Here is a 72,089-nt window from a genome sequence, read left to right as displayed (position 1 = left end):
TGTTATTAGTGTTGAATTAGTCGCTGGCGTTGCTCCCGTCGAATTAGTCACCAATGTTACAGCGGTCAAATTAGTCGCCGGAACATCGGTCACCGGTGTTGCAGTGGTCGAAGTAGTCCCTGGTGATGCAATGGTCGAATTAGTCACTGGTGATTCAGTGGTCGAATTAGTCACTGGTGTTGAAATGGTCGAATTAGTCACTGGTGTTGCAATGGTCGAAGTAGTCCCTGGTGAAGCAGCGGTCGAATTAGTCACCGGTGATGCAGCGGTCGAATTAGTAATCGGTGATGTAGTGGTCGTCGATTCGGTCCCTGGCGTTTCAGTCGTTATTGGCTTATCTCTTGGCGCCCCAGTCCATTCGTTTATAGCAACGTGATACGTGTTGTACCAATAGAGATTTCGTTCCACTTGGACGTACGATTCGTCAAACGATGCTCTGATCTTGGACGGCAATCCGGGCGCGTTCTTCAATTTGTACAGCTGCAAAACATACGAAACCTTTATAACGGAAAAACGTGTGTACACGAAATAATATGACTGCGGTGGTTGAAATTATGTAATCGACACGGTTTCATACAAATCGTATTCATAACGAAACCAACGAACGGATTAATCTCACCTTCAATATTTCATCGTCGAGCGCTACTCTGGAAGCCAAAATCTGATACATGTTTGTCACTATGCTTTCTCCCGTGGGCACCGTTTTCAAAATTCTTTCGATGTTGTTTAATAGGAAATTTGTCGATACTTCGATCCCCTGCGGCGTCAAAGACATCGCGTCGCATATGTCTTTGAAGTCTTGTAAACGCACTGGACCTCCGTTCATGCTATCGAATATCAAATCCAAGTATCTGAAAAAAAAAATTCAAAATTTACCATCGGTCACGTTGAATCCAAGCGTAAGATAGTATTGGAAATTTCGACTGCGGTACAGTACATACTTGTACAATAATAACTTGTCTGGTGTACATGTCAAAGCCGTTTGGGCGGAATTTTTTTCCGACGCCGATTTGGTGGTCGTGTACACGCCGAGCATCGCCTTCCACGTGTCCGAGTCGTTGCTGATTTTTATTCCTGTGCAAAAAGCCGCGTCCTTGATGTCCGGCGATATTCTGCTGTCGAAAAGTAGCGCGGAAATTATGATGATGAGAGTAAACGCGTGGCAAGCGAACCTTTCAAAAATAACTTACCTCTCTTTCGATGACCACATTTTGAAATATCTCATCGCGTTTCTTATGCAGTTTTCGCCGTCCAAGTAGCAAGCCCACACAGAAAATTTATTCCAGTTCGTAAGCATCACATGGTGTTCAGTTTGGTTCGGTTTCGCGACCAGAGCTTCGGTCTTCTGGTAAACCAGTTCGGCCATATCCCGGACGTACGACTAAGCCACATAAAACAACAGTTGAAATATAGTAGAATCGTATAAATATAAAACGTCTACAAAACGATATTCACGTTTGAGATGATATGGCCTATTGGTCCAAACAGAGATACGATGCAACAAAAAACATCGATTGAACTTTACTCGTATTTCGTGGCAGTGAAAAGTATACGTTCAAAAGTATATTTTAATTGTTTACCGATGATGGTTTAAATATTCAACACAAATCACATAAACGTCGCATGCATATAAAAGCATAACAGAATCGTTATACTGTAAACGTCAGACGATAAAATATTTACCTACATCATAGTATTTCAGTATTTACTTAATACACGTCTAATAAGACTACTGATTATAACTGCGGGTACAATCCTCAACTTTCACTCATTATTTATTTTGATGTATTCGTATAAAACAATTTTTATACAGTTTTTTTCGCTATATTTTTAAACTTTAATTTTATTTTCGAAGATAGCAATATCTACAAGCTATTTTACCGCTTAATCTGTTGTGAAACGTGTGCTATTATCCTTAAGCTATACCTTTATGTATTCGTATCCTTCGGCACTACGACGCATTCGCTCGACCACGTAGGATAAACACTCGATGGCTGTGTACCACGGCACGTTGTCGTCCTCTTTTTTCAGATAAGTCGATAATTTTAGCGCCAACGAATAGTTCAACAGGCCGGCCCTGGCGAGATTGAACGAGTCGTCAAGCAGTTGAGCTCGGTTCAGTACGTGTATTGCGTCATGTGACACGTTTAACTGATGTATAAGCCGCTCCCAATTTTCTTGGTCGTAGTTGACTCTGTAGAAACCTGGTGAAAAGTCAACACACTTTAAGTCAACAGCATCATGATTGGCAAACGAAAAATTTACCGGAAGATTGTAAGTTGAAAATGAACCAAGTGGAAAAACTTGAATCGTGAATATACGTATACGGTGACTTGGGTTTCAACCATTTGGCCGGATTTAAATCTTCAAAATTCATCACCAGATCGTTGGTGTAAGTAAGGGCAATATACCATTTTGTGGTGGTATCTTGGTCCGGCCAGATCGAAAATTTGTTCTAAAATATCCCAATGGTTAGTTAATTTTAAGAAATTCGCCGTAACTATGAGCTGAGTGAGGTTCAATGCGTCTTACCTGGGTGATTTTATATGTGCCATTTTTATTATTGACGTGTATCACGGGATAGCCGGACTGGTCAGTCCATGAATGAATGAACTCGGTAAACGATACGTCTTCTTGAAATCGAAATCCAGTATCAAAATAATAATTTTCAAATTCTGCCCACAGATGGCTCGGACTTACCGCGTTGTATCTGATCAAAATAAATTACGAAACGTATAATAATCAATTATACTACTTTAGTACCAAGGGATCTGGTGTAAATAGTAATAATAAAAAAAAAAAATTACTTGAAATGTTTTAAATACAATTTTAGGGGCTCGTGGAAGTTAGAGTCCGTAACAGTACATTTTAGCATCCTTAAAATAGCTGCTGCCTTGTTGTATGTTATGAGGTCAAATATTTCCTGGATTTGATCGGAAGTTTTTACGGACGCGGTCACCGGATGTCTGGGTGTCTGGTCAAATTCTAATGCTCTCTGGTGTTGTTCGATCACGAATAACTCTTTCAGCCGCCAATCTGGTTTCACCTGGAAAACGATAGACGGATATGGAGGAACACCCGAAGATGTGACGAAAACATTAATTGTAAATGTTGCCGCACTCACCATTTCCGTCGCGAAATACTGAAAGTACCTCGCGAATCCTTCATTCAGCCATACGAAATCCCACCACGAACAAGTGACCAGGTTGCCGAACCACTGATGACTATTTTGTTGTTGGATGATCATTGTTGATTGCTCTTTGAATTTTGTTTTTGAATCGTCGTCGATCAACATGTACCTCTCCCTGCATCACACGCGAATACGAGAAAAATGAAATGTAATTATTGCAATATGGACAAAGTACAAAACAACAATGGCTGTTGCTTGCAAACCGGTAAGTGTTAAGTCCCCAATTCTCCGCGCTTTCTCCGTTGAAATCTGGCACTGATAAAAATTCCATTTTATTAGCCTCAATGGGAATTTCCGTGTAGTTCACCATGGTTGTGAACAGTTCCGGGGTTTCTTCCATTACATATCCGGTTTGTGTCAGATAATCTTCAGACGTATAGACCGTTACATTACTATCCTCGACTTCCATCGATTTCCGTAGTTCTCCGACAAAAGCTGCCACTGAGTACGTGGGTATAGGCGGCGTTGTTTTGAAGTGATCCACCCACCAACCATAGTATCCACTTTAGGGAATATAATATATTATTAGCCTTTTAATAATTACGATACATACATAAATAGAAGACCGAGCGACAAAAAATAAATAAAATATGATAATCGAAAAATCATACAACAAAAGAAATTGGTAGGCAATGAAAATATGTTTCGATCGATGGTATTGGGGGCGGAAAAAATCATCTAAATTGAAAACAAATCAGTGGGTTTTTTAACGGTTTTTGTTGCTATCGTGTAAACTTTCGCGATTTCCAAGCGTTTTATCGTATAAAAATACAAAAGTGTGTCAAGATGTCCATTAACCACCTATCTTTTTATACATTAAATTTTATTCACGTTAAAAACATAACGAGAAAAATTACAAAACAACATTTTACCACAATTTAATCATGGACCAAATATGAATGACTTAACCGAATCGAAAGATTATCGAAGATGGTTCAGAAAAATATTTTAGGTTCGCGGCGTTTGTACAGATTGCTCCATACTAGAATATTGTTTTAATTTAAAATTCTCCAACCTAAACAACAATATTTATATAATATATATGAAAAATATAATAAAATATAGTATAATATATATATATCAAAAAATGTATGTATATATATACATATACATACATATATATATATATATACTTTCTACGATTACGGGAATTTAATCGGAGAACTTATAATCACTTCATACTATTAGAAAAAAATAAAAAGTTTTTTAAAACCTCTTTTCATCAATGTGCTATTGATTTGAAATCTAGTTAAATTAACAAACCATCTTATAGGTTATAAATACGCATACATTTTTTACGTTTCAAATTATCCGGGACGGTGAGAAATCTTTATTTTTTCCGAAAATAATGACTAAGGAAGATAAATAAAACTTCACGTCTAATTCTCAGCGAAGATATACACATCATAGTGTCGTACTACTTAACAATATGCATGAGTTTGGAAATAAAAGCGATTATACTCACAGCCTTTGCGACAGGTAAAGCGGCATGTTGGATAATGATATTTGATACTCCTGCCTTCCAAGTGACACGTTGAACGGCGTTTTGTACGAAGGCTCATCGTAGCAGGGGAAAGCTCGTCTCGCGTACGTGGGCTTGAACTGCGTCACGGCCATCCAACTGTGGAAACGTAATCGGACATGATGTACAGATAAACCGATCGGCTAACCGACATAAACAAGTTTAAGTTTGAACGAAACTTTCGATGATTTTTAACCATCTGAATTGATGGAGGGGAGGAGGAAATATATATATTCCTTAAGGTTTCCAATAATACCTTTTCACGATTTTTAAAACATTAAACGACTAGAAACTTGTCATAAGGTAGATTATGTAATCGACAATTTATTTTTTCGACGCATTTCAAAATACGAAAAGGTTTCGTAACGTCGGTGTTGTACAATCGCTAACGGTTCACGGCATATTGAAGAAATCAACACATATTCTACCTCATGATCGAACGGTCGATAACGATTTGTTGACCGACGTTGTCGCTCGTCTTGACGTTTAGCATCGAAAATAATAATAACAACAAACCCGATACGACGGTGAACAATGATTGTTAACACTGCCCGTAGTCAGGGGCAAAAATTGGGGGTGGAAGACGGGAATTCATCCTCGGGCGTAACATTTTAGAGTGTATAATTTTTGTAATTATTAATAACTAATTTGATAAATTGAACTCTGTTAAATACTGTTGTTAGGTTAAAACTCAATAAGTATGATTATAATATTCGATTATTCCTTAGTATCCTCGTCGACGTCGACACTAGGATAGACTCGAATGATAATAATAATTCTTTACCTAAAATAATTAAATTATTATACTGTTATCAAAAATGATCGACTATTCTTAGAACTTAGGTTTGAGATCAATACTGAAGTAAAGTATAGACCTCGGTGTAAATAAATTGAATAACAGCTCAGAATCTAAAACCTAAAATTCTGTGTTATTAGCTTCTTATATCTCGTTATATAGAAACTCGTACGTTGGTTCTATGGAAATACTATCGGAAAAATAATAAATTTTAATTTCTGTGCAAATTATGATGGGCATAGCCAATTCGGCTCCCGTTTTTTAAAAAGGCTAATTCCCAAACGGCTCCCGTCAAAAAAGGTTTTACGAGCAGGTCAATTCCCAAATGGCTCCCGTTAAAAAAGGTTTTACAATCAGGTAAATTCCCAAACGGCTCCAGTTTTTTACAAACTGCATAAGCTGATACAATTGTGTGCCATATCCATATCGTATATCCGGTATATATACCTACATTAAACACTTATTTTTGTCGATATTGCCAATTAGTCATGAACACATGTTCTATATATCAGATATCAACGATATACAAGTCATATATACACGACGAAATAATACACACAAGCTTTGGTGATTATGATACTCGCTGAATACGAGTACGTATATTATATATATAATTCATTTTGATATAAATGTTTTCGGTATTCCGTTTTAAAAATTAATATGAAGTATATATAACGGTACACAGTATACCAATACACAGTATATCGGTATATCAACCTGAAATCGGTATACCAATTTAACCGTCAACCGTTTGGAAACTTACCGGTTCGTAATACCTTTTTTGACGGGAGCCGTTTGGGAATAATAAAACAATAGACAGGAGCCGTTTGGGAAGCAACGATTATGATTCCCATTTCATACTACTTGAGGGTAGTGCAAATTACTTATCCTTATCTTGGGGCAAATCACAAACGCATTTCGAACATTTTATATTGTATTTGTATTTTGGGTTAATTTTGGTGCAAATTGACTACGGCCTACGTACCCGGGGCGCGTGCCGTTGCGCGTGTACGTGCTCCGATAGAACCCGGTCATGTCGGGTCGCAGGTAGCCCTGGAACGTGATCTTCACCTCGTACCGGCGGCCAACCAACAGGTTGCTGGCCACGTAGATGTTGAGCCGCTCGGTGTCGCGCACCAGCTCGTACCCGTCCACCTCCAGCTCCGTCTGCTTGACGGACTCGACCACGGCCACGCTGTTCACCTGCATATCGGCCGCGTTCAGCGTCACGTTCGGCGTGATCGAATCCACCGCGATCATTATCTCCACCTGGCCGGCGTACCCGTACTGCCCCGACCCGGCGTCGTAGTTGGGCGCCAGCCGCAGCCCGTACGCGACCGGCCGCGTGTCCCGCGGTAACCGGTGCTCGCCGGCCGAGTAGTCCGGTCCCACGCAGAGGCCGGTCGCCGCGAACAGAACGGCCACGGTGGCGGCGACGGTTACCGCCGTTCCGGTCATCGGACGTGGACCACGGTCGCGGTTACCGCACGCCACGAGCTCGCTGTTACCGGGCGCCGGGGTCAATATTATCCGGCGAACCTAACTGGGTGCTTGCGGTGTACGACGCGCGGTGCCGACGCACTGTTCAACCGTACTCGGGTGTTTTTCGTACCGATTACCGTCCTCGTGGTAAAACGACACACGAACAACAGGGACGTGATGGCCAAACGCGAAAACCGAACCCTACTTGACGCACCGGTTTCCGCGGTCGGACGTCGAACGACTGACGCGAGTTATCGATCATTTCGAATTTCCCGTGTTCTCGGGCCGTCGCGTTTCCCAGTTACACGGCGATACCGAGAAAAATAATCGATACGCTCTCGAGACGTGCATCGCGACAATACGTTCGGGCGTACCGTGTTTTCGTGATACTATTACACAATGGCCGTATTCGGTTACGACGAAAAAATTGAATAAATAAATCGCGGGTGAGAAAGAGAGAGTGAGAGAGTGAGAACCGACGTGTTGTCGCCTAACCTGGGCCCACTTCAGATGTTTACGCGCGCGTTCGAGTACTTTATCGCAGTTCGAAAGCAAAAAAAAAAAAAAAAAAAGGAGGCAATTAACCATTCGACGAATTTTAATTAAACATTTTCAGATATATTTCACGCGGTAAAAAATAACGAGTGCACGTCGCCACGATTCGATAACGTTTCGCGGACACGCTATCGTCGTTTTCGAAGAGATGATGCGAACGCGTGCAACGCGATAGCCGATCGTAAAGGTTCGACCGACAACAATTTTCGTTTAGCATTTGGATTTGATATTACTCGGATCCGTGACCAAGTCCGCGTCGCACGTCGTTTGACATTTTGGACACGTCGTGATCGCTTTACAGCACTGTTCTCCCGATTAAAACACGTTTTTTGATGATGGAAATCTCTGAAATACATAGTTCATAATTAATAACAATATTTATGCATATTTAAGAACATATTTATGGTGGGGGACTGATGGGGCTGCGCCCCCCCCCTGAAATTTTTGTATAACGTAGAAAATTACAGTATTTATATCTTATCCACAGACTTCACATTGTAATAGTAAGTGACCCTATCATTGATTAAACGTATACAGAAAAACGAAATGAATAGTATATAGATATCAATCTACATGATGTACCTACATGGAATGGAAAAAATTGAGGGTAAATTACGATAAAAATTGTTTATTTATATCTTATGTGTGTGCAAACAGCTATTTAACAATATTAGATAGTAATAAGTGACATAAGTTAAATTTAGTTTAAATTTCGTCAAAAACAAATTACTCCTAAATATTAAAGTTTATCGTTAAGTTTTATAATTAGAAAAAAAATGTTTATACATAAATTATTTAGAAAAAAATACTCAGAATATGTAAAAAAAAAAAATGGTGTTACCATTTAAAAAGAAGTAAGTTGTATTGCGCATGCGTGAATCGAAAGTGTTAAAAATTTGAAATTTATCTAAAAATGTGTATTTAAGTATTATCTGTCATTCAGTGAAAACCCCATTTCAATACAAGGTCATCGAACCGAAATATTCAGTGGTACCTCTTAACGTGAATACACTGTATATATTAGCTATATTTTTAAATTTTCTGCAGCCTCCCCCCCCCTGAAAAAAATTCTGGATACGTGCCTGCGTGCATGTTTCAAAATAAATAAATAAATAAATAACTTGAAACGAGGTTAAATCTTGAAATACCACGATGAAATTTATTATTAATACATTTAATTTAATTGTAAAATATCTTATATTATCAACCTTTTGTGGCGAAATATTTCTTAATATGTCAAAAAATGTCCGCTTTGGTAAAATTATTTAAGTCAAAATAATTACAGAGGCAATAATTGTTTAGTTACCATATGTGTATAATACGAGCGTATTATTATCGCATATTCATAATGAGGTAACATAAAAAAGTCGAATGATAAAAAAGTAAAAATCTGAAAGCAAATTATTTATAAAAATTTAAAATAAGTAGCAAGTAAACAAGTGGTATAATATCAAAGAGTAAATTATTATTGAATATAGATAATGCTACAGTTAGCAATTAAACAAATCACTCGAATTGTAGTCGAGTGTTATCAATAAAGAATTGAACCTCACTTATTTACCGTCATAAAGCAATCATTAGAAATTTTGAAACTAAATAATCCATTAAATACATTGAGATTATTCTTCGTTGCTGAATTATTAAACTGATATAAGATATCGCGAATTTCGAATTAAAAACCGGAAATATTACGTTTAGTTATGAATATTAAGATTTTTGTTTTAAAAATTGCTTTTGTAACGTTATCCATTTGATTTCAACAAAATCATAGCAATAATAAATAATTTTTATTTGCAACGATCTAAAAAAAAGTACAAAACTTATAATGCATAATAATACAATTAAGCGTACATTTTGCATTGAAGGACATATTGTTTTAAAATCTTCAAATGATTTATATAACACTTTAAATTAATGCACATAAACTTATTGTTTATTGATTTTAAGAAGTAAGCTCATTTTTATTGTATTTACCAGAAATAGTTTCAGTCTTCATTTAATTACCACTTGTCTGTGTTTTGACTCATTATTAACTAATTTAGAAGTTGTTTTTATCTTATTATATTATATTATATGGCCGAATAGAAATTTGAGTACCTAATAGTAACGTTTCTTGAAAATTAATTATTATATGACTAAATAGATAAGTCACTATACTACTAGGGCGTGATCACACACTTTCCGTTTCAGCCGTAGAGGTAGAAAACCATTCTGTTATCCTGGACAGATTTTCCAACCAAACTAATTACGAATTTTACTCTAAAAATATTAAAATAATTTAAAAAAATGTATCTAACTACGACAATTTTAACATCAGCCGAGTAATAATTTATTTTCGTTGTGAACATGTTGATTTCCGTCAAATAAAAATGCAAAAAATCAAAATGTAAAAATTTGCTATAGTTAACAGATGAAAGTAGTCTATTAGGTTAAGATGGAGAAGATATATTAGATTCACCTAATAATTTTCAATCTTAAACAGTCTAAACAATTTCTCTAACAACTTGATCTCATGTTTCATAACATTTTTTAAAAAAAAATATGTCTGTATAAAAAAAAAATATATAAATAATATGTACAAAAAAATATATTCGTATTTGAATACTCATGTATCGCATTAATATAAGTAATACCAGCTGTAAATTAAAACGTAATAATATTTTACACATGTTCGTTCACATACATGAAACGTCAAGAAACCTCACCCAAATGATACAGCAAAGCCACAACAAAAACAACAAAAATCCTGTTTCTATTCATGATCTAGCACGAATATTTTAATGAAGTTTTTTTTTTTTTATGTAGGTAGTATTATTATGTAGTAGCAGTATTTGAATACTGGCAATTCTTTTCCAATGATTTTCAAAAATAAAAGACGTATAACCTTTGGACCTTTATTCAATTAATTTAATAAAAATCGTTAAAGTTATCTTAAGTCAGGGGCGTCAATTCAACTTTTGAAAGGGTGGGGCAACTGTTTAAATTTTCAGACTTAATAACATTTAAAAAATTATGGTTACCTACATATTTAAATATTTATGGACCATAGACTCTTAATAAAATATTTTTCGGAACAAAACATATGAGGATTAGTAATGAACAGAGCTCGGGACTTATAGCACATAAAATCATTAAAATAAGCGCTTAAAAATATCATTATAAGAATTAAAATAAGCATTTAAAAAACTTAAAATTGAAAAAAAATATTTATTCAAAAAAAAAAAAAAAAACTATAAAATTCTAACTAAAAAATCAAACAAAATAAAAATAAATCTTCACTTTCAAGACCATAAGGATTTTATGGATTTTCTAAGAGATTTTTCTGAAAAATAAAATGTAAACTGTTCTCTCTGGTCTTGATCATTCTAACGCTTGACACTCAGTTCTATTTTCAGCGTTGGAACATCTTTCTTACAATGAACTACGTGACTACGTAGATAAGATATACATTTTTAATTTTAATTGTATCAAAAACGACTTTGCAGGAGAAAACTAAAAAAACGTAAAAAAACTGGTCAAATAAGCAAAAATAATCAGAAAAACTGGAAATAAGAATTTTTTTGAAAAATGGCCGTAAAAAGCAAAAAAAAGGCACTTTCAAATTTCATAACTGTACGTGTTATAACTTGACATACACTTCTATAGCACTCTGCTATATTTTAAGTCAATTCATAAAAATAAGCAAATGATTTAAGTCCCGAGCCCTGGTAATGTATAATGATGTCATGATGATAAACAAAGAATATGAAACGTTTCAATATACCCAATTAAATAATAACATTAAAAATAGTAAAACATTAATTTATTTACATATCCCATCGGCTATAAGTTTCTTTTCAATAGGTTTAATGGAATAATAATGAAAATCTAATTAAATAAATACTTATAATTTTATTATTTGTATATTTAATAGTTTACAGAACTTATTTATAAAAACATAAAATTATGTCTCAAATATAATGTACTGTAGTTTGAAATGAATTTTAACGGTATTTTTATAGATTATGAGCTCAATTTCACGAAAAATGTTTTATAAAGATCACATATATAGAAATATATAATATAAATAAAGTTTATAAAGTACGCGTAATAACGATTGTCAAGAACCGGAGAGGAGCCAGTGTTTCTCAACTTTTAATAAACCGTGAACGTGTATTTAAAAGAGAATATTATCTAAGATCTGAGTACAAAATAGTAAATAAAAATTTACTGTTTACTGATTTTAGCATATGATTATCAGACAAAGAATTGCCTATTTTTAAAAATTTCTTAGAGTAGGGCATTTGCCATAGTCTGTCCCTCCCCCAAATGACGCCTCTGATTTTGACCCTGTGCAATTCCAATTTACTATTATTATTTTTTATTATTTTTTTTACACGGTATAGTGCGAATAAGCCAATAGGGTTTATTGAAAAAAGTTTTTTATATTATATATACGTCAACACGCTAGTGAGTTGAGTGTAACGTTGAAGAAAAACTGAGAGACTTTTCTGAAAATCCAACGAATACGCAATTCAACTCGATGGATGTACGAAGAGGCGACATCGTTGCTCCATTTTTTTGGGCCTTCTGCGGTTCCTCCTGGATCCCTTCGACCGGCCGTTGCAAGCTACTGTTGGTATGCTATAAGGAGCCAGGGCATCTGAGTCCTCCTTCAGTACCAGTGCACCGATCTTTTTTGAGGTCGAACCTTTACAACCCTCGTCCACTTTGTCTAACATTTTTATTCCGGCTTTTTGCACAGTCGATTCGCCGCGTTTTGCAAACGAATTAGTTTGAACGGACGCCTGGATAGTCACAGACTTCCTTTCGCACTTTTTCGATTTCTCCGTGAATGCGGTGGACATTATTGAGTCATTGTATTTCTGCGACATTTTTTTCGTGGCGAATTGTTGTTCATTTGTGCTTAGAATTATAGCCGGATTCGTCCGTGATTTTTTGATCTTGGTGTAGTACTTGGATATCTTCGGTTGGCCGTTGATCCTTTCTAGCATATCTTTGGGAGCTTAAAAACAATAGTGATAACCGTGGTTAAATTTTATTTTGAATTGATGCAGGGTTAGGGGATAGTTCTCGTTTGTTTATGGTGCTGAAAATAAATTCGTTAATATACTTACGATTAGAACCATTATCCTGTCTGTCTGTAATAATCGAATCAGAATCATTACTCTCGTCATCCACCGCTAAAGACTCGAAACGGTTAACAGAGACATAAGTTTTTTTATCTATAACCGCGGGCATTTTAAATTTGGTCGACTGAACATTAATGATATTTCGCTTCACTTTAGATTTAGTCTTTATTTCGTCTAGGTTCAAAACGACTGCAATAAAAACAGTAATTTTATGTAGGTATACAATTTTCATTGTTCCATACATCTGTACAATTTTTAATATATTTTACCTTTTGGTACATTTTTCACGGATTGCATTTCTATCATTGGATTTTTCGCTATCTTCTTCCTTGAAACTATTTCATTACCACGGATGGGTTTAACACTGCTTGTCTTGCCATTGATTCTGAGAGTTGTATTCGTTTTTTTCGTCAGTGTACTTCCGCACGTTATTTGTGCTTGTTGGTGTTCTCGACGACGTTGACATTTTACCAGAATTCAACTCTTCATCCCGATTTGCTGTCGTACTTTGAAGTTTTTCTTGGATTTTCTTACTGAAAACTTTCTTAATACTGAATATTTCGTCCGTTCGCCTAGGACTCGACTCTTCGAAATTTTCGTCTACTCCGGTGACTTTTTTGTATGGTGATCGCAAGTTATCAGAAACTTCAGCTGTTTTCAATCTCATATTCTTACAATTTATGGGTATGGATACGACTTTTGGAAGATAATCGTTTTCGATCTCATCGTCAAACTTTGAACGTGTTTCGACAATCTGGAACTCCGTCTTGGTCCACGGGACGCGTTTAATGATAAACGTCTGGGTAAACATGAACGGCGCATCATTCTCGGGACGCATTAGTTCGCAGACCGAGGAAACCGCTAACTCCGCTGGGTGCGGTCTAGCTGAGGTATCTACCGAGCAAATGGTCACCGTGCATTTACAGAATTCCATTCGCTTTATAAACCATCCGATTAAATACATGCCATACATCTCAAAATCAGGGTGTCCTTGTTGCGCGAATACATAAACAGACTGTTCGTTAAACAACCGACGCAAAGCCGACGGATTTGGTTTGCCCATCAGTGCATCAAAATATTTTGTCACGAATCCATTTCCAATTGACTCGATATCTTCAGTGGCCATCACGTTTGTCTTGTCCAAGATGCTTATCATCTCGATATTTCACTTAAGATCTCTTCTAAACTCACAAAGTCAATGATACTTGTATTTTACAAAATAGCTGTCAGCAAATATGTACAAAATAATAAACGTTCTTTTTCAACGAATGCTAATCGTAGAATGATGTATTAAAATTGTTGTAGGTGACTATTAAACTTACGTTGCTATAGATATATACTGTATAATAAATATATTATTAATAATAATAAGAAAACTATACATAAAAATAATAAAACGCATTATAAATATTTAAAAATATAAAAAAAATGTCTCATTTGATAGATAGAAATATGTTGTTGTATTATTGTTTTGCATTTTTATGGAGTGTTTTAAATAGATAACCTATATTTTACATTTAGTGTTAAAGTATTTCCACGGGATCTTATTAAACGTTCAAACCAAAATTATATAGATTAGTTGTTTGAATACAACTGTGTATTATAAAACGATTGCTTATGCTAATGCTTATTTTTATTGCTAATGATGGGGAATTGTATACAGTAAAATACTTTTCCAGTTCAATCCTTACCCAGATATTGCATTTATTCTAAATATTATTTTATTATCTTGAATATTCGTTTTCTTTTTTCAAATACATTATAACTAGGGCTCGGATTTATATGTAAATACATATTTTCATTATGATTTGATAAATTAATTTAGGTAAGTGATAAATTCGTTTCAATTGATTTTCAATGAAATTAACTATATCTATTAAATTTTACATATTTTTCCAAAAGTACATGTTTTTACATAATTCTTTATGACTGCATTTTTTCCTATATATTTTTACAATTTGTTTTTGTACAATTATTTATATACGATTGTATTTTTCAATACAGACAATTTCCCATATTTCCAAAGGTACGTGAACAAAATAAAGTCTTAATTATATTTAATGTGGACGAACTTCTTTCTGGTTCATAAATTTGCAAAAATTTGAAGCAGTTTGAATACATTTAGAAAGAAGTCTTTATTACACTTATCAAGAACATCTAAAAGACAAGTGTAAATGGTAATTTTTGCAAATGTGTATACCAGAGCTTTAATTCTACTTCAAAAAAGTCTTGATCAATATCATCTGAATAAAATGAATAAAAAATTATTTTCACAAAATGACGAGAACGTAATACAAATTTCCTCATATGGATCTATTAATGACGAAAGGAAACAAATTTAACTTAACATAAAAAAAAAAAAAATATTACCAGAGCGAGTATTTTTGTGTTTCATTACAATTTTTTATCCTGAAAAAATTACTAGATCTGGAATTATAAAAGAAACATATCACTAAGCCGGATAATATGAACATGAACGCAATCAATACATTTACGTACATAAACCATTTGCCAAATTATTGTAATTAATATCTTGAAAAGAATAATGTAAGATGAACTGATTCCGGTGTGCGGCTCAATGTGAGTGACTAGATCTTATGTGCATTTGAATACGTGCGATAAACTGATGATTCGATTGTTTAATCTGGTGGTCCGGTTAAACTAAACAGCATATAAAATCTGCTGTTTATTTTTAAGTCAGACTTGCCGTGCCGCAGCGGTCAGTTAAGGATCATGTGTTCGATTTTAAAACCAAAAACAATGTATCTTGATTGAATGGGTTAACCAAACGTTTTCTACCACTGCGGCTGAAACTGGACACTGTAACTACTGGAAACAAGTAACAAATATATTATTCCGTAGGTACAATTGATATAATATGCAACATAGTAGAATGATCTTGTTAAGTGTGGTTCTGGTGTACCAATAGTGACTTTAATGCTTTAAACTTTTTGCTCCACGTGTACACGAAAATGATTTTTGATTGAAAACTTATCATACATTTTACTACGGATGAATGTTTGTACTCAATATTATAATAATAATTATTATAGTATTTTCGTGAGCTATAGGGCATATGTTTTGATAAAAACATAAAAAAAAATCATACTTTGATATTACAATATAGAGTTTTGCAATCAATTTATCAAACAACATTTTAATTTCATCGAAACCGGCAATATCATATGACTATATACTATAAGATTAATAATATCCATGAATCTCTTAAAATAACTGAATTATATGTTATGCTATAAAATCTCTACGTTCTCAGAACAGCCAACGCCTTTGATATACGGTATCCGAGTACATCATAGATTTTCCCATGACCATTTTTCAACTTAATTATCAGATGTGTGCTCGATGTTCATTCAATGGAACTCGATCATATGTATATATAATACATATAATATATTTTTATTTATCTAGGTATTTCTAATGAAAATTTTGAACAGGTCTGTTGATAAATATAATTTTTACGAGCACAAACTCGATCTCGGTTGAAGTTTTTATAATTTTTTTCTCCGTTTTTCTCGAGTATTTGGAAAACTGTTGAAAAATTCAAAATATAACCTATCTCAAGTACTATCTACACCCTATTTCCCATCAAAAACCTGCCGTATTTATGATGATCGGAGCTATTATTCTCATTCAAATCGTGTACACAGAAACACAAAAAAAAAAAAAAAAGGAAAAACACATAATGGTTAAATCGCAATCGACTAGTGACTATAGTTTCTGTTCGGAGAAAGTTTGTCATACGTAAACGGCTGTCTGACAAATTAATAGTCGTCGGTGAGCATGTTCCCGATGGCAAAATTACATCTGTATACTAACTGTTGGATTAGTTATACTATTGGACTGAAACCAAAACAGTGTTAAAAAAAACGCAGTAAAATTTTTTTTTATTTCCGATTAGATAACTATTATTCATTAACCTGCTCAAAGCAGATATTATTACGATACAGGTACCACGTTCGAGCCAATAAATATTTTTCGATACACCGCACAGACCATTATTTTGCCGATGATATTTTTAAATTTATTATTTCACTCAGCATGCAGTGCATTTAAATAATTAAACGTTAAATAATAATAAAATAAAAACATAATTTGGCATTCCTACAACGTCTGAACGACGACATCGCTCCAAGACATCTGCAGGAAATCAAAAAGTTCAAGGTGGGTGGTAAGACGAGTCGACAAGAATTTGATCATGTGAAGAACAACACATACACGATGCAATGATTAAACCAATTTAATTCAATTGAAATTTTCGTGAAATATTACCGATTAGCCGTTGTTCTTGGCTTGGAACTGATTTTCTACTAGCAACGGTTACAATTCTAACGATAACAGGAAGTATATACTCAGTAGAATGTAGAGATTTTTTGTAGGAACAAATTAAACGAAATAATGTTATTGTAGACTTGTACATATACGTGTTCTTATACTATACCCGTAAGTTAGTAATTTATTTCATACAGTACAATTTGTTTACAATGGAATGGCTAGAATAAAAAAATAAAAAATAAATAAATAATAATAAAAAATCCGTTTTATTCAAAGTCCGTTTGAAACAGATTTTACTGTCATGTAAGTAATCGACTGTTCGGTTAAAATACGTTTCGTAGGGAACATAAATAATAATCAACTATGACTACGTAACAACTAACACGAATATATTTTTATTCATATACCTAGTTAATACATTCAAAACGCTTGTTTATTTTATACCACCTTTGCATTCCACTCGAATAATTTATACATATTATATGCATACATTTTTATGCGTTCAATCTAATTTTCCCAAAAAATGTGCCGATTGTACAGTCGGATCAAGTTGCCAATCTGACCGTAGTTTTTATTTAATTTTTTGTTTTTTATGTGTTTTATAAATATACTGTATAGAACCAGCTAGTAATTATTACTGAGTAACTAGCTAGTACAATACGAGTGGGTTATAACTATAGGTCGTCGTATTATCATATCGGATAATACGTTTAGATTTGTTTTTGTTGTTATAACTGCTGATCAACGGTGTGGCAGGAGAGTATTAATTAATAGAGCGTCAACTGGTACCCTACCTAACAAAAAAACCAATAAAAATTTATAAAAATGTATAATGATTTACAAAATTACTTTTATACATTTTGCAAAAATAAAAACTATAAGTTGTTTTTAATTTTTTTTTTTTTCCTTACGATGGTTCATAAATAATTATGCATATATAATGCGTAGACAACATACTATAAAAATAGTAGCGTAAAAACAATAAAAAATAATGTAGTATGTATCATTTATATAGTTTTAGAGTAGCTGTTTAAATTTAATGCGACTATTGCGTGCGTATATATATATTACAGATAAAATATTACACTCAATGGTGATGTTGATAAAAAACTACAAAGTTCATAACTCATTATGGAACATACGTTTTTTATTTACTTGAAACCTTTTATTAAAATCTTCCAACAAATATGTTACCTTCGAATTTTTACCTCGGACTCGTACCGTTAGACGCAAATTGTGTGTTTTCCAACAACCTATTTATATACATATACATACAACCTGTATAATCTGCACAAAACCATTATCGTTATACCTAATATGTGTTTTAAAATAAATATTATTAACTCGGAATTAATACTGACAATCTGTGAGTATTGAAATTGAATTACAATTCATAATTTTGTATTGTTTTCTTAATAACTAAATTATTATTTTCAACTTTATCATTATGCTTATTTATGATAATCAGATAGCAAAATGATACAAAATGGAAGATATTATAATTCTGTATGTATTATTGATAAAAAAATATCTACATGAAGTATATTTTATACAAAGGTCTAGAAAAAAATAATCGATAATTTTTCATCTATATTAAAATCATACGACGTTTTAAGATAATATTATTTTGCATCCATAATAATTTAAGACTCTGGCACAGTATAAAAAATAGTATCAATTTGTAATTCAATTTGCATATAATCGATCTACGGCTATAACACTAACTTTTGTTTTTTTCTATTTCATTAGCTCAGTGGTTCTCAATCAGGGTGACATGGATCCAGTATATGATTGACACTTAATCTCCACGGGAAAAATAATTAATCTTAATAAAATCATGTAGTGGCCAAAATTTTCATTTAAACAGTAAACCTTTAAGTTAGTATCTTCATATTATTTATATTTACTCTTTAGTTCCGATAATCACGTTCAGTATTTTGATTAGCGAATTGATGCATTATTATTATTTTATCGACTAAACCGGGGTCGTTAATCAGTTATTCTGCAATCACAATATAATATTATAGTTCTACAATTTAGAAGACAATATGCGACTCGGTTTTTCCACCATCAACTCTCGATTTCCATAACTTTGTAAAAATCACCAGGATCAAATTTATCATTAGTTTTTATACAAATCACTATTATTTTTTCTCTCTATTTTTTTAATTCTTTTTATTTGCAAATTTAAACATGAGTGTCAATATTTATCGAACCCTGTAACTCAAATAAATTTTAGGTTATAATGGTAATGACATTGCATTAATAATAATTTGAGGTAATGATTAGGTGATAATGATTTGTGAATTTCAAAATTCACATTTTTGTTTTGCAATCAGTGTAATTTTCAACCATAGTTTCCGGGTTCTTTTTTTCTTCTTTTTTTTTGGCCTCTTTTTCTCTCACTAAATTTAGTTTTAAAATATAAGACACATCGCTTACCATTAATAAAAATGTCTACAATATCACTACAAATCTCGTAAACGATTTTCAAATTATAAAATAGTTGGATCTGCCTCAATAACCAATTTAATAAATTATCATTATTTATTCAGCAGCTATGGTTTTGGATTTTACTCTAAAATAGCATATTACTAAATCAAACAAAAGTTCGTAATTGGTATTATAAGTTAAGGTTTTCATGCTGCAACTAGTGATAAAATATCGACTGATACGACAAAAAAACGTATCATCTCGATCGGTTTCTTAGAACGTGATAATCTAATGCTATTTTATATTGCTTGGGTAGTTATAACTAATTTATTATTACACTATGTTATAACATATAATCCTATATCTTATAAATCAGATTATAGAATTATCAACGATAAAACTTGTACGGTTTTTTGGAGAAAGAATTAGTGATTCATTACCAGTTGCTGCAATATCAATAAAGTTTATTCAATAAATTGTTTGTAAAATACGTAATCTTTTCAGTTTGGTATTTTTGTATTAATCACAAAAACATAGTGAGTTGAATATTAATATAATATTTTAAATTATAGTTATTCAAGTTGGGGTATGTTATTTTTATTCATATTTATAGAATACATTTATTAACTATTAATAATAAAATGGTAACTAGTAAAACCGTTCGACAATTTTGCACGTTATACGTTGCATTTGATGGTTTCGGACTGACAGTCGAAAACGGTGCACTAATAGTTATAGAGGAAACTGTGGACTTAATTTCAGTTGTTATGGTGGACTCTGTGGAGGCTGCGGTGGTAATTGTCTCCTCTTCCAAGGGTTCTTGATTTTCAAGCATCCATTGGTTAATTACTTCTGAATATTTTTCCAACCACAGTTTGCGATCATTGACTTTCTTAAACGATTTTTCAAAAGATTGTCTCACTGATTCCGGGATGATGGTGGTATTTTTCAAATTTTGTAACTAATAAAAAGTTTAACAAGCTAATTACGGGTTTAAACTTAATTAAAAAAAGTACGTTTATCTATACACGGCAGTAAACTGCAGTTAATAAATAATAATACAAATATAGAAAAATTAAACAAGTTCATCATATTTAATCGTTAGCAAAATGATATAAAAGTTTAAAAATCAAATTATAGCGTGATATTAATAAATTTATTAAAAAAATGTTTAATAACCTTTTTTCTCAAATTATACTTATTTGTTAGGAATAAATGAAATATACATTAAAATAGTCGAAATACCGACTAAAAAAGTACAAAATGATAAAAGATAATTTAAAATTATGTCCTGCTGTGTAGTTTTTAATTGATCCAACGATTTGTATATGGTCTAATACTATGGTAAAAATGTTCACATTACATTTAATTTCTTTTACACTCAAAATCAACTTTCTTACATTTTTTCTATTATAATGCCTTTTACATTGTAACTTTTTGTTATAAACTTATATAAAATTTGACCGTAATAAATATAGAATTCTTATCGTATCATTATTGGTCAATCTTTACGTTAGAAATATAATTCAATCCGTGACTAAATTGCTATCTTACGCGTGTGATAATTGAAAACGCTGTAAATTAATACTTTTTATATGGTTCAGTGATAATTTATAATTAATAATTAAATAAATAATTTTATACTGATGTGATCATAATTCAGACGTACGTTATATTTATTATAAACATTTTCTAAAAAAGAAGAAAAATGGTTACGAATAAAGTTTAGATTTCGATTTCGATGAAAATTGATTTATAAAAAAAAAATAAAATAAAATTTTTACAAAACTCACCTTTTCTATTTGAACGCGGTCAGTCATTTTGGTAGCTAGTATTGAATATATGTATTTAGCGATTTCTTGGCCGTTGGGTAGTTCGTTTAAAGTTCTATTTAAATTCGTCGATAAGAATTCGTGGAGCACATCGAGACCCAGCGAAGTTGATGCGACGGATGCTATGACCGATTTAAAGTCTTTTACTTTAATTGGTCCCTGTGGTCCATCCAATATATGATTGATGAACCTGAAATCAGATGCGAATCACTCGTGAGCGTTGGCCGTACTACGATGATATGATTAAACCGATAATAATGAGCGTTAAAGTAATACAACTTTATCGTATTTATGCGTATTAAACGAACAAAGCAATTATCCTTTCACGTCCTAACAATCGGTACCTGCAAAAAAACCGAAAAGGTCAGTCAAACGCACCGGTATAATTGAGTCCTGTTCGCGGAACACCCTAGAGCCGATTCAACGGACGTTTTCTCCGAAATTGAAGTGGTGGTCGTGTACAAGCTGAACATTTTGTCAAAGGTACTGGTGTCAGGGTCGTTCCTTATGCCCGCACAAAAAGCCGCGTCCTTAACATCGGCCGGTATTCTGAAAACAGGGGCGTTACAACTTACGTGCTGACGTGCGCGACCGTACAAGGCAGAGCTTGAAATTGAAATAAAAAATTTCGATTTTAATTTCAATTTTGATTATTGATATTAATTTTTTTTATTTCGATTTTGGTTTCAAATATTGATATTTATTTTTTGCGATTTCATTTTTGATTTCGAATACCGATATTCATTTTTTTCAATTTCGGTTTCAGAAACCGGAATTTATTTTTTTTCGATTTCGGGTTTACAACAGAATGTTATCCATGACTTATAATAATTTCTCAAATTTTAGTACATCATTAGCGTAATATTGTTGTAGGCTGCAGCGATGAGCTACTGATATAGGTAGTATATATTTAAATCTATTTTTTTATTACCTATAGTATAAAACATTTCGTACAAACTACAATTATTATTAAAGTGTCTCAAATATGAAAAAACATAGCATGAAAGTGAAACTAAACTGAAGTAAACTAAGGATATATCTATGTGAAATGATTAAAATGTAAAAAAAAGTTTTTTTATTCATAGACTCAGACATAATTTAACTAAATATGAGAACAATATTTTAAATTATAAGTGGGACAAATATGACGCCGATTCCTTATCGTAAATATTCAAAGAAAACATAATAGGTACTAGTTATTTATTATTATGTATACGAGTAATCAAACCAAATACGGCAATGCCTACGAATTGACAATATCAATATACCTGTTAACTGTTGAATTTTAAATTAATTTGATTTAAAAACGTTTTGATTATTAAAATGATTTTGATTTTGATATAAAATATCGATTTTAACTTTTTTCAATTTCAATATAAATTTTGAAAATCATTACCAACCATTAACGATTTTGATATACTAAAAATTTTTTTAACGATTTTTATCGATATTTGAAATCGATTTTGAAATCGATTTCAAGCCCTGGTACAAGGTACCTTTCTCCCGTTTGCCACTTGTTGAAATATTCCAGCGCTCTGGTCGTACAGTCCTTGTTGTCCAACTCGCATGCCCACTTCGAGAAAGCGTCCCACGCACTTTTTACGTAGTACCCATCATCTCCGCTCGTCACATGCGTCTCCAGCTTGTTGTAAACTATCCCGGCCAATCGACTGACGTACGCCTAAACGCATGGGGTAGAACACGATCACGTATGCTTTTCCTTTTTGGTAACACGATTGCATACGTTTTTAGACGGGTAACAAAAAGGTGGATGAGAAAAATAAATAAACACGATTGCGTATGAAATTGTACACAACGTTGTCAAATTACTAATTTACTAATCTCACTGTATTATATCTAATGAATAGGTAAATAATAATATACGTAATACGTGTACATTTCACAATGTTTAACAGTTCTTTAATAATTCATAAAAAAAAAAAAAATAATAAAATAATAAAAAAATGAGGGTGACTAATTAAATGAAAAGTAATTGATAAATAAATAAAATTTATAAATTATTTGATAACGCTTAAATTTGGATTTCCCAACATCTGTAACCTACTACTTTTACTGGATCTCGGAAAATACCGTATGATATAATAGAAATAATGAAATTTCGTTATAACTGATAAATTTGATACCATTAATAATAAACATAGGTAATAAAAGCGATCAAACACAAAGAATTTATTAACTTTTTTTAGTTCACTCGTATAGGCATGTGGTATATACCAATACCGATATTAAAACTGGAATCAATGCTTAAAACTTCGTACGGAATCGTGTAGTTAAAAATCAGGTAAAATCGTACGGAATCGTGTAGATATCACCGATAACGAGCGTACGTAATCGTGTTTTACCCAACGCATGGATCCCGACATTTCGCGTTAGGGTACCATTGTTCATTCCTTCCCCCGCCCCTCATTTTCCCCCGTTGCCGACCCTTTGATCGTGTCGCGGCGCATGTAGGGCTATGCATACTTTCAGGGCTTCGTGCCCGTTCACACCGTAGGACATGTGTTCCAGCAGGTAGGAAAAACAATCCTTGACCGAGTACCACGGCGTGACGCTGTTCTCGTTTCTCAGGTATTTGGACAGGAGCAGCGGAACCGTGTAGTTCAAGTGTCCGGCCCGCGCCAAGTTGAACGAGTCGGATATCAGCTGGGCGCGGTTGAGCACGTGGATGTCGGCGGGCGATCGGTTTAGCTGCTCGATTAGCGCTATCCAGTTGTCCATGTCGTAGTTAACCCTGTAAAAACCTAACAAGAAACGACGTACAGATCAGTCCGTGGTACGCGTTAGTTTTCCGGAGCTATTACCGATGGACCGTACGTTGAAGATGTACCATCCGGAGTTCGGGGGCGCCGGTACCTCGGTCGATTTCGATATCCTGTCCGTCCAAAACAACGGTCTGGTGCGAGTGAAGTTCTTGTCCCTTTCGGTGGTGAACGTAAGGCCAACATGCCACGCCGCACCGTCGTCTATGCTCCCGCCGTCGGCCAGTTCGATCAGAAATCGATTCTGTCGCAATGTCAATGGAAGAATTAGAGCTGTTCAGCAACAGCCGGATAATTAAGAAAAACGAAACGTGCATCATAACGGCAAACACATTTCGTGATAATGTCACGAACGAGCGTGTGCAACGCGGGTTGTTGTATTGTGTATGTTTGACGGAATAAATCACTTACCCCAATGGACACGCTATACTTGGCACTTAAATCGTGCGCGACACCAATAGGATGAGCTTAAAGGATTGGTTTAATTTAATACCTGCAAGTCTCGCAGTATTACTTGTTTTCCGATACCGCGATATATGCGTGATGGATATTATCGTATTATACAATTAATTTCTTTACTTGAGTCACTGAATACGTGTTCGATGTTTCATTTTTGGCGATCTTCAACACAGGATATCCCGACTGCAATGTCCAATTAGACATGAATACGTGAACCGACAGATCGTTTCCGATTGTATAGTTTTCATCGCACAACGTACTGTCGAACGATGCGAACAAGTCCATTGGCTTCGCCACATATTTCTCTCTTAAAAATTACAATCGTATTCATTGAAATGATGTTAACATTGTGATCGCCATCAACAATGTAACATTAACATGTTGCGCGTACATTAATTATAAACTAATCGATTAATCGATTACTATTATTATTGTTATTATAAGTTGGAAAGTGGATATACGGTAAAAGTACAACGTTACCTATATTTATTCAAATAATTGCGAAGTGATAACTGGAATAATTCTTCGGTTACCAAGTATCTCAACATCCTCAGAACTGACGCCGCTTTCTTGTAGGTTATCCAGTCGAATACGCTATCGATTTCATCGGGAGTGTTTACCGATGTAGTAATCGGATGCCTGGGCTCCTGGTCGTATGACAACGCACTCTGATGCGCTTCGATCAAAAACATTTCTTCAACCGGCCAATTTGGTCTTACCTATTACAAACAATATCAATGACGGAACGTTAGCACAACAAAAATGTTCTTCCGACAAAATCGTTTGACTGTACCAGTTTTGTAGCGAAGTATTGGAAGTACTCCGCAAAACCCTCGTTTAACCACGTATAATCCCACCATGCGCAGGTCACTAGATTACCAAACCACTGGTGCGTGAACTCGTGTTGCACAATTATCGATGCGGTCATTTTCATTTTTGTTTTCGTCTCGTCGTGCAACAACAGATACTTTTCTCTGCGCGTGTTTGTTCAAAAATCACAATATTGTTCGCAGCGATAAGACAGCATACCGACCAACCGGCGAAACTGCCCTGTTATATCAATGCTTACCGGTAAGTGTTAATTCCCCAATTTTCCATTGCTCCGAAACTTAGATCAGGTACAGCTAAAAGATCCATTTTTGGAAGAGTATACTTGATGCCCGTGTAGTCCGACAACGCGTTTAAATGTTTTGGAGCTTCGGCCCCGATGTAACTGGTTTGGTTGATGTATGTTTTGTGTGTGTAAATCGTTATTTGTGAATCAAAGCGGTTCGGAATGAATTCGCCCACATAAATGGCTACCAAATAACTCGACATTGGCGGGGTACTCTCAAAGTATACCACGTCCGTACCGTTTTGTCTAGAAATTATTTTCAATTTAATGATACAATGTATTGTATAGTAGTTCGTGTATAATAATTTCATTATTGAAATCAGTTACTAATTATTATTACAATTATTTATCTTTCATTATTTTATCGATAACTTTCATACCTTTGATATTAGTATAAAATAAAAAAAAATATTAAACTATGATTAAGGTTAATCAGAATTATAGAGTTGTATGATGGAAGAAAGGAATTAACTAGCTAAGAAACGATTAATTATGATTATACGAGATAGCATGTTTCCATTCAAACATTGGTATTTACGAATTTAAGATATTGAATACTTCGAATGTCGTTAGAATACGTCATTGTAAATTTAATGTCATAGTACAAACTAAACAATGAAATTTATATTATTAATCCGACCATAGGTATAATATTAAGTTGATTGTGGGACTAAAGCTCTCAATGATTATACTATAAAAATTAATTAACGCTTAAGACAGTAGATAGAGATAACAAATCCATTTGTGCATGTGTGTATATAAATTAAGAATAATATTTAGTTGTTCTTTGCGATTACGTGACATATGTTAGTTTATCCACATATTTTGATAAATTCATTTTTAATTCCACTACAATATTTAATACACAAAATACTTAAAGTCCATGTACACTTGACTAATATTTATGTCTCAATGTATGCAATTTATTTTTATTTTCTGCTAATCAAGTACTAAAGTGATCATAAAAATATCTTCGAGCGACATTTTGTTTTACTGTAAGATAATCGTATAATATTTTTAAACAAAAAATTTAGATTCGAATTAAAATATACCTATAGGCACTACGGTTAAATTAATTTTTAATCAAACCGACCACTCAAATTGATTTTCGGATAGTATAATACAATTAAAATATATACTCGAATCGGGCAATGATTTCGATGCTCATAATCCGTTGCTTCACACCAATACCGATGTACGTGTTAACCTTGATGCACGGTTAAAATCCAAAAATTCCTAAGGACCTATACCTAAACGTGACGATCGTAAATAAAAACAATCGATCCCCTGTTCCATATGCCCCTGAACTTTTCCGGCAGCGGTTAAAGAACCTTTGTGCCGCTCGCAAAAGGCAAAAGCCGTTTCCGTTCACACCGCCCGGCGAAGTTGGCGAAGTTAACGTTACTCCGTTGGCGATCACTCGTGGTACGACGCGTAACGGCTTTGAGCCGGGTTTACACGACGCGAATATGATGCGCGAGTCAAAATTCGACATGCTTCGTATCTGTCTGAACTTGCCTCGGGTAATAAACGAGTCAAGCGAGGATAGTCGGTATTTGGACGCGCGTCGAAGAAGATTCGCACTTTTGTTTCGCGTCGTGTGAACTACTCCTTTGAGCGTCTTGCTTCGCACGTAGCGCCATGGATCAAAATCAAGATACTGGCACACGTATCGCTGCCTGGCATTAACTGTGGCTCGCCCTGAAGCACATTGCTCCACGCATAGATACGTATCGTGTAAACATTTAGGTGAATCAGATGTCTCGCGAAGCAGCCTCGCGAATCTTGCCTCGCGCATTAGATTCGCGCCGTGTAAACCCGGCTTAAGGGTCGTTCACACTCACCCGGGCACTATCTCCCGTACCGGCATGTTGGACAGGGCGATCTGATGCTTCTTTTTCACCACGGACACGTCGTAGACGGCTTTGTACGCGGGCTCATCGTAACACGGGAACGCTCTCCGCGCGTACACCGGTTGAAACTGCGTCACGGCCAACCACCTGCGAACCGACGTCAACGTCACGTTAATAATCACCCCGTTCCGTTTTCACACAAAGTCCCCGTTACTTGATCGCGTCGCCTTCCGCGTAGGAGCTCTTGTACAGCCCGGTGTCGTCGGTCCGGATCCTCCCTCCGTACGACACGGTCACTGAGTAGTTCCGGTCCGCGAGCACCGGCCTCCCGAGACGGATTTCCAATTGCTCGTCGCCAGACCGATATTCCAGTTCACGAACTACCACGTCCCTGCATAGCTTGACGTCTGTCACCGTAACGTTGGTCACCTCCAGGTCTTTTAGGTTCAACGTGATCGCGTCGACCGTCCGCAGCACGGCCACAGTAATCTTGGTCACGCCGGCGAACGTGGATTCGGTCCCGTCGAGGTCCGGCAGCACGAAACGCAGCTCATACGACTCGGGTCGCGTGTCGGTCGGCAACCTGTGCGCAGTTGCGTACCCCGAGCCAGCGGCCTGCGTCCCGAACGGGAACAGACGGACCAGGGCGAGGAACAGCGTCGGGATTGCGAACGTCCGCATGACGGTGTGTTCAGGATCAGACTCGGTTACGCGACGGGTGCGGTCGCGGGTGTGGCGATATCGTTTTCTCGTCGTCTACCGTCGAAGAGGTTTCGGTGCGTATCTTATCGTGCGCGCGCCGTCGTCCGAGTCAAGTGGCCGCGCGCGTGCAAGTGTAAGTGTGGCTTTTCCAAATGGCATTGCCAAGAGCGATGTGGACTTTTTGTTGGCACGTGCCATTTGACAAAGTTTTGCCAATTGGCTTACCAGGCCGAACCCGAAAAGTGTCGGTCCGGATCATAGAAAGCCGAGTGGCAATACATCAAGATGGACATATATCGGCATAGTGCGGGCGCGCTTTTAAGCCCGTTCGGTGCGCGCGCGAAAAGAACGCAATCGTTTCCGAAGGGAATCGACGACGAACGTTCACCGCTTGTGCGTTCCGTGCAAACACTCGTATATTCTACCGCGGGTACGTATGTTGTTGTTGGGATCCGCTGTGGCGGCTGGTGGGCGCTGACGAAAGGGAGTGTGTCGCACTAACGGAAAAGTATATACGTCTGTTCCTGTACCATTTATTTTTGATATATTATTATTATATTTTGTTGTCGTCCAAATGTTTGCGTACAATCGCGGTTTAGGACGCACGCGATTAAATAAGACACTAGCGTTAATCGGCAACGATAAAATTCCTCATCTCGTAATCGGTAGCCGCGGGTAAACCGTTCAGATTTTGGTTCGGGAAAAATCATCATTGATATTTATATGTTTTGACGGTCCATAGGCTTGCCGGATACCACGGCATAATCGTATCCGCACGCGCACGTTCGTGCGGCCTAATGCGATGTGTACAATATCATATAAAGTAGTCTGGGCGACGACGATTTTCGTCCGAAAGCGGCGGCTATCGCCCAGCACTCAACGGTGATACGCGTTCGCACTTACAACATTTACGAAACGATTACTTTGGTTATTTGAAGATCACCAATTATGGTATTTTAAATATTTAATAATTTAAGCACGTGACAAGCTGATATTTCAGCCAAAGACTTTTCGGCCTGCGTTTCTTTTGTTTTTTACCTGTGTCGTTTCCGTTTTGTGGCCACTTGATCATACTCTTGTATTGAGCCGCCGTATGTACGGATGATTTTCGTATTTTTTCGGTTTTATTTTTTTCGATAAATGTACTAATATCGGTTTTTGACGATACTAAAAACTCAATAATTACATCGTGACTGATGTCAGAGGTTTTTTATATCGATGTTATAAACGTCGTCCCTTAGGTCGACATTGATATCCCTATTCCTAACGAGATATAATCATAATACGTGAACCAGTGGCGTATTTTCAATTTTTTCTGGGGGGGGGTCCACAGTTTATACATAATTAATATATTAATAATATGTTAATTTATTTATTTTTTGGAGAGGTTCTGGGGGGGTCCAGTACCCCTGGACCCCCCCCCCATAAATACGCCACTGACGTGGACGTATGCGTTCATTTCGTACGCTCATCACTCTCGACGTAGTGGTACCGAAACACGGCGACCGGGAAACGAAGTGTAGCGAATCACATGTGCTTGGTCACACAACACTCGGTTTCTATGCACTTCCGAAACCCGTCGCTGTGCGATAACCAGGGCCGGCGCTACCTTTTGAGAGGTCCTGAGCAAAACTTATTTTGCCAATAACCATAGTCACCTGTAGACCTCTAGGCTGTAATTAAATACGATGATATGTAATCAGACTCGGTGACAGTTGCACGATATATCGGGTAATAACTAAACTTAAAAAATAAATAAATTGATTTATTTCCTACATAAATTTAAGAAATGCGATAAGATGAACTTTCTAAGTATCCCGGTTTTCATACCATATGACGTACCGTACGGATCGTCGTTGATGCATTCGTGACGTATTAAATATAATATAATATTGTTTTGTTATATGCCAACAGATTTCTCAAGAAATCGCACTCGCCAGTTGATCCACAGGTTTCACGTTTTATTCTATGAGATTTCCATGCAAAATAATTTTCAATTAAAGTTTTAAGAGCGAGGCCTCGGGCAAATGCTCCGTTTTGCCTTCCCCTAACGCCGGCCCTGACGATAACGCTCATTATGGTCTCGCGTGTTGGCCGGCGCCTTATCCAGTGGCTACGCTCGAGTCGGTTCATTGTAACGAGGTCGAATTCCATCCGATTCACGGTCAAGCCTAATATGATTACGCGCACACCGTGAACTGGAAACTCGTCGTCATGTCGATTATGGGTGTCACGTGCTCGAACACGTCTTCCGCATTGTTCGACCGGCTGACATAAGCGTCAAAGGTACAAAAATGACCTATCATTTGCGCCAAGATCTGCAGGACATAAGCGCCAATAATATTGTATACCTGTTTTACCCGACATATGACATAACTGCCAAAATTAGTAGGTAGTTATTTAAAAATTGATATATTTTATAAAAATTATATTATATACAATTATCATGTCGATAACAAATTATAATATACATGAAAATCAATATAAACGTAATAATTCAATAAATTGGTTGATTTTTTTTTTTTAATCCCACTCTTTTCACGTATTCTGTACGATTTATTTCACCATACTGGTATTTCTTCCATTGAACAATTATTTCTTCGTGGGATATCCTTAATTTATTGATAGGAGGAGAGTTCATAAATAAATATGTAATTTTAATTATACATCAATTACTATATGAACGGAACAATGAGGTACCTACGATTTTGGCGCTTTCGTACGATACGATTTTGGTGCTTTTGTACCATACGACTTTTTTTTTTCTTATCTCATTTTAGTGCTCATGTCTTTCACCGTCTCGACCGACCCCGGTGGTTTACCTCATACCTGTTATAGTACGGATTCAAATCAACAGTAACCGTTCAACAGTCTTAACCATTGTCGATAATATGCAATGCAAGTAGTCGACAAGCGTGTTCGAACACACTTTACTGAAGTCTGCGCACGTAAACGTTCTGAATTCTACGAAACAGTATTCAATTTAGAAAATACTATTGGGTAAATAATTCAAAACGCTATTGAGACGAGGTAACATTATTACACATTGTGTTTTCAAATTTTTATTTTATTCAAATATATAATAAGATTCATTTAATTGTCTAATAAAATACATTTTTACATAAATATTAGTTAAAATAATATTACAGTAATAGATATATGGCTTTTTTCTCCTTTATTTTGTATTGATAGGAAATTTTACCATCGCAAGTCTGAGTGTATAATAATAGAATTAGTTACCGCTAATTAATTGATACTATTTAATATTTTTTAAAATATGGACTCTAAAATTTCATGACTTTGCTAAGTATTCAACGTAAATAATAAAATATAAATAGCCCTCTTAGTCAAAAATATTAATAAAACAAATTGAAATTGGAATTTAAAAATAACCACGGGAAATCAATTGTGTACATTAAGTATATATATATATATATATAAAAAAATCACTCCATTTTCATCGAAAAATAAAATCGTTATGTTTAATTCTTATGGACTAACACGATAGTCACTAATTAAATTCGTTCTCGATTAGAAATTTGTAAAATGGGTTTAATGGGCATTTTGTCGTGCACTAGTCAAATCTGAAGTCTCGGCTGGAAGCACGATTGAAGCCTTTTCGCTCACCTTAAAAGCAACGGTGTTGGTAACGTCGGACGTCCTAAAACACGCAAACAAGTTCGTTATAACAAGTAAGGACAATAATATAGTAATAAACTCGTATGATAAGTTGTCAACTGACTTTTCTGGCATTTTCTTTCTCTCGAATTTCTCCTGCGTTTTCTTCGGACAATAATCCATATTCAGTAATTTACACGCTTTACTTAAAACCGCGAACCAAGATCTCCTTAATATGAACAAACTGTTGTCGTTCGACTCGAGTAATTTGAGTTTTGCGGACAGGATTCCGGCCAATCTGATCACCTGGGGCTGCGAGCGAAAAGGAAAGATAAAAACGCGAAACACAAAGGGGGTGTATGCGTCATGTACACCGGTGGTATACTCGTATGATTTCTCTACCCTTAAGAACATTACGATTGCGTAAGAAAATGAGCGCAACATTTCAACATGTACAAAAATACGAATAGGTATTAATATTATACTATAATTGTTGACGTGTATATTTTACCCATATTGGATTATTGTATAACATTATAACAAATGGTCGAGACGACTTGTGACATGCGACGGTCAACGATTTGCTGCAGTAACTAGGATAACGTTTCAATAATTTGTATTGCAGTACACCGTACAATATTATCGATTGATACAAGATACGACACAATAATTATGACACAACGTTTATATTATTTTATTGAGGCTCAAATCACCAAATAAATTACCAATAAACGGTCTATTTATTACACTTTAGTCCGTTTATACCTATAATATTATAGTTTTATTTGTTTTATTTTGTCTATTTTTAATATTTTTACTGTAAGTTCTATCTTATTTCAATCTATTATATTCCAGTGTACTGCAGCCTGGCATGATCTAAATAAATAAATTTTATTGATACACGAAATGTCTTTAGTATTCTTAAATAATCAATAAAAATAATTGAATAGTTTTTTTTTTGCTGTACACAAAAAAAATATTTGAGGGACACCCCCCTTCGTCCCCTCTGCTCCATCGGATCCGTGTTTGACCTGGGAATAATAATTCCAGTAACATTTACGAAACTATTAAATATAAGCAATGATTTCCTAAAATATGTTATATTGAACGTTTTCACGGTTGCGAACAACGACAAAGTTGCATTACGTTTTGATAGGCAGAACGTACGCAATCGTAACAGTGAAAAAAATCCGTCCACAATCGTCACGCACCCACACCATGGGCGCAACTAGAGCCCAAATATTGGGGATGCTGAAGTTGCTGAAAATTAAATTAAACGATGTTTAACTGTGATGACTATAGATTATATAGATCTGAAAAAAAAAAACAGGAGTGCTCCATTTGAACTCTGGGGTGCTAAAAACCCTATTGCGCCCCCCTAGTTGCGCCTATTGCGCCCACACACACACACACACACACACATTAGGGACGATTGCAAACGATAATTTACCATTAAGCTCGTGTACCCTCTATCGTTGTCTTTGAGTATAATTATGTTCGAAAAACTTTCCATGGCCGAACGCCACGGCAGGGTGTTGTTCTCGTTTTGCAGGTACTCGGCCAGGCGTAACGGCACCGAATAGTCCAACTGGCCCGCGCCCGCCAAATTGAACGCGTCGTCTATCAACTGCGCGCGGTTCAACACGTGTATCTCCGCGGGCGCTTCCCTCAGCTGTTTGATCAGCGCCATCCAGTTGTCCACGTCGTAGTTCACCCTGTAGAAACCTGCATGAAAATAAACATCGAATTCCACTCAGGCAGCCTATTTACGAGGTAAAAAACAAATACACAAATAAAATGTTATCCGTGTATCGCATATATATTATTGTGCACTCGGCGGAGCATTATGGCTGCCGAGGACGTTTTGATCGTCGTTTCAACGAAACCGTCGGCAAATAAGTATTCCTCGATGTGACGTGCTTAGTACATTTATAGAAGTCGGTAAATCGGTTCTAAGATTGATTTTCAGTTTGCCAAAGAGAATAACGGGTATAGGCTACCTGATTTTGAAACACTATTACGATGTTTTGATGACACACATCGTTTCACCACTTACCACTCGATTTGATGTTAAATAAGAACCACCCTGAATTTTCAGGTGCAGGTATAATGGTCAAAGTTGATGTTTTGTTTGTCCAAAAACACGGTCGTGTGTAATTGAAATCCTTACTCGATTCGGTTGTGAACGTAAGACCGATGTGCCATGCTGGAGGAGTCGTCTCTCCAAGCTTTTCGTGATTGATGAATCGACTCTAAAAAATGTAATTAACATAACATGAAAAAACTACCGTATTATATTTATACGTAATTCAATATAAAAAAATTTAATTCACTATTTTAGAAAAAAAATCACTGTACAATCATTTGATGTTGAACAATAATTTTAGTTTTTAAAATTAAGTAATTTTTTTGATTATGCGGTTTCATCATTTCATATTGATACATTTTATTTATTTCGGTAATGTGTTTGATATTGTTCAAAACGTAAAATGAATCCAAACTTACATTTTCCATTCGAATTTTTTTTCCTTCAATATTTTTACAGAATTTTTGTAAAAGTTGTCGGTATGTAAAAGCGAAATAAAATAAATACTTATAAATTTTTACATTTTTACTTTACGAATTGACGTGCATTTTTTATTTATTTATGTATTGGGCTTAATAGTATATTGTATAGTTATTTTTTAAATGTACGAAATTAATTTAATTACTTGAGTCACTGAAAACGTGTTAGAAATATTATTTTTCGTAATCCTCAGCACTGGATATCCCGGCTGTAATGTCCAATTCGACATAAACTCGTTGACGGTCAGTTCATTGCCCAAGTCATAGTCATTATCATTCAATACATGGTCGAAAGACGAATACAAGTCATTTGGTTCTGCCACGCTTTCTCTTTGAAATAGATTTAACAATTATATATACAATTATAAACATTATTGGCATTTTATGATTGACAAATAAATAATATCAAATCATTAGATTATACTGATCATAAATCAGTAACTAATTGACATTCTGATCATACATTTAAAGCAAAATTATATGTTTAAATATGTATTTTTGGTTCTTAAATTAAACTGGCCTAACTGTACCATAACATGAAATTGTGACCGGCAAGGGTTTAGAGTACTCGAGCAAAACCTGTCATGTCAAGTAACGACTTCTAGCAAAATTTACCAATAACTGGATTGAGGTCGAGTCAATTTAAAAATTTTCAATAAATTTTCGATATTATAAAATTTCCATAAATATTACAATGTTTGAATTCAAAAGTTTTAATATTTAAAACCTTAACGATTTATTGTTATAATAATACCTTATAGCAAGAAAAAAAAAGTTTTAATGATATTGTTAAAATTCAATTTTAAATTAATTTATCTTCATTAATATTTCTCTAATCATATAATAAATATTGTTCAGGTGATCACTACAACATGTTTCTTACTTAATAGATAAGTGTATGTTTTATCATTCAAACAATAGCCAATAGAAAAATACAATTGTTTTACAATTGTGCAACATTTATGGTGGAGAGTGGTGTATAAACAAGTGTTAGTTTTATAGAATTAAAAGTAAACTGAAATCCGGTTTATCAGTAACAAACAAAATAAATATATTTGATTTTGTGCATGAAATATAAAATCAAAAAATATATAAGTCAATTTAATAATTTAATAACCATACAAAAAATTTTTTTTATAATATTGATATCCGTCTAAAAATATGTAATTATTTAAATTATTACAATTTCACCTGACCGTTTACCCGGGTCTAGATTTGATACCACTTTCCGATTATTTAAGCATTTTTTCCTATTAATACAAGCTGCTCGGTTCTCTTACTCGAGTATACCATTTAATCGCATATACCTATTAACGTTCAAGTAATGTCGAAGGGACAACTGAAAGAGTTTTTCGGTCACTAAGTATCTCAACATTCTCAGAACCGCCGGTGACTTCTTGTACGTTATCACGTCGAATTGATCTTCGATTTCATCCTGAGTGCATACCGATGAAGTTATCGAGCGCCTGGCCGTCTGGTCGTATGACAAAGCACTTTGGTGTATTTCAATTACAAACAGTTCTTCCATCGGCCAGCTCGGGCAAACCTATAACACACTCATCAGTAACTTCGGACGGGGTTTTTGACGTTTAGGTACGAGTAATAAACATCATTCTGATGAAGAAAATACACGAACGATTACCATTTTAGTGGCGAAGTACTCGAAATATGTGGCGAAACCCTCGTTCAGCCATAAATAGTCCCACCACTCGCAGGTTACCAGGTTACCGAACCACTGATGAGCGAACTCGTGCTGCACAAGCTTGAATACGCTCATCTTCACAGCGGTTGTCGAGTTCTCCTGCAGCCGGATGTAATTCTCACTGCATGGATAGCAAAATTAAATTACAAAAAATAAACAGATAGTAAAGCCTTAAAATTAATGTCGTCCGGAGGCCCGTCGAAGTACTATCGTACCTGTGGAACTAACGAGACGCGTCTTACCGAAAAATATTTAGTCCCCAATTTTCCATCCCCGCTCTAAAATCTGGTATGACCAGCATGTCCATTTTGGGAAGCGTGTACTCGATTCCCGTATACTCTTCCATCACCTGAAGCCGTTTCGACGCTTCGACACCGATGTACTCGGTCTGGTTCATGTACATATTCTGCGTGTAAGCCGTGATTTTCGAATAATTCTTGCTCGGTTCGAATTCGCCCACGTAGATGGCCACCAAGTAAGTGGACATCGGCGGAGTGCTCTCAAAATAAACCGTTTCCGTGTCGTCTGGACTAAAATCGTGATTTTACATTATTGAAATTTAATCAAAACTCTCGGTCAAAACTAATGGCCAGTCTTCTACAATGATTATGATTGTTTTATATTTATTTTTGGATTTTTTTCAATGCCTTCGTGTTTTTATTTTATATTTCAAATTCGAATATTAAACACGTTTAACTACAGAAAAAAATATATAACAGCCATGGTTTTCTAATTATTGTGATAATAATTGTGCGGCTTCTCATACGCGGTTTATCACACTTCTTTAAACATCTAAGCTTGTATACTTATTTATTTATCAATGAAATATGTTCATGTATCAGACACGCTACGTTGAAGTTTATTGCACTATATCAGTCGATCTTAAAATAATATATCCGTATCATTATTATATTATCAGTATAATGATAGCGTTGATATTTTATAAGTACTATATCATTGCAAAACTGCAAGAATGTACTAAAAAAAAAAAACCATGAATTCCGAATCGTAATCCTAACATACAATTTTTAGTTATTTATTATGCCTTATTTATTTAAATAAATATAGTATATTGGGTCCACGATTTATTAAGGGAATAAATCAACGAATCACATCCTTAAAGAACAATTATAACAAACATGATTTACTGCGCTTTTCGATAAAACTGCAGTGTACAGAACAATAGCTGATAACAAGATTGGAAAACATGCAGAATAATACGCAATAATTCAATTACAATCGACACTTATGTATACATTTAAGTGTTCAATGCACGAAATTTATTTACCGCTACGACTGTACTTTCCCTATTACTAAGTTGAAAATCTAAATAGACATTATAAAAAATACAATTTTATCATCTAACACCAATAGAACTGTTGATAACAAAAATCATAATACTATAAAATAGTGCTATTGGTTGGTTTTTCTCATTTACTATAATTCCGACGAAACTGAATACTTAATATGTACATATACGTATGTAACTATTGAGTGAAAATTCAAAGTACCGTAAGAGTTATTTAAAGGACAGCGGTAAAAAGTTACGTGGGCCACTAGTTGCCGGTACCCAATGTAAACTCACTTAAAATCTTACCAGCTCACCGTTTTCTTTGTTATATCCACTCACCCGTGTTCGATGGCCCGGATCGGCATGTTGGACAGCGCGATCTGGTTCTTTTTCTTCACCACGGATATATTAAACACGACTTTGTACACGGGTTCGTCGTAACACGGAAAAACTCTCCTCGCGTACGTCGGCTCGAAATCCGTCACCACCAACCACCTGTTGCATTTGTAACGCTGTAATAGGTGTGCGCGTGGAGGGGAAAAACGGAACGGTTAAGAAAGCTTTTGCCGACGTTCGCGATCGAGGGACAACGGTGCATTAGTATTACGAGTAAACCGCTCATCGCGCAGACATCGTAAATCGATTGTAAACGGATTTCGCATACATGTCGGTTTCGCTGTAATAGCACTTACCCTATCAAGACTCAGACCGGGCACAGTGATTCACGTGACATCGTATATTGAAGATACGCTACAATCCCACTAGAACTTACATTTATACCACATTTATATGCAGTAGAAACTCGATTAACAGTCCCTCTCTGTTCTTCGTCATCGCTATCGTTAATGAAATTCGTTGCGGCAACTATCAAACGTATACACATTTTTTCTGATATCCATGAGAACACCCCGAAAAACGCGACGCGAACGAACAAATTAAAATATATTATCCGGTCTTACGGTTACATAAAATACGAAATATTGCAACTAAAAAAGCTCGAGCGTCAGGAAAACGAAAAAAAAAAACAGATTATTTTGGTTAAAATCGACGGTTTCGGTTCAGTTGTGTTCGGTTGGCTATCGGTAGTATATACGTGCATCGTGTTTTGTGAAAATACACACGTAAAATGTGTACGTTTATTGCAAAATTTCTGTTAATCGAGTTTCTACAGTACGTGGTGTGCGTGCGCGCAATTCGAACGGTTGCCAATTTCGCCCTGCATTTTTTGTGATTTCTTTACGTTCGGTTTGGTACCAAAGTTGGCTATTGAACTTTTAACCGATAATTTCAAGCGCCTGCGCAACAGCGCAGATGTCGATGAGATAAATCGTTTTGAAAATTACGGAACGCCTGCAGAACGCTAACAACAAGTAGGAACTCGGTAATCGTTTCTAGTCCACGCGGTAACCGACCGAACCACAGTATCTCGTACGTTTTTTTTTTTCTGTAAACATTTTTTCGTGGAGAAAAGGTTCCGTTCCAGAAATCAGAGCCACGACCGTTCGGACTTGAGATGAGGACGATACGATTCGGGAGCGTCCGATGGGCGCGTCTACGGCCGTACCGAAGTATAACTTGTGAGGGGGGGTGCACACTCACTTGGCGGTCACCGGTTCCTCGCCGTAGGAAATGGCGAACAGGCCGGTGGAGTCGTTGCGCACCGTGCCGCCGTACGACACGGTCACCACGTACGCGCGGTCGGCCGCCACGCGCGCGGCCAGACGGATCTCGAACTGCTCGTCCGCCGGCCGGTGCACCAGCCGGTCGACCGCGACGTCGGCGCCGAGCCGCGAGTCCGTCACCGTCGCGCTGATCACGTCCAGGTCCTTCGCGTTCAACGTGATCACGTCCGTGGCGTGGCGTGCGCGTATCGCTATCCTGGCCACGCCGTTGAACGCGGCCGCGGGCCAGACGGTGCGCGGCTCCAACCGCAGCTCGTACGACTCGGGCCGCGTGGCCGCCGGCAGCCTGCACGCGGCCGCGCAGCCAGCACCGTGACCGTGGACCGGCCGCGAGCCCGGGGACAGCACGTAGTACACCAGTAGCGCGGCCGCGGCGAGCGGCGACATGGCTGCTGCTGCTGCCCGACACACTAGACCGATGACGGAAAAAAAACGTGCGCGGCGACCCGACGGACACGTCGTCAACGCAACACTACCCGTCCCGTGCGCAGTAGCTGTTCGCCGCCGCCGCCGTCGTTATCTTATCTGACGGTCGAGTGCCGCGAGCTGAACGCGCGTACCGTTGCCGTTAACACTGTTGCCGTTAACACTGTGACGCGGGGCTCGTGTCCCGGTCACCCGTTTTATTTCGTTTTTCTCGAGCCGTGGCCGGACGGAGAACCTTTCAACTACCCTCTCGCCGACCCTAATCGAAACGTCCCGTCACGGTCGGCGAGCGGTTTTCCGCACGGTTTATTACACGCGTTTCCGACGCGGGGCGGGGACAGTTGAAAGTGTTCTCTGTTTTTACGTATCTCGTTACGCGGATGGCCGCGGGGAATATTCGGACCGTTCTCGATCCCGCCGAAAGCGCCAACGGACCAACGTGTCCTCGGGAGCGCGCGGATTTACGCTTTACATTTACCACACCTTATAAACCCTCGGCGGATTCACTTGGTCGCGTTGACACGTATGCTTTGTACTTAAGAAACCAGCCGCCGATCCGTTTGGCTTTTTTGATGTAAAAATATTCTTTTTCTCGTTTTCGTAAGTCATTCGCAAGCATCATATTTTGAGCACCCAATACAACTCAATAATTTCAGATCGTTAACTCAATAAGTGAGTAATATTCGGTTAAAATAATAATCATCTATTATTTTATCCCATTTTAAATATTAAATTTATCTGTTTCTCTATCATAAATGAACGCTGCAATTGTCTACTGTTTATTTATCTAGACATTTTTTTTTTATTCACGATATTTAATTAATATTTTAAGTGCTTCGGGGACTCGAGGATTTTGACACGCATCATCCGGGTAACTGAGACAAAACTATTCACTAATGAAAATGTTTAATCAAAACTAATATGATTGGAAAAGTACTAATACGTTTTCCTTAATTATGACGAACATTTATACACCCTAATGAATATTGATCAAATGTAACTATAATATAATATATTATATTTGTGGGCTTCACCAGGAATAACCATATTTAATAACGTCAATTGTTTATATTTGGGCAATGGATAACAATTAACAATCCTTGTTTTCTACTGTTTCTTGGGAAAACCATTAATATTTTCTTGGAAATAAATCCTTTTATCAGTTTCAGCAGTTTTATTTTTGTTAATTTTATATTAAACAAATGTAAAATATCGTGATGCGCTAAATGGCCATCGGGTAGTTTATAGCTATTCATCACCAAGTTCGCTAGTGTTTTTCATCAGTATCGGTCTTATCACGATAAGCGTTTACACTTAAATAAAATTTAAAAATAAATATATATATTTTTAGTTGAATTTAAGGCATTTAAAATGTTTGTTAATTATAAAAATAAAAAAACTTTAAAATCCAGACACGCTTAAATTGCCTCAAACAAATACAAAATGTTTCATTTTTGATAAGCCATATATATTTTTATTTTTATTTTTTGATGATTATCAAAAAAAAATCATTATTTTTTAAAAATAATGTCTGCTTTTTATCTAGATGATTTATGATTATTTTTCATCTGTAATAAAGATAATTTTATAATTTTAGCCTTCCTTATTTTTATCTTATCTAAATCAATTTTTGATATATTATCTTAATATTTATCTAAACCAAAAATTATTTATCCATGCTCAACAGTGTTAATATTAGTTTACATTATTCGTAACTTTCTTTGAAGGAAAACAAATTAAATACAAATTTAACTCAAACTAATATCATATATTTTATCTACGTTTCTGTTACGAATATTAATTACGTGATTAATTATTTTAACGTTAAATGATTAATTAATGAAGGTAAACTACAGTTTAATGGTTTAAAATTGTATAATATACATTATAACTCTATGATATTTTTATAATGTCTATTTGATCGATCGGCGTATATGTAGAACGAACATATATCATGTGAAATCGATCAAGTCGATTGAGTGAATCTGATATGGTGTAAATCGATTTTTCCAAGTCAAGTTGAACTTTCGATTGTTATTGTTATACCGAAGCTGTTTTTGTTCATATTACGCCGATCGCCGTCACGTTGTTGTCGACGGCTGGTACTCTAAACGAAACATAATAATTAACACCAGTGATGCAGTATCGAAAATGCAAATAAATGGAACAAGCATTATTGTGTATTTTACCTGTTCATCATTCTTCGAAATATTGCAATGGATTGGTTGAACAAAACCTTTGGTCGACTTTACACATCCATGCCAGTATCAAATTCGATTCGTCTATCACGTGGGATTCGACAATTCGTCCGTTCAAGATGAGCTCTTTGAGTTTTCTATTTACGTTTCCAATCAGTTTACCGAAGCGAGTCTAAATGTAGTGTAATACATATATTTAAATACATCACGTGTATTGTTATGCGGTGACGATTTTCGGGGTGGGAATAACAAATAATAATTATTATAAAATATAATTTTATTTTTGGACACATAACCCGATATGAATAAAAAAAGATTAATATTTTACACGAACTCCGAGTTTAATCAAGGATGTAAAAGGTCCTTTTAAAAAGCAATGATATAATTGGAGTACTGCCCTTGAATTCCCTCTAATAATTTGGCACTCATAGTCAGATTACATAGTTAAGTTCATTTTATACAGAAATAATATTATTATGTTTTATTTTTATATAAACAAATTCTCTATATAATTTTCTTTATCTTAGAAATATTATTAAAATAGTAGCATAACAGTTTGTATAATAATAGATGATAAAACAATTGAAATGAGAAGAATTAATTTGAGGTTTTGTATGTCTTTAATGAAAATTGTTCTTATGTTATTAATAGTATATATTTGCTGATCCTGGGATGAAGGAAATCCATTTTCCTACTGCTGGTACTCCCGCTGCTGCCGCCACTGGCTGCTCCTTCCCATCCGATCAGCCGCTGCTGTTGCTGGATGATCCCCCTCCCTCTCCCAGCCACCCGATCCACTGCGTTTTTGTTAACGTATATGACCAAAAGTGGGACGAACAGCATAGAACCAGCAGAACCAGCTATCGGTCATGTTATAATGTACAAGGTTAACGATGACGTGGCGGCGGAAGGATCAGCAGAGGACCAGCAGGGCCAGCTATCAGTCATATACGTTAACAATAACGTGGCGGTGGTGGCGATTCGTGGGAGGGTGACCAGCAAGCAACGACAACAGCGAAAAATCGGGTGGGAAGGACCAGTTAGTGGCGGTGGCAGTGGTAGAACCAGCAGGATCAGTAGCACCAGCAGGACCATGAGGACCAACTGGAGAACAATGCATTTCTTTTGTCCTATGATCGGTTAATATAAATATACAATCGGTATATACTACTGAGGTTCATAAAAAATACAGTAGGAATAAATAAATAGATTTACTAAGAATATTTAATATATTGAAGTATTAAATTAAAAATAGATACCGCTTGTGTTTATAAAAATACCCCAGTTCAACAAATGTAATTATCTTTTTAATGGTGAAGAAAGTATCTACTGGTTGTTTCAAATTCAGTTATCCCATTGATGAGTGGTGGAAGATTTGATCAGATACTCAATGCTCTGTTTTTAAAATATGGAAATAAATCTGAACTTAAAAATATCCAAATGATATAATTGTATAAATCATCTTGATAAAAGTATCTGTATTTACTATTTACTCTATATATCTTTACTCTTTACCCTAAAGGGCGTTATTATTTATGTAAATTTTTCTCTTTTCAATAAATTATTATTATTATTATTATTAATGCGATCTGGCTACAGTAGTGAATTTAGACCTATGACTTCACAGACAGACTACAATTACTGATCAATAGAATCTTTGTGTAATTTACGGATTACGTAATTATGTACGGGTAAAGACTGTAAAAATGGTTTAATGTTAGCGATTATCATTGTTTTACCCATAAATTTTCGGATTTTTTTAGGATATGATTTGACTTCGCGGTCGAAAAACACCTCAAAGCCGAATACCACGGTATTGTACTGTTCTCATTTTGCAAGTATTCGGCAAGGTGTAACGGAACCGAATAGTCCAACTGGCCCGCGCCCGCCAAATTGAACGCGTCGTCTATCAACTGCGCGCGGTTCAACACGTGTATCTCCGCAGGTGCTTCGTGAAGTTGCTTAATCAGAGCCATCCAGTTAACCATGTCGTAGTTTACCCTGTAGAAACCTTAATGGAAATAATTATAAAATAAAAACAAACACGCCTCTCTGCCCGAAGAAATCGTTAAAAGTATATTTTTGTTCGAATACCGATTGATTGTGTGTTGAATATGTACCATCCTGAATTCCGTGGGACGGGTATTACGGTAATTTTTGATGTTTTGTTCGACCAAAAACGCGGTTGCATGTAATTGAAATCTTTGCTCAGTTCAGTCGTGAACGTGAGACCAATGTTCCATGCCGAAGAAGAGTTTTCTTTAATTACCGGGTGAATGACGAACCGACTCTATAATAAATAATATATTTTTATTGAATTGAATAAATACGTACGGAAAAATATCTATGGAATAAACAGTAAAAATATGTTAAAATATGACTAATACATAATATAAAATTGAAAAATTTAGGTTTGATGATGAAAAAAGAATTGTAAAAATGAAATATATTATTTTATAGTAATTCGATTTAAGGGATGATATGACTATAGGCGTGGAAATATGCGCATATTTCTATTGTTTAATTACAAAACAATTAACTCAGTATACCTAATATAATAATATAGTTTCAGACAAACTGTACAAATTACTTGAATCACTGAGAGTGTGTTTGAAGTATCATTTTTTGTTATCTGTAGCACAGGGTATCCCGACTGTAACGTCCAATTGGACATAAACTCGTTGACTGTCAATCCATTGCCGATATTATAGTTATTTTCATATAAAACTTTATCAAAAGATGCAAATAAGTCATTTGGTTCTACCACACTGTTTCTTTAAAATAAATTCAACAAATTGTTAGTAATAATAATAATGTTCATAAATTAATTAAATCATCATTTTTTTCATGAATATATTCTTATATTCTAACTAATATTAAACATCATAGACATGAGATTGCTTACGAAGCCCTTTTTTATCCCATACAGATACATTTGATTAACCCCTTTCAAGGATTTACCTCTTCTGAGTTTAGGGTTACTTCTCCCGTGGTAAATAACAATCTTTTTTCCGATTTTATTCAAAACAATTTTATGGACTTCATTATTTTTATATTATTATGGTTATACAGACGGTTCCATTTATCCTCTCTCGGCTGGCTACTCATTTTCTATCTCCAAATTATACATTTCATTTAAAAAAAAAAATTACCCCCTTCTTCATTTTCCTTTACAACTGAGTGTTTTGCTATTATAGAAGCTCTCAATTGTATCTCTTCTTTCTCAAATAAAAAGTTTTTAATTGAATCGGACTTTTCTAAAAGTCTTCTCAATTCCTTCTTTCTTAATTCCCATCTATCTCTATTAACTCTCTGTATTTAGTCTATCATTTTTAGCCTTGGCTAATTAGACTTCAATATTCAGTTTCTTAGTGTTCCTAGTCATGTGGGGATTCGCGAAAATGAATACGCCGATTCCTTAGCAAAATCTTCCTCTAATTTTATTAGTCCTTATTTTTCCCTAATTCATCGGTCAAACTTTACCCCTCTCTACAACATCATATTTTTAACTATTGGTCTGTTTACTGGCATAATCTACCCGCTAAATTTGCCTCCAGATTCAAATCTATTGTCCCCAATGTTATTAATAATATTTGACTTAAAAATCTATTGTTACCTATATTATTCAGTTTGATCGTCTACGTACAAGGTATAATTTATTACCCTCACACGCTTAAATATTAAATTTAAATGATTCTTCATTTTACACTCTGTATATGGAGGAATTAATCCACGATTTGTGTCATACTTTTTTCGATTGTCCTTCGCTCTCCATTAAACATCAGAACTTGGTTTCTTTCCTTAACTCCCTGAATGTTCCATTTAATCTCTACTCCATTCTAAATTCTAACTCTGAACAGGTCATTATCATTATTATTTATTTTATTCAGGAGGCTGGCTTTATCATCTGATTGTTTTTGTTTATATACTTTAAATTGTTATTTTTAGTTATATTTTGTTTTATATTATTTATTACTCAGTTTATCTTTTATATATTAGTTGTTAATATTTTAATATTTTGTAATTGTTGAACTAGATTTATTAATATAAGCTAATAAAAAATAAAAAAAATGATTTTTGTGAATAATATCGTATTCAGTTCCTAATAAAAACATTTTGTTAAATAAATAATATCGATGATTATTATCATTATCGAAAAAAAAATATTTAAAGTTTATAATTCACCTTATAGCGGATAAATAATTTCGAATGGACAACTGGAACAATTTTTCGGTTACTAAATATCTTAGTGATCTCAAAAGTGACGCCGACTTCCTGTACGTTGCCAAGTCGAATTGGTTTTCGATTTCTTTAGGGCTGTTCGCCGGCGAGGTTAACGGTCGATCAACGCGTTGATCGTATGACAACGCATTTTGGTGTATCTCGACCACGAAAAGTTCTTCCATCGGCCAAGCCGTGTTCACCTGCGTGGCACCCATATGCGGTACAAGCTGAATTAACGACACAGGATTTCAACGAAACACCGCAAGGCAGAGACGGTTTACCATTTTAATGGCGAAATACTCGAAATACGTGGCAAAACCCTCTTTCAGCCACAAATAGTCCCACCACTTGCATGTGATCAGGTTACCGAACCACTGGTGCGCGATTTCATGCTGCAAGACGAATAACTCGCTCATCGCCATCGATTTAGTGTTCTTTGATATGGCTAAGCTTTCCCTGCGCAAAATTCGAAAAAATACGTCAGTCCGGCAAAACTATTCAGCAGAGGCGTATCCAGGGGGGGTTAGGGGGCTATAACCGACAGTCTGCAGTATTAAGTCTATTTTAGAATTTACGATTGTATTTATTGTTATGTGTGCCGCTTAAAACAGCATATAATAATAATAATATAAATTATGATCGAGTAAAATGCCTCATATTTTATATTAAATCAATAATTATACGGACTGAAAATGATAATTATAAATTAGGTAATAATTATTACCTATTTACCTTACTTATTGCTTACCTACTTCATAGTGTTTTTAGGAAAAAACACTTAGTGTCAATTTGAAGCGTATATAAATATGTTTAATTATTTAAATGTGAAATACGTTATTAAAATTAAAAAATTGTAAAACCAAAAACAGTTTATTTCATTTTTTAAACCATTGCAATTTAAAAAAAAATGTTTCAAAAATGTTCCACGGGGCTATTGGTAATTTAAGTAATAATCTTAAATTATTTAAAAGATTTGTTTACGTTAATCATTTTTAAACACTGAGAACCGAGAGGCATTTAGCTTCATCATATGTGCGAAATAGATATAAATGTCAGTGTACGTCTTTATACTCGATATGGTATAAAGACATGCATTGATAGGTGAATTGCTCTATCACATCATAGTATCCTACCATCTACAGATCGACTGTCACTTAATTTGTACATTCCTAAGATTTACTAACTAGAGTTTAAATTTATGCACCAAACCCACCCCAAATCCTCTCAAATTTCAGGCACTCATCACCATTGTTAAATAAAGGGGCGAACTTTCCCATAAAAGTACGTGTTTGGCACCACTGATTCATGTGTAATGTACTATTCTTTGAGAAAGTATTTAAATACTTTATTAAAATTTCAAATGTACATTTTTGTCACATCACGTATGGTACGACACAAACCCACGGCTTTGGTTTATTAGACAAAACGGTGTAATTAAAAGTCGGATCCCGGCTTTACGCTATTGTTGTGTACATATTTCGTTATGATAAAGTATAACACTGTTAACGTTGGGGGGAGGTGTTGCTATATCTGTAACACCCACTCCTGGCTACGCGCTTGTGTACACGGGTGTGCATTAAGATACCTTTATTTATTATTATTATACTAGTATACTATGGATAGATATATTATAGTATATTATAAATCCTTTCTTACGGAATAACGTTCAGACCCCAGGACTCCATCGCGTAGCAAACGCGGCATGGTGCGAACAACAGATCCAACTTCGGCAGGGTGTACCTGACGCCCGTGTAATCCGACATCGCCTGGAGGTATTTCGGGGCTTCGGTCTGGATGAGTTTCCTCCGGGCCGCGAACAGCTTTTGCGTGTAGACCGTCACGTTCGAACCGTTTGTATTCGGCACGAACTCGCCCACGAAAAGGTTTACCATGTAGGTCGACATCCGCGGAGTGTTCTCGAAGAATACCACTTCCACGTCACCACTTTTAAACAATTAAACACACGAGCGGCCATTACGTTCACTTCGATTAAATGTGCCTACTCGTATATCGTAAATATATTTGACTATTTACATTTTATAGTATCGTAGCACGGCGACAATGCGAATCACAGTATCTCACATAATCACATACTCCGAACACTCGTTGTTCGTTAATAAATTAATTAAATCGTTATAATTAATTTTTTTTTAAATTAGTCACTAGTCACTAGAAATTAATGTAATTTAGTCTTAATGTTTTAAGAATTAAGAATCTGACAATAACAATGCTTAAAAAATCTATTTAAAAGTATTTGAAATATTTTTTTAGTATATTTGTGTTTAAATACCTATTTGAAATACTTTTAAAAAGTATTTTTAACAACATTGCATGTATGTCAAAAGAGATATTGCATAAATATTTACCATTATCAACTGAACTGTTATTAGATAACGGATATTCTTATGATTAAATAGTCCGGCGATATTGTATCATCATTGATTATAACACAGTTGTATCCTATTTCTAATTTATTTTTTTTTTATTATTACGTTGTAGTGCGGATGATTATTTTAAATTCCTAGTTACATTTTTTAGATTCTGAGAGGACGTTATTTTTTTATTTTATTTTGGTGCTTATTTTATTTTTACTATCAATGCTTTTTCTCGTGGTAAGAATCCAACATAACTGCCACATGTATTGTGTATTGTATATGTTGTAAATAGTTTCTAATTCGATTAGATATTGAACTAGGAAGGTACCTATAATATAATAAATGTCTTTTTTTAAGATGAAAGAATATCCCATTTTTATGTTATTTAATCGTCTCATTTATGATATCATGTTTTCCGAATAATTGAATACTTGGAATTTCGATCGTCATTCAAAGCAATATGGATAAAACCGTCTCAAAGAAATGGCAGATAACTTAGCATTGCAATGGAATTTGAATTGAGCATTCCTAACAATTGTCAAAAAATTTCCTTTCGGAGTTCCAATGAACTTCGCCCCAATTGAAAGCAATGTGCTTATAAACTCGTGAAAGCCAAACCTTCCACTAAGGACTAAAAACGTTTTGAAGGTGTTGCGTTGTTCTTAATTCACCTCGTATTCTAGTGTCCTTTATTAAATGAATGAAAAAAAAAAAATCAGTTTTCAATTTAAAAATATCCAGCATCTGTTTTTTTTTTTTAATATACCACATCAATGATATTATTTTAATTTAACAAAAACGTATATGAAGGAATTCAATTAGTCAATAAAAGTAATGCATTTTAGGAGATTAATGAATGATAAAATAAAAGAGAAATACGTGAGTCATTTTTTTAATTAAAAATCCTCGGCTGATACCAAATAAATATCAAGAACTGTAAAACAAGGAATGTTTTAGATATTAAAACTCGGTTGAAATATTTTATCATTGTATTTTATTTTACTTAAATTTTTGTAGTTTTTTTATTGGTATATTATTTATTTTTGAATAAAACATGATGTAAATAACAATTAAGTGACAAAATATTATTATTATAAATTGTGTTATACTTTTGGGCTCCTATACCGTTCATATATATAAATAAAAAATAAATAAATAAATAGAAAAATTAAAAATAAAAACTATTTTAATTATGAATGGTAAATAAACAAGAATAATATAATACGTTGCAGTATCATGAGTGTAAATTTATTGGAGACTTTAATCTCAAATACAACTTTATTACAAATCTCTTCGATTAGTGTTGAAGTACCAAAGAATGTCACAAACTATAATAATATAAAAAACCTAGGAATATCAATCATAAGATTACTCTATACATTATAATGGACCTTAATATACACCGATCCCCTTTCCTTGACGACTACAGTTCAAGGATGATATACAGTTAAAATAGTGTATTACAGCTATATAATTATTAAAAGACTGACTAAGTTTTGGAGATTAAAAAAAAAAAACTCTTAATTGTTTTTTTTAAAACAAAGCATAATGAAAATAATTAATAAAATATTACGTTGAAATTATATTTACTATTACGATGAGTAAAATAATATTGTGAAGATCATGTTCACTGTATACCATTTTTTAATTTTAGAATAATATTAAATTGCGATAAAAAAACAAATAAGTTTAGTTTCTAAGGAGGGTATTTTTTTTTCAACAAACACATAATATTAATTTATAAATGTATTGTTAAATACACTAAAAAATTAACATTAATTATTTTTAGTAAAAAATGTAATTTAAAAATTAAATATTATATTCTTCGAATATTCGAAAATAGTTTTCCAAAAATAAAATTAATCATTTTAAAACCTAACATTTGTGCTATTATAGATTTAATTTTTTTTTTTAAATGTATATATAACTTTAAATTAAATACTTTTGGGTACTTATAAAAATCATTTTGGAATCTTATTAAAAACAAAAGTAAATCACAATCAAAACGCATATTTGAAATGATTACCACGGTATAATGTAACGCTCGGATTTACTCACTTGAGAACTTCGATATTCCGGATTGGCATGTTGGACAATGCGATCTGGTTCGTTTTTTTCATCACGGATATGTTGAAGACGGCTTTGTACGCAGGCTCGTCGTAACACGGAAAAGCTCGCCTCGCGTACACCGGCTCCAAATTCATTATAGCCAACCACCTGCACAGCGAAACGATTTTTTTTTTTTTTGTTCTCCAATACTCGAGAACGGCCATTCAACCACGACTACCGAATGCAGAATACTTCATTACGGAACAATAGAGCCGCCTATTGAGCGTATTAATGAAACAACGTTAAATGTGCATAAAAAACATCTAAATAATTATATTAATATTCGTAACAGAAATTAGAAAAGAATACTAAGGATAGTAAGAACAAAAATTCATAATCGGGTATTTTGAGGAATATATTTTGAAAAGTTCTCTACAGACCAACACAGTCAAATTGTTTGCACATATATTTCTTATTCGCGTCGGCTAATCTAAATTTGAACGTGTTTTTTCTAACACCCGCTCAATTATCGGGTGCTCGGGCACAATAGACGCCGTAAGAAATTCCGTCAGGGGGGTGCATCATGCATAGTACATACACTGATTTCTAAATATTACTCGAATTATTTAAATGAAATTTGTAGGAATATTTTTTCAAATTGTATGACTAGGTATACAAAATTATTTTCGTTTTTTTTTCGACGGCTACAAATTAATGCAGACTACTAAAAAATCCGATAATGATAACGATATCTTCTATCCTATAGTCTTATGTTATGTTTTCTTTTTTTTAATCTAGGGGTATGCAAGTGCACTCTCTTGCGCTCCTCTCGCGGCACCTATGTACTCAGCTATATATCGTTTGATTTTCAGACACTTAGATTGTTGCCCGCGGTCAAATGTTCCGCGTTCCGTCATCGGGGACGTGGCTCGAAAGCATAACAAAGGGACACTTACTTGGTCGTATTGCCCTCCCGGTACGGCTTCGTATTCAATCCGGTCTCATCAGTTCTCATTTTGCTGGCGTACAATATCGTCACCGCGTACGTCCTGTTCGCGATGACGGGATCGTCGAGACGAATCTCAAGTTGTTCGTCGTGCCTGCGGTTGACTATCCGGCGAACCGGCAAATATTTATCGAGTTCGACGTCCGTCACGTACGCTTCGGTAACGTTTAGGTCCTTTGCGTTCAAAGTGATCACGTGAACGGTGCACACGGCTAGTACCGTGATCCTCGCCTGTCCGCTGAACGTGGAATTGTATCCGTCGAAATCAAGGATGAACCGAAGCTCGTAGAGCTCCGGCTTCGTTGTGGTTGGCAGCCTGAACACCGCCATCGTCGCATGATCGTCATCGGGTCCCTGCGCCCCGGATAGAGCAAGCAAAATCACCGGAAACAGCAACAACGATCTGAACAATTTGGCAACCATCGTGCAGGTTAGGTAAGCAGTTCGCTGTTGCCGAAACACGGTCGGAAATATAATGCTATAGTGTTACGGCCAAGACGGTCGTCGAATCGTCCAGATACTAGAGCACCGTCATAATAATATTACCCGGAAGGAATTTACCACGCATTATCTTATCTGCTTGGAGCGCGGGACCGCTGCAGATAGGATCACGTACCGCGAGAACTCTTCGATTGCGATGGTACTAGATCACATTTTTGTGAGGCCGTCCGGGACAAAGTCGATCCTGACATTACCGTTCAACGGATTTTCTAGTTGAATCCGGTTCACAAGTTGTGAATCACAGCCATACGGACCGAATGAAATTGAAAACCGGTTCGCTGCCATTGACATAATTATAAAATTATGATTCATTATGTTTGTTTTTCTTACTTTATTTTATATCTCTTGAAATATTTCAAATGTTTAAGTTTAATTGCACGCAGTAATATTATATGCTATAAACTTTAATTCCCTTATGCATACCAGTACGTCTCAATAGATGAGAACGGTTTTGCTTTATTGATATTTTGCATTTAAAAGCGACGAGAAATGCTTGTTTATTAGGTAATATATAGATTCATAAACATTAGCTGGTAATCGCTTCATCATTTAAAAATATATTGTTTTTATTTTGTGTTTAATCAATGTACTGATTTTATATGATGAATGGGTTTTTTTCATCAATTGATATTGTAAGATTATTTTCTACATTGTTATTAATACAACAATGATTTTTTATTTTATCTAAAGCAAAATTTGATTTTACGTATTTGTATAAATATATATATTTTATATACTTTATTTTTTTTTTTATTTTTTTTTTTTAAGCATCACATTATACTACAAATTATATATAGTTAAAATATAGTTTTGATGTATATAAATCTTATTTATAAAACACGTACTTTATGATTTGTATTATAGTTTTTATTTGCTTTTTATATTCAGTGTATTATAGTACCAATTAAATATAATGTATTGTATCCAATTTTTTTTTTAATTTTTTATTGATTTTAAGTTAATTTAATTATATTGCTTATATTTTTTACTATTTAACTTTTTACTTTGAAAGCATTTTTATTTTATTTTTCTTTTGTTATGTGTATATTTATTTGATAACTACTATTTTATATAAGTTTTTTAAATTCATGCATAGTCTCAAAATGTTTATTTTTTTAAATGTTACTTTAACTTATCACGGTAAAAAATTCTTTATGTGAGTCATAATCACCGGCATTATCTGTGAAAATATCCAATATCAGCAACATTTTTGTGACTATTTTTAGTTCGTTATTTGTGATCATATAATGTATATAATATAATACACTAATATATATATTTTGAAATAATATAGCTTACGCATTTGCAAAAGGATCATGGTAAACTGTTTATTGTTCCCGTAGAATTAAATATGGAATACAATTAGAAGCTCTATAAATGTATCCCAATCCCATTGGAGTGTCTTTGATCATCATAGTAGTAACAATAAAAAAATAATTTTTTATACAGGTGTTGTGATGAAAACTTATGGCTTTTATTTCGTCCACACGTATTTGATTTTTCGTTGTTCCTTAGTCTAATTTGGAATATTTATTAACTATGCTGATTATATTAGATCGAGGTTTTGGAAAAAGGGCTACAACTCGTTTGCGCACATTTACCTTTTTTACAACTCGTCTACGCAAAAATCCACAACTCGATTGCGCACATATATTTTGGCTACCTGTGACGAAAATCCTTAGTGTCAGAACTTGTTTGCTTTTTATCGTTGATTATTATACTCCTCATGATTATGAGAGTTAGTTATTTTTATTATTTTATTTGAGTTATTAACAATAACACTCGCAGGACATTTTTTTCTTAGTGCATCTAAAATTTGAACATCCACTCATTAAAACACGGTATTCACTAAATTTATAATTATCAATATTAAAACATTGTTTTTCCTACCAAGATTCAAAAATATTAGAAATTTCTACGTCATATTAAAGTTTACATCGTCAACACACTAGTTACCACAGTACCGTCCATATCCATAGTCCATACTTACTGAATCTTTACGTGTCATGTACGTGAATGTGTTGTTGTGCGCAGAGTTATTTATTTTCAGGTAAACGACTGATTTCGCCGTGCGCAAACGAGTCGTCGATTTTCAGGTAAAAAATTTTGAATATGCGCAAACGAGTTGCAGCGTGGAAAAAGTCAACGCTTAATCAAAAATACTTTGAAAATTTATTCAATGGTTATTCATTTAAGAAAAAATGCAATAAAATAAATCATGTAGTTTGATATCTATACAAAAATTTGGAACTCAAACTATAAAAAAAAAAAAACTATATAATATGAAAATGTTGTTTAATTTTACAAAATATATGTTTTCACTAACAATGTGATAGCTGTAAATTGTAAAATCGTAAGACTGTTTTGTACATTCGACGTTGCACTAGACGGTTTCGTGGTATTTGTAGACGACGGAGTAGTTGTAACAGAATGGACGGTTGTTTTTTCTTGCTCAGATGTAGAAGTCGCCTGTGTAGTGGTACTCGAAGGTTCTGATATCATTGGTTCTTGGTTATTTTGTGCCCATTCGTCGATAATTTGAGAATACTTATCGAACCACAATGTGTGATCACTGATTTTTGCAAACGACTCATCAAACGATTTTCTCACCGAATCGGGAATGGAAGAGTCATTTTTTAGGATTCTTATCTAGTAAAATAGGTATAAACAGCTAATAATTATTCAATATCTACTAATGCATGTAGAAATTAAATGAACTGAATTAACAAATAATGTTGAATCTTACGTAATCTTAAAACTAGTTAAATAATAGTTTACAGTTTCAAAAGCTGTTGAATTAGTATCGCCTCGAAGAATGAAATATATTTATTTCTGCATTCTTAAAACTCTAATACCAACCTTTTCAATATCACTATCGTCTGTCAATTTGTTTGCAAGCGTTGAGTATATGTGTTTAGTGATTCCGTGACCGTCCGTAAGATTCTTTAACGTACTGTTCAAATTATTCGCTAGGAATTCATACAATACATTGAGCCCTAGTGGGGTTTCTGATATATATGATATCACGGACTCGTAGTCCTTTTCCTTTATCGGTCCTTGTGGCCCATCGAGTATGTGATAAATGTACCTGAAATAAAATGAATTACTTAATGTGCACAGTTACAGTACTTAAGGTTTAATCAAAACGAATAAAAAAAATAAAAAAAAGTCTAGTGTGTATACTTTCAAAAACCGTGTCCAACAGAAAAATCTTTTATCGTTGTATTTTAGTGTAGTAAAACAACTCTAAAATCACTTTTTCAATCGTGTCAATACGATAGATTATGCAAAGAACGAGTATAACTATTTTACACGTACTCTTTTAGTAGTGCTCTGTTGGTAGAGCATCCGAGAGCCAACTGAGCGGACATTTTTTCTGAAATCGAGGTCGTCGTGGTGGACAAGTTAAACAATTGATAAAATACATCGGAGTTGTTGCTGTTTTTTACTCCGACACAGAACGCTGCGTCCTTGATATCGGCGGGTATTCTGGAAAATTCATAAAACCCCATCGTGTACAACGATGTAATTATTCGCATTTAACGTTGTGTTACGGTTAAAAGTGTACCGACTACAAACCTTATTCCCGTTTTCCATTTGTTGAAATATTCCAACGCTTTTTCGGTACAGTATTTATTCTCGAGGTTACACGCCCACAACGAGAAAGTGTCCCAAGCACTTTTTACAAATAATTCATCGTTGCCACTCGCTACGCGAGTTTCGAGCTTTTTGTATATGATCCCGGCCAGGTTACTTACGTACGTCTAAAAGTTAAGCCCGTACAGCTCGTTGTCATTGAATTATTAGGGAAGAATCGTCGCGCTCACGAGAGCCGTAGCATAATAATTTAAGGGACGTATTTATAAGTCGCATGTACCTTTAATTTTTTGTATCCTTTTTCGCTGCGAGGCATCCGTTGCAGCAGGTATGAAAAACCCTGCATGGCCGAGTACCATGGCGTGGTGCTGTTCTCATTTTTCAAATACTTTGTCAGCTCTAAAGGTACCGTGTAGTTCAACTGTCCCGCTCGCGCCAGATTGAACGAGTCAGATATTAGCTGAGCGCGGTTGAGCACGTGGATTTCAGTGGGTGTATTGTTGAGCTGCTTTATCAATGCCATCCAGTTTTCGTTGTCGTAGTTCACTCTGTAGAAACCTATAATAATAAACGGATATTCATTACGGTTCTCGCATACATTAATTGTACGGTTTTAGTGGATTAAATCGAACGGTACCCGTAGATTGTATGTTAAAGATGTACCATCCGGGGTCTGAAGGGCCTTGAACCATAGTCAAATCACTGTTTTTGTTCGTCCACACAGACGGTTTGGTATTGCTGAAATTCTTATGATTTTCAGTCGTAAATGTCAGACCAACGATCCACAACGTTTTTTCAGTATCGTTTCCGCTGATTAAAAATCGTTTCTATACCATTCAAACAAAATATATTATCAATTTAATATCTTTTTTCAAAATTGTCAGAGTAACATTACTCTTAACAGAGCAAAAATCATTAAATTTAAATGATTTTCAAATACTTTTGAAGGGTTTTAAATTTTACTTGTATGATTAGTTTACGTTGAAGGTATAAAAAAATGGTTTTCGCAACGAATTAAAATTATTTTTATTATATTTTTCAATTTAGAAATTTATTTATGCAAACTGTAAATAAATATGTTTTACAACAAGCATAAATTATGTAAAATCAGTGCCAAATTGTAATTTTGATGGAAGAATCCATTCAATGATTGAACTTCATGATAGTGGACAAATTTTAATCATTTAAATGATCCTATCACCATATGCGTTTCAAACGCCTTCTCGGATCACCTGGGATGCAGACCCTGATTTATGCTAGTGCAGATAGAGCACTTGCACTTGACCCCCAATTTCTGGGCCCCCTCGGTCTCCGTAAGTTTTAGAATATAATATTTTTAAATTAATTCCACAAACATTTATTTTATAAAATGTAACACTAACTGTCAATGTTCAGAGTACACTATATTTTTATAATTAAATTTTCAGTTTAATCTTGGTTATTTTTGTCATTCCACACCCCATTTCTAATCAATTACCATCACAAAATATTAAAATTATAATAATAGAACATTTTTTGAACATCGGTGTTCTATTAACTATTTATAGATTAATTCGAGCCCAGTATTTACAGATTTACCCGTCGTTAGTGAAGCTATGAGCATTTCGTTTTCTAGAATATTTTTTTGACTCGGGGGGGCCCCAAAAAAAAAATTATGCACTTGGCCCTAATTTTATTAAATCAGGCGCTGCTGGGATGTTGAGAATATAGAAGTTTGAGACAAGAGCATTGCCGTAATTGATTAGATTTAAGTGGAAGCGTTTATAGATTATTTTATCTATTTATTTTACTGTTACAATGGAAAGGTCATTATGGAGTGTACCTATCGTTTGAAAATACATATTTTTTAAATTTAAACGTAATAAAATTTGTTTATTTACTTGTATCACTGAAAACATGTTTGATGTACTATTTTTTGTGATTTCTAATACTGGATATCCCGACTGTAAAGTCCAATTTGACATAAAGTCATTGACTGTCAAAGTATAATTATTTAAGCTTAATGATAAATCCTCCATCTTTGAATCAAACAATGAAAACAAGTTTGTTGGTTCTGCTACGGATTCGCTTTAAAATGGTTTTTAACGAATTTGAATGTTATTTTCAATAAGAGAACACAGTGTTCACAACACGTATAGGAAATAATTAAATATAATCATATCTACCTATATTTTTCCAAATAATCTTGGAGAGAAGGTTGGAACACTTTTTCGGTCACCACATGATACAACATTCTTAGCACTGACGCTGCTTTACTGTACGTTATAGTGTCGAATATATTTTCAATTTCTTCGGGAGTTTTTACCGACGAAGTGATCGGATGTCTGGGGGTCTGGTCGTAAACCAATGCGCCTTGATGCGCTTCGATCACAAACTGTTCTTCAACCGGCCAACTCATTTTTACCTGTCGCGAGAACATTTCATTAGGGGTTCGTTTAAAAAAATAAATACAAATATACAAATCAAATATCAGATTGAACCGTCGTACCATTCCCGTGGCGAAGTACTGGAAGTACCGGGCGAAACCCTCGTTTAACCATAAATAGTCCCACCAAGCACAGGTCACTAAGTCTCCGAACCATTGGTGCGTGAACTCGTGTTGCACTACTTCCGATGCCCGTATTTTCATTTTCGATTTAGACTCGTCGTGTAACAACAGATAGCTTTCCCTGCAAATTTAAAGGGAAAAAATACATAATTTTAGCAACCCATCATACGGTGTTCTTGTCACGAAAGCGAACACGTGAAAGAAAAGCTATTCGCCGTCACCATGCTCCTCACCGGTACGTGTTCATTCCCCAGTTCTCCATCGCCCCGCTTTTGAAGTCCGGTATTGCCAACAGGTCCATTTTTGGGAGCATGTACTTGATGCCCGTGTACTTCGACAGCACGTCCAGGTGTTTCTGGGCTTCGGACCCCACGTATTTGGTTTGGTTTACGGAGTCCGCACGCGCGTAAACCTTCACAGCCGAATTGTTCACGTTCGCTACAAAGTCGCCCACATAAATGGCCACCAGATAAGTGGACATCGGCGGGGTAGTCTGGAAGTGCACCAGTTCCATGTCATTTGAGCTGAAATCGATAATTCATCAACATTATCCGTTAAACGTTTGGTTTCAATAATTATTCTAATAAACTTTATTGAAATAACAGTAACAGCGTTGGATTCGATTTTATGAACGATTACACGTTTACGTTAACTGTAGACCATATGGTCCGATCCATGTCGACAACTTGCGCATTCCATACATTACTGTTGTGGTGTACCTAACCAGTCTGGTACGTTACTGTGGAACAGTTCATGACTACAGTGGGTGTGTGTTTTATATACGCAGATTCATATACATTACAAATGTATCTATATAATGATATATCGGTCGATTGTTTGGAATGCGATTGGAAACTCGAAAAGTTAAATTGTCAGTCAAAACATGTAGACGGTTAATGTTTCGAATCGAAAAGTTACTACTTAATTATTATACAAGCTATATGAAGTAGGTATTATAATAGAATAAAATTGAAATTCTTGGTCTACACCAATACAGCAGTTGCTAATCATTGGGTAGAGTACGATTGCATACGTTTGAAGATGGGTAACAAAAAGGTGGTAAGAAAAATAAATTAACACGATCACGTATGAAATTATACGTAACGTATTTACTAATTTTACCATATTATATCTAATGATTATGTAATTAATTAATTGATTACGTGTAAACAAAAATTATACAATAAACATAAAAAATAAATATAACAGTTCTATAATAATTCGTAAAAAAAATGAGGATAGCTAAATAAATAAATAAGTAATTAATGAATAAATAAAATCGACAGTTTTTACTTTAGTAAAATTATTGCTAATAAATTATTTGAAAACTTAAAATTGAATTCCTTGACATCTATAACCTACTAATTTTACTGAAACTCGGAAAACACCGTATAATATAATAGAAATAATGAAATTTCATTATATCTGATATATTTGATATCATTAACAATAAACATACGTAATAAAAGCAATAAAACACAAAGTATTTATTAACTTTTTTAAGTTCTCTCATATAAGCATATGGTATACACCAGTACTGATATGATAATTGGCATCAACTCTTAAAACTTCATACGCAATCGTGTAGTTAAAGATCAAGTAAAATCGTATGGAATCCTGTAACTTAAAAAAATATCGCCGATAACAAACGTACGTAATCGTAGATTACCTTAATCATTTTCTAAATATTGTTCAATAAAATAATATTGAATAAAAATGAATAAAAATATTAACGGCATAATTTGTTTTATCGAATTATTTTATATTTTGATAAAAATAATTATAATAAAAATGTCTATGTTACACTATAACATATTATTTATAATACGGCCATATTCGTATTGATTAAATTGTTCTCAAATTACTCAAATTCCATTGTGCAACAAATAGATCAATATATAAAATACCGAGAAATGTAATAATTATTGGAAACAAAAAAAAAAAATATTTTAATAAAAATCACTGCGAAAACCCTTTTACATAATATACTATTTATAGTTATATTTGCAGCGTTCGATCGTGGAATATAATTTCATATATATACGCACGCGGAACAATAAATCCATATTAATAATAATTATAATTATTCAACTTATGTGAAATAAATTTGTGATGAATGTATCGATTTTGTTTAGACTGATATATTATAGACTGTATTGTATAATAATATCATAGAAATAAACGAAATCAACGTCGTGGTCTCATCCAACAAACGTTTTTTGGGTTTTCGTCATGACGGAAAGAAAATTGTTGACACGTGTTGGTTACGCATGATATCATATTATAGTATTGTACCAGTGTGGATAGTTTATTTTCACCAAAAAAGCGTGACAGATAAAATATTAACCATCCATTGAATTTAAATTAACACTGGTGTCAAATAATATATTATTATTTATTATTATTATTATCGATACGTACAAAACATATTGCTTAATGTTGAACGATGCAATTGTTCACGACATGCGCACACGCACTTACGATCACCGTCGAGTGCAATTTTCAATACCAAACGGTAAAAACAAATTTTATATAACCTATATCAATAATGTTTTAATCTGTTCGCAGATAATTGCACCCAACGAACGTCATGTCATAACGTTTGCCTGTGTGTATATGCAATTTATGCGACCACAACACGATGTGTCAAAGTGTTATGTCTCACTCGGTATAATCGGATAACCGTAAATCATTATTTTAAATCATAAAATAAAATTTCATGTTAAAAGCATGTTGAAAAATCTATTGGATCCCTAAATGATACAAAAATTCCGTGTTAAACTAGAACAATGCAATAGTAACAACATGGTCGCCACACAGTACTACCTGTATCTATCTGTACTACATCTGCGATACGTCAAATTATAGATATATTTATCTATCTTATAATGCACTTTAAACGTCCCGTTGCCCTATATCAACGCGATCGATTGATTTTAATCCAACATCCATTTCAATGAAGTTATTTTACGGGACACTCGGAAAATCTGTTGAGTGGGAAAAGAACTGAGTTATACTACTCGTTATCAATTTATCGTAGTTTTTTATTATCTGTAAACGTGCACATTAATGTCCATCGCGGATAAAAGATTTTTCGTAAAATAACCGTTTTACGATTATCTTGAAACGAACAATCAAAACGGTAGCTCAAAACGGGTCTAGTTACGGTTATCGGTTTTAAATACAAATCTTAACAAAAATTTGATTAAACGCGTATAAAATAACTTACCGTCCCTCTCCATCTCTAATTCTCTCTCTCTCTCTCTCTCTCTCTCTCTCTTTACCTATAGGTTAATATATCTCTATTTTTCGAATGAATAGTACTGTAGGTGTCGACTGGCATATCTATCTATTCTACTATATAAAATTAAGTCGCTTTTTTTTGTTCGGGATAAACTCTAAAACTACTTATTAGATCGTCGTGCAGTTTTTTTTAAATTAAAGAGGACATCACAGAGAAGGTTTTAGACGTAAATTTAGTCCGATAAAGTTAATAAATAATTAGTAATTAGTTATCTATATATATATATATATATATAAATGGAGCCAAAAATGTATAACATTTCATCAATTGAGAACGGCTGGGCCGATTTAGCTCAAATTTTTTTTAATTGTTCATAATTGCCAGGAGAAGGTTTTTACGAACATTTTTTTTAGAAAAGTGCTATTGTTAAATAAATCATAGTTTAATTTAATAATTTTTGACCCGGTCGATAACTGCACAATTGAAAATGAATTATTAAATAAAACTATTAAAAAACTATAAAAAAACTATTTAAAAAGTATTAATTTTATTTTTGGTAGTAAATGACAGGAATTGCATAAATATTTAATAAAAAAGATCCCGCAACAGGTGTCAAAACAAATAAGAATGTTAGTTCGAAAAATTATTATGCATATCGGTTGATGATTAGACACGATCAGGACAAAATTATTCTACGATATAATGAGCATCGTCAACAATTCATGGTCGAAATATATGTAAAGATAGAGAGCGAACGATTTTGATACTTGCGATTCAATCAAAAAAAGCTGCGTGCGGAAGATTCTCAAAACAATTGTTAGATATTGGAGATGGGAAAGTTACTACAGGTGAAACGGAATGTATAAAATTACCAACCGATTTCTGCACAATCATTTATTCGCAAGATGCTCTCATTGACTAGATATTTTCCAATGTACACAAACAATACACAAATCATGAGTGGCTGGCAGAAAGAGCAATTTTAGTTGTAAAAAATGTGAATGTCAACGAATTGAATCTCAAGATAAACATTTGTTACCAGGAGACATGGTGTCATACAAATCTATAGATATAGTTTGCTATGCTACTGAAGCTGTAAATTATCTAACAGAGTTTCTAAACTCATTGGACTTACCAGGCATGCCACCGCATAATTTACAATTGAAGGTTTGTTCTCCGGTTATTTTGCTTCATAATTTGACCTACCACGGTTGTACAACAGCACGCGATAAGTCGTTAAAAAATTAATGAAAAATGTTATCGAAGCCTTTAAAAGGCGAATTCCGAGATGAAAATATATTATTACCGCGAATCTCTATTATACCCACAGATGTGCCAATGCAATTTAAACGCCTTAAATTTCCAATTAGATTGGCATTTGCAATGACTATCAATAAGTTTCAAAGCCAAACTATGCCTGTAGTGTTTATTATTGAGCACATCATATTTTTCACACGGATAACTATACGTGGTGTGCTCTCGAACCATCCAGTTTGTGTTGGCGAAAGATAGAATAAAAAAAAAATATTGTACACTCTGTTGCATTAAAGGATAGATATTGTTTTTTACTAATATTGTCATAATTAGCGATGTATATAATTTTAATGGATCAATTTTAATAAATTACTAAAAAAATAAATGTTTGATGTTTTTTCATTTTTATATTTCGTCACCATTCATAGCACTCCATATCTCTTCCTTACATCCTTATCCTTACCCACATTCTTACATGCCTATATTTATTTAGTTATTTTATTCTAGCAAAATATTCTCTAGAAATAATTTATATGACAAAACAACGTTTGTCGGGTCAGCTAGTAATTTTATAATTATATTCAATTAAAATTGAAATATTGTATTGTTAAAACGATTTTTTTTCATCTGATTTCAATAACTACACCTTTTATATTGCTTAAGATAAGTGTAAAAATTAACAAATCCGACTAACCAGATAGTATAATACATATTGTAATAAGCAGACAATCATTTAATACTCTTATATGTTACGTAATACGAGTACATACTCGAAAATAATGTCACCTTCAACGCACGCATTTATCATATTTAAGTGTGTAATAGTTTGCACTTGAGTGTACACATTTTTAAATAATCCCACAAGTACTTTTGTTATCATTTAGTTCTACGACTGATTTCCGTTTAGCGAGTAAATATCAACAACATAAAACGTTCTAAAAAATGTCACACCTGTACGTGGATAGAATTTTAAGCGCAAATATTGTCGTGTTCGATAGTAAAAACGTAGGTTTATTGAGTATATTTTTGAAACATATTGGAAAGCCGTATGTATTCCGAGTACAATATTTTGCATTACTAGAACATTCGTTTCTGAAATTTCCAATCGCAAGAATTTAATTACCTACCCCCGGGTTGGCAAATTATTTGACGCAACTTACCAAAAATTAGTTTTTTTTTGTCGAGGGTACCATTAAATATTATAAAATAATATATAATTGTATATTATATACTATAAGAAAACATTTATTATGTAAACATTACTATAAAAATATAATATTTAATTAAATATTACATTACTTTGATAATTACTCATTATCTCAAATGTGATTTATTTTATTGAATTGTTAATTTGTTGATATTTGGTTTATAATTAGTAATTTTTAATAAAGTTCACGCGGCACTACATTCATCAGTTAGTCAATTTATAAAATCAGAATATATACAAAATTAATATTTTCAAACAATGAAAAAAACAAACATATGAATAAGTCGAAGGAAAAATTAGACAAAATTGCTAATATTAATAGTGTGTTATCTACGATCATAACAAATCTACTATTACATTTTTTGAAAGATGTCAGCACTAGTAAAAAAGTACTCACATTGCGATGTTGTAATTTATTGTTGAAGGTAAAAATATAATATATGTAAGTAATTTAATTTTTTGGGTGCCATCGGTTTACCATGTTGGTCCTACTCGGTGTACAGCATTGGACTACAATATTTAATATTTTTTGGAGGAACGTAGTGAAAAATGAAATTGAAATAAATAAATAATTGGAAACATCCGATAGCAATACATCACATTTGCACATGAACTTACCGGATTGTCTCGATAAATGAGATCGGCATGTTGGACAGTGCGATCTGGTTCTTTCTCTTCATCACGGAAATGTTGAACACGGTCTTGTTAGCTGGCTCGTCATAACACGGGAACGCGCTCCTCGCGTACACCGATTCGAATTGTGTTACGGCCATCCACCTGTTGAGTTAGTACATATTAGTCGATCTCATTGGACGCGTGGACATTTTCCCATCCCCCCGAGCACTTGGCGCAGAGTCGTCATTTCAGCTTTTGAAAGGGGGATATGAAGGGGTGACTGAAAATAATTTCAAAATTCATAATGTTCAAAAAAATTCGTTCGATGTTCTAAACACTAAAAATGTATTTGTAAATCCATGTGTATCTATTTTAAGAATTTATCTAGGCAGTGAAGTGGTGAACACTTATAAATCATGGTGCACAAAATATATTCCAATATCTACTCACTCACTTCTTTCCCAAGCACAAAATTATTGATATTTTTTTAAAAATATAATTTAAATATAATAAATACAGAATATAATTTAAAATATAAATTGAAGAAGACTATAAATAATCAAAGATTGAATTACCAACCTACTTATGTTTTGCCAACTCAAATTTCAGATTAGAAAATTCTAATAGGGTTTACCCTCTTTTATGTTGAGATCATCTAAAATTTATTTCAACAATACAGAATTTTTGATCTAATCGTCGTGTGTTATACTTTTATCGAATATCGTTTACTCCGCTGCTGCATTGGTTTTCGTGTTGATTATATGTATGTTTAAACTTGGAAATTCGCTAAGTGTGTATTCGTCCAAAATCTTTACACATCTAAATCCGACCACACAACTCCACCCCTCCCCCACAATAAAATTTTTACCATGACGCCTGGGCGTCGTAAAAACCATTTCAATGCGCTACTGTCTCTAGGTATTCCACAGAAGCGTTTAGCGTGACAGCGATTTTCATCAGCCGAAGAGCCAGTGTTCCTGGACATTTTAATAAACCGTGAATACATCTAAAAGAGAACATGATGTGATTTCCGAGTGCAAGATACAAAAATGAACAGATTTCACCGTTCATTAAGCAAAGAATCCACGTGGAATAGGCCGTCCACCCTGGTCCGCCGTCGACTTGGCGAATTCTATGTTTCTTTCGCGCGCACGCCGACGGCCCTGGCCGGATACCCGAGTGGTTGTCGTGCGCGCAACATTAGGCGCACATTTCACGCGGGTGTTTTGCTCACCTGGTCTCGTTACTCTCCTGATAAGAGCTCAGGTACAATCCGGTCATATCGGTCCTGATCGCGCCCCCGTACTGGATCGACAACCTGTAACGCCTGGTCTGGAGTAGCGGTCGTATGGTGAGAATCTCCACCTGCTCGTCAGCCACACGGTACCGGACGTCCTTCACGGCCACGTCCTTTCCGGTCCGCACGTCCGTTATCGACACGTTGGTGACGGTCAGGTCTTTCAGGTTTAGCGTGACCGTTTCCGTGTTGGTCCGCACGTCGACGACGATATCGGCCCGGCCGGTGAACGTGGACCCGGCGCCTTTGAGGGTGGGCATGAACGTCAGGTCGTAGGACACCGGCTCAGTGATGCCGACCGGCAGTCGAGTGCGCTGCTCCTCGGCCGGGGCGAGCGGGACGCACGCCAAGGCACACAGGAAGATCGATGCAGCGCGCCGGAGAGACATGGTGGGCACCGGGAGCTGCTACACACAGTGGTGTCGCGTGAGAGGGACGGTCGGTAGAGGACCGTTGGGGCTACAGTGAACAGCAACGGATCTCGGACGACGATCACTGCGTTGGAGAGCGGCCGATCGGATTGTACCGGCGGTAGGTAGTACTGTTGGTGGTTTCTCGTCCGCGACACGTCCTCGCGACCGGTAACGTTTGAGTGCAATGCACGCGCGCGCTCCGGACCCCGGACACCGGGAACCCGTCGAATCGCGTTATCTTGTCCCCGAACGCGGTCGGCCGTCGCGCGATAACAACCGCAACGGTCGGTTGCGCAAGCGACACGTAATCGTCATGACGGTGGTGACGCGCGCTCGGACGTGTTTTCACCCCGACGTGGCTGTCGACCCCGTAAAACGTTCGCGGACCTTTTTTCCTCTCCCCGCCCACCATACGCGATTCCGTTCGTCCCGGAGGCAATCGCACGTTACAACCCCGTATGCACGTCCGTCGACCGGCCTACCGCGGTTAGAAAGTGTTCAAAAAATGTTATTTTCCGAAAACACCGTTCGAGGGACGAAAACGGGACGTTTTCATCACGCGCCGAATAAAAAGGGGTTTCTCCGCGCCGTAATAAAATCGTAATTCAATATCCGGACGGAAACGCGTGCTCGGTCCGTGCGACGAACGGCTTACGATTACCATTTGGATGCGATTTGGTCGGATCGTGCGCCACGGGTTGCGTGAACGTTGCAATCGATCGGTGAATCTAAACGGTCACCCCGCGACCACCGATAAAAGTGCATTTTTCTCGTCCAGGAACGAGGACCCACGTGGTGTTAAGACGATTCCGAAACAGACGGACATCGCGAGATTATTACTGCGCGCGTAGACATAATCGTGCCCCATATAGCCTGTGTGCGGTTGAAATGTAGAACGTGTTGGTTAGATGTCATCCAAAAAGTTTGATTATCCCGTTGGACAGTCCCATCCGTGATATGGATCGGTTTAGTATCGGTTTGACGGGATACAATCCGTACGGTAAATGATTAACCGTATCAACTTGTGTATTATCTGTTACTTGTACTATATAATAATCAAAATAATTAGCTCAAAGTTATATTGAGAATCACAGAGAAATTTAAAATTACTCCTTGGCATACAACATTAAGATTTTAGATAAATATCGATAAAATATTACCACAAACGTATCTCTGAGATAGAACAACAAATTATTGATTATGCAACGGAAATATATTTTTTCCATCGTGTTAAAACATATATTTAAGAAGTGCCGTCAGTCTTGCGTTCCAATAATATTATTTAATTGACGATCATAATTATCATTATTTTTCGTTTTAATGTATTATTATGCATAATTATTCCGTAATTTTGATGGAATTGACAGTTTTATTAGCATAATATGATAATTCCACTGATCAATATAACAACAATTTATTAAAATAATATAATATTGAACCTAGTTCATTTTTCAATCATCACTTAATTTTATTCGCAGTGAGTTAAGTTCCCCTGAATAACGTGACTTTATCGGATCTCCGTTAATTTTTCAGTAATATTTGATTATAATGAACTTACAAAAATATAAGAATATGATTGATCATAAAAATTCAATACTACTTTAATTTCTATATTATACACATGTCTAAAATATTATTCACTAACTTATATATATATATAACCTTGTCAGTATTTGATAGTCAAGTAATTTAAAATATTACAGTTCTTCAGTAATAATAAAACTTGAATTTAAATCGGTTGTATTTTTAAAATTATAGTATTTATAACCCAATAGTATTTAAATACATAAACACATAAGGAGGCTTTTCGATTTTACTTTTGGAGGAACAAGAGTCGTTTAAAAAAATTCTATCACGTCGTTTACTAAAAAGTTAAATTACAATTTAAAGAACCGACAAATTTTCAAAATCAATTAGCATAACTGACATATTACTTACGTGGTCGATTAATGTCGTATTAATTTTCTTCACTATCGAAATGATAATTTATAAATAGGGCTTACTTTTTAAACACTTAAGATAATACACAATTTAGTATGAAGATAAGTAAGTAAAAATGTCAGTAACGACGACTAATATATACAATCAATATTACAATAGGCATTAGTAAAAATAAATAATACGAGTTGAGAGAGTACAGCAAGCTGATTGTTCATTTCTTAGATTACCATGATTTCGAATCATTCGATAAGGAACTTTACATAAATACTTTCTATATACGACAACAAATAATTATAAAAAAAAACCTAAATCGGTTAAGTGTTCCCAAAAATTTTAATTAAAATACATATACTCGTATAGATAAAACAAAATATGATTGTATTAGAAAAATGAAAATTCAAGATTTCCGTTTAGTTTTATAGTGCATATAATTGCAATAGTGCTATATTGTGGTACATAATTAATATTCAATTCAATGCAATATTGCATTATATATATAATACTAAAAAATATAAATAAGAATAATACGACTAGTGAAAACATAACAAAATTGTTATGTCTCCATAAAAACAAATGTCCAATAAGATCTGAAAAGTCAATAAAATTATAATAATATTAATTAGTATTACTAACTTTACACTCAAGTTTCTTAGACCAATATTTTATCTATATCATTTGGATGATTCGTTTACCAAAATAATTTATCCATGAGATAACAGAAAAAATTTTTAAATGCATAAGCACACGCCTAATTCGAGAAAACTCCAGAGCCATTTGGAGCATTTCTATGACAAACACTTCTTCCAACCTCCCATCCGGTTTCACCTGTAACCCCATCGCGTACAAAAAAACTGACGAGTGAAAACTCATCTAATCTCAGTTTACCATTCTGATAGCTAAGTATTCAAAGAATTTCGCAAAGTCTTCGTTCATCCATAGGTAGTCCCATCACTCACACATCACTAAATTTCCAAACCATAGATGTACTATTTTGTATTGTACCTGTGTGTTACGAACCCTTTCGTTTCTGTTTTAGAATTATCAGTAAACAACAATAATTTATATCTGTCAACAATAAATAAAGAAACTAACAATATTAAATGCTTTAATTGATATTTTTATAAATGGCTAATCGTTTTGACAGAATTCGATTCCATTTTTAAATAAATCGTATTCATGAATAAATGTTTTCTATTTTTATGCTAAGAATCATTCATTCATTAAAGTCCATGTCAATGATTGTAGACTACATGCAATAATGGTATAGTTAATTTGTTAGGTTCCTAGCATAAGTAATGGATGTAATAGTTATGCAATTATATTATTCATTGAAAATTTTATTCGACTTCATTTTAATTATTATTTTTTTCTGAGGATATGTATTGTGTTTTCACAGATAAATGTCTGTTCTTATTAACCGTGATATGTTTGTATCTGATTTAGTCTTTGAGTTATTACGTATTACAACGGAATTTTAGAAATGGTCGTTTTAAACTACATGCATTCGTAGTATTATAAAAACCTAAACGTTCTAATCGAATGCGATGATTTATAATCGTTTTTAATTTTTATAATCCTATAACCTTGACAGTTTTCTCCAATTTCACATTAAATCAATGTTTAAAACTTCGTACGCAATCGTGTAGTTAAAAATCAGGTAAAATCGTACGGAATCGTGTAGCTTAAAAAGTATCGCCGATTTCTAACGTACGCAATCGTGTTTAACCCTTTGAATTTGGTAACGGCCAGCCATCTGGAAAATAAAATCGCCATACGGACGAGGTGAAAACCCTGCAAAAAGTGAGAAAATTCCCGACCACAAAATGTTGGCGCCCCCAAAAAACTGGCAACCGGGGCGTTGTAGCCAGTCTCCCCCAAAATGTGGCCCTTGAGACACGTGGTTCGTCCAAGGTGGTCGCGGCACGGTTCCAGACGAATAGGGGCAACAGAGGGGTGGAAAGAGGCCCCGAAAGCATCCAACGTAAGTTTTACGAACCGGCAAAAGAGTACGGAGTAATCGCAGTTCGAAGCCCGGCTACACACCCGCCCTGCCGGACAACGCATTCTGCGGCGTTCGCAGTTACCCACGGCCGACGGGCCAAACGTACGTGGCCGTTCCAGCCGGCTTCCCCGGTCCGCCGTTCCACTGGAGACCCAGAGAAGTCATCTGACACTTCTTCGAACACCGCTTTTGTTCGACTACAACATTCGTGCTCAACGTTTACGTGAACGAAATTTCAATATGTGCGGTTTTGATTAAGTCAAAATGTCTAAACAAACCACAGACTTGTAATCTATACGTATATATATGTAGCATGCTCGATTTGGGAAGGGGGTTCACAGGGGGATTTTAATCTACTATTTTTTTTGCGTACTGCAGCTAAATTTTTTCGTTGGAACTGGGAGTCGCCTCATTCACTCTAACCAATGTCTAAAATAATTTTTATTAAAATGTGAATTATAATTTACATTATTTACTGTACATTTTTTTTAAGAAAAATGAATTATTAATGTTAAATATGTATTATGTTTTAACTTAAATATATGTAACTTATATATAAGAAGTTAAAATGATTTTAAGTTTTGTTTTTACTATGCAAGTTATTAACTGTTTTTATTTTACTATAAAGTACACCCAATTATTTAATCTAAAGAAAATTATTTCAGTTTATATTTGTTCTTTTTAATGTTCCTAATGGTCCTATAAATGTACGGTGATTTTAGAAACACAGTAATTATAATACTGGTAAATAAATCTGAGATGTGCAATTATATGAATAGATACTGTTTTATAACACATGTATTATATCCTAGGTAACGCTCCCATTGCTAGGCGAGTAACTGGGGAGAACATTGATTTAAAAGAAGGGGTCTTTCTATTAGTTAAAATAGTTTTTAAAAGAGTAGGAATGGACACGCAGTGGTTATTCACTAAAAAACTGTTAACTAACCACGTCATACGGTATATTTATAAATATTTATTTAGTTTCGTAAATAAATCTCTCGATTAAATTTTATTCTAATAACATTTAATATATTATATATAACATAAAACAATTATAATTGATACTTGGGTATTACTATACAGGTTTTGTATGTATTTATTTTGTGAGCTATTCGTGAAATACAGTAAAATTGTTGTGTCGATTGTCGTGGTATTAGTGACTCGTACACTTACCTCAGTGTTTGGGACGGTAACGATAAAACAATTATGTTGTACTAGCTTAGTTATATCTTGGATATAATAAAAAATTATAAAATTCTAGAAACTCATAGCCTAGATAAGGATATAATTATTTTTCTTTTAATTTTAAATGATGCAATAGTCTTGTAACAAGACCAAGACCAAGACCAAGACCAACATTATAATGACTCTGCAAGACCAAGTCTGCAAGAACAAGATCAAGACTATCATATTCTTGGTCTTGTTTTGCTCTTCACTATTTCTCACACGAACAAATGTGTAAGACCTGCTCACGCGGCAGAAAATCTTTTGATTTATTTGTATACGTACCAGAAAAGGAAAAACAAAAAATACTATGTGATGCAAATGCACTTCTATAAATAGAATTAAAATAAATATAATTTAAATAAATATAATTGCAAATTTAATTGTTATGCTTTTCTCGATAACACTAAAAAAAACTTCTGATTGAAAAAGTATCGTTATAACGGCCTATACAGACTGACGTCTTGAGTACCAGGGTTGCTATGTGACCGGCGGTCTAACGCTATTTTAAAATAAAATGAAACTCGATTTATAGTAATTTTGATAATAAAAATTACCTTGATAAAAATAAAACATAAGTTAGATAACCATGTCAAACGATCATTACATTTATTTTAGCACTTTGACCGTGAAAAAATAATGGTCTATGCAGAATTTTAAACACGATCTCGGTTGAAATTCTTTAAAAATGTTAATAGTTTTTTTTTCAGTTATCATGATAACTTTTAAGAAATTAAAATTATAATACAATAATATAGATATCTTAAAATCAAACTACACACCATCACTTTATTTTTAATGATTATGATGATCAGAGCCCCTCCTATTGATCGAAAACGAGTAGACAAACATCACTCGAATATTAAAAAAAAAAAAAAATACATTAAATCCAATATTGCTCTCACTTTGAATTTTTGTACCGCAAACACATTTTATGTAAAAAATAATTTAATTCCATAAAAAT

The 72,089-nt window shown here is 34.6% G+C and overlaps 5 protein-coding genes across 5 annotated transcripts in view; all 5 read right to left on the bottom strand.

Moving 5' to 3' along the window:
* The window catches only part of LOC112679970, an 18,711-nt gene extending 11,273 nt beyond the window's left edge, over positions 1 to 7,438 (bottom strand). Inside the window, exons 1-12 of the mRNA XM_025549925.1 lie at positions 6,494 to 7,438; positions 4,656 to 4,811; positions 3,394 to 3,693; positions 3,125 to 3,305; positions 2,808 to 3,046; positions 2,533 to 2,710; positions 2,266 to 2,455; positions 1,927 to 2,204; positions 1,191 to 1,381; positions 942 to 1,115; positions 620 to 851; positions 1 to 480 (exon numbers count right to left, since the gene is read on the bottom strand). The exon at positions 1 to 480 is cut by the window's left edge and continues 99 nt beyond it. Coding sequence (XP_025405710.1) covers positions 1 to 480; positions 620 to 851; positions 942 to 1,115; positions 1,191 to 1,381; positions 1,927 to 2,204; positions 2,266 to 2,455; positions 2,533 to 2,710; positions 2,808 to 3,046; positions 3,125 to 3,305; positions 3,394 to 3,693; positions 4,656 to 4,811; positions 6,494 to 6,966 — 3,072 coding nt within the window. The 5' untranslated portion in view covers positions 6,967 to 7,438. The remainder of the gene's footprint in view (positions 481 to 619; positions 852 to 941; positions 1,116 to 1,190; positions 1,382 to 1,926; positions 2,205 to 2,265; positions 2,456 to 2,532; positions 2,711 to 2,807; positions 3,047 to 3,124; positions 3,306 to 3,393; positions 3,694 to 4,655; positions 4,812 to 6,493) is intronic.
* Positions 7,439 to 19,988: 12,550 nt separating this feature from the next.
* LOC112679955 (aminopeptidase N-like) lies at positions 19,989 to 28,192 on the bottom strand. Its single transcript, XM_025549907.1, has 12 exons — positions 27,656 to 28,192; positions 27,433 to 27,588; positions 25,544 to 25,834; positions 25,268 to 25,448; positions 24,955 to 25,193; positions 24,595 to 24,781; positions 24,058 to 24,259; positions 23,720 to 23,997; positions 22,732 to 22,916; positions 21,614 to 21,784; positions 21,197 to 21,425; positions 19,989 to 20,364 (listed from the first exon to the last, which is right to left on the bottom strand). Exons 1-12 carry the CDS (start codon positions 28,120 to 28,122, stop codon positions 20,011 to 20,013), a joined length of 2,940 nt encoding a protein of 979 aa, XP_025405692.1. The 5' UTR covers positions 28,123 to 28,192; the 3' UTR covers positions 19,989 to 20,010.
* A 3,352-nt stretch (positions 28,193 to 31,544) lies between these two features.
* Positions 31,545 to 39,473, bottom strand: LOC112679985 (aminopeptidase N-like). Its single transcript, XM_025549945.1, has 10 exons — positions 38,919 to 39,473; positions 37,659 to 37,814; positions 36,271 to 36,558; positions 35,969 to 36,149; positions 35,634 to 35,872; positions 34,473 to 34,656; positions 33,818 to 34,013; positions 33,212 to 33,486; positions 31,886 to 32,073; positions 31,545 to 31,804 (listed from the first exon to the last, which is right to left on the bottom strand). The coding sequence occupies exons 1-10, from the start codon at positions 39,386 to 39,388 to the stop codon at positions 31,696 to 31,698; spliced, it is 2,286 nt and encodes a 761-aa protein (XP_025405730.1). The 5' UTR covers positions 39,389 to 39,473; the 3' UTR covers positions 31,545 to 31,695.
* Positions 39,474 to 41,349: 1,876 nt separating this feature from the next.
* On the bottom strand, positions 41,350 to 51,335 carry LOC112679986 (aminopeptidase N-like). Its single transcript, XM_025549946.1, has 10 exons — positions 51,230 to 51,335; positions 50,283 to 50,441; positions 47,506 to 47,793; positions 46,131 to 46,305; positions 45,811 to 46,049; positions 44,216 to 44,399; positions 43,720 to 43,915; positions 43,365 to 43,636; positions 41,617 to 41,797; positions 41,350 to 41,534 (listed from the first exon to the last, which is right to left on the bottom strand). Exons 1-9 carry the CDS (start codon positions 51,286 to 51,288, stop codon positions 41,624 to 41,626), a joined length of 1,746 nt encoding a protein of 581 aa, XP_025405731.1. The 5' UTR covers positions 51,289 to 51,335; the 3' UTR covers positions 41,350 to 41,534; positions 41,617 to 41,623.
* Positions 51,336 to 54,037: 2,702 nt separating this feature from the next.
* Positions 54,038 to 66,159, bottom strand: LOC112679954 (aminopeptidase N-like). The gene is made up of 12 exons (XM_025549906.1): positions 65,480 to 66,159; positions 64,249 to 64,407; positions 58,159 to 58,449; positions 57,866 to 58,046; positions 57,543 to 57,781; positions 57,258 to 57,444; positions 56,015 to 56,204; positions 55,658 to 55,935; positions 55,360 to 55,544; positions 55,099 to 55,269; positions 54,640 to 54,868; positions 54,038 to 54,429 (listed from the first exon to the last, which is right to left on the bottom strand). The coding sequence occupies exons 1-12, from the start codon at positions 65,929 to 65,931 to the stop codon at positions 54,082 to 54,084; spliced, it is 2,910 nt and encodes a 969-aa protein (XP_025405691.1). The 5' UTR covers positions 65,932 to 66,159; the 3' UTR covers positions 54,038 to 54,081.
* Between the last annotated feature and the right edge of the window lie 5,930 nt (positions 66,160 to 72,089).

This window comes from Sipha flava, unplaced genomic scaffold (assembly GCF_003268045.1).
Source record: "Sipha flava isolate LNK unplaced genomic scaffold, YSA_version1 171_pilon_pilon, whole genome shotgun sequence".
In the NCBI taxonomy this organism is placed as follows: domain Eukaryota; kingdom Metazoa; phylum Arthropoda; class Insecta; order Hemiptera; family Aphididae; genus Sipha; species Sipha flava.
The sequence above is the reverse complement of the archived record's forward strand: the minus strand, read 5'-3'. Positions and strand labels throughout refer to the sequence as shown.

Excerpts from the sequence above, each read along its gene's own strand:
- LOC112679986 (XM_025549946.1), bottom strand. The coding sequence starts at position 51,288 with ATGAGAACTGATGAGACCGGATTGAATACGAAGCCGTACCGGGAGGGC. Across the intron at positions 46,050-46,130 it reads AGTATTTCGCCATTAAAATG|GTGAACACGGCTTGGCCGAT; the intron begins GTAAACCGTCTC and ends GGTGCCACGCAG. Across the intron at positions 41,798-43,364 it reads AAAAATCCGAAAATTTATGG|ACTCGCTTCGGTAAACTGAT; the intron begins GTAAAACAATGA and ends CACTACATTTAG.
- LOC112679985 (XM_025549945.1), bottom strand. The coding sequence starts at position 39,388 with ATGTCGCCGCTCGCCGCGGCCGCGCTACTGGTGTACTACGTGCTGTCC. Across the intron at positions 34,657-35,633 it reads CATTACTTGAACGTTAATAG|AGAAAGCGTGGCAGAACCAA; the intron begins GTATATGCGATT and ends TCTATTTCAAAG. Across the intron at positions 32,074-33,211 it reads GAGGGTACACGAGCTTAATG|CCCCAGGTGATCAGATTGGC; the intron begins GTAAATTATCGT and ends TTTCGCTCGCAG.
- LOC112679954 (XM_025549906.1), bottom strand. The coding sequence starts at position 65,931 with ATGTCTCTCCGGCGCGCTGCATCGATCTTCCTGTGTGCCTTGGCGTGC. Across the intron at positions 58,047-58,158 it reads TGGGGAATGAACACGTACCG|GGAAAGCTATCTGTTGTTAC; the intron begins GTGAGGAGCATG and ends TTAAATTTGCAG. Across the intron at positions 55,270-55,359 it reads AAATGGAAAACGGGAATAAG|AATACCCGCCGATATCAAGG; the intron begins GTTTGTAGTCGG and ends TGAATTTTCCAG.
- LOC112679955 (XM_025549907.1), bottom strand. The coding sequence starts at position 28,122 with ATGCGGACGTTCGCAATCCCGACGCTGTTCCTCGCCCTGGTCCGTCTG. Across the intron at positions 25,449-25,543 it reads TGGGGAATTAACACTTACCG|AGAAAAGTATCTGTTGTTGC; the intron begins GTAAGCATTGAT and ends AAACACGCGCAG. Across the intron at positions 23,998-24,057 it reads CTTCAACGTACGGTCCATCG|GTTTTTACAGGGTTAACTAC; the intron begins GTAATAGCTCCG and ends GTTTCTTGTTAG.